At 45.7% G+C, this 72,089-nt stretch overlaps 2 pseudogenes; both read right to left on the reverse strand.

The window, feature by feature from the left end:
* Positions 1–47,223: 47,223 nt before the first annotated feature.
* LOC144149932 (uncharacterized) lies at positions 47,224–48,652 on the reverse strand (annotated as a pseudogene).
* A 1,555-nt stretch (positions 48,653–50,207) lies between these two features.
* On the reverse strand, positions 50,208–52,763 carry LOC144149933 (uncharacterized; annotated as a pseudogene).
* Between the last annotated feature and the right edge of the window lie 19,326 nt (positions 52,764–72,089).

The raw sequence follows: 72,089 nt of genomic DNA on the forward strand, positions 1-72,089 counted from the left end.
CTCTTTACGCCTGTGCAACAGCTCACCGGCGCCAATATTCTTTTTTCTTTCTCTCGGCGAGCACGGCGGGCCAGTTCGGTGCGTGCATGAGTGAGCCGGCGTGCGAAGGGTTGCGCGGGTTGCCAAAAACGCCTCCTGGTGCCTAATGTTTCGCTGCGTCATAAAATAACTTCGAATGTATTCTAAATATGGAGCTAGCGGAGGAAGGAGCATTACCACTCCTGCGAAGCTCTCTGGTGCAGCAACACAGGGCGGTACAGCTCGGCCTAGTTTCTCGCCTTCTCCAAAGACGACAGGTAAGGAAATCGGCTTTGTACAAGTTATAGTGAATTCCTCAAAAGCCAACCGATTGCACTCTTCTGTTTTCAAAATTATTCGCGCATATAACGTGAATTTAATGAGACATATCACTCGTCTTGGAGTGGAAACTAATGTGCAAATATATCCCAGCTGTGCAGGTACGCAAAGTTTTAGTCGAAATACACGCGTCTGGCACGCACAGTCTTGCTCGCCAGATCAATTTGTGGTGGCATTGCCGTTTTTGGATTGCCTTAGTAACTGCTGGAACACCAATTCAGTATACTTATCAAGGTATATTTTCTTGTTTCGTGCAGGAGGTATGAGTCTAGGTTTCGGCCCCAAGTCGAGGACGGTTTGGGACTTCATTGGACGTTTCCTCCGGTGACTCTCCTCAATCCATCCAAAGTCATCACGACGCACCTGCTCGCCAAGACGGCAAGCTCAACTGTACGCACTTTTTGCCTTTCACGGTGTTCCTACTACCACAGCGATTGTTGGCGTGGAGGTTTTGTGCCCTAAGCATTTTTTGCTCCGCCGTCTTGCTCCAATATTTATTTATTTAGTACATACTGCAGTCCTCTAAGGACCAAGCCGGAGGGCAGAAGGGAAAGTTACATGTATCGCATGATAGCGGTGAATACATATCAATTACCATGCTTTGGTCACACACACGAAAAGTATAAATATATAAATAAATACACACACATACATACATTTATACAATACGTATAAATACCAATACGTATATTTGCAGCGAAACTATTGCCAAGCGTTGCTTCAGTGCTCCGAAAAATCTGACGTAACACCGCGGTGTTCAATGCAAGTCGATTTTCACATGAAGCAGTGGAAGGCCAAACCGAAATACATGCGTTGTTTGCAGCCGAACATTGCAAGCGTTTCTCTCATTAAAAAAATAAAACCAAGTGGCATTGTCGGCTGTGCTGTTCCATCGAAACTGCGCGCCCGTGCCTTGTCATCTTGACATAATGAAAAAATGCGCTAACAGGACGGGACTGAGGGAAGGAAACACAAAACAGCGCAGACTAGCCACCTTCCTTCTGTTTCCTTCCCTCAGTCCCGTCCTGTTAGCGCATTTTTTCATTATGTCAAGAAACCAACTAGCCCCCCAGATAGCCTTGTCATCTTATCGCTAGTGGGTTTGGTTTTCCATAGTTCTGAAGTTAGAATGGTGATGCCGTATCGGACAGGATGAAATAAGAGGCGCTGCCCAGACACGAGCTAGAGGGTATAGCTTGTAACAATCCGGCCGATATCTGCCGCTTACAATACAGGAAAGCTTTTTTTTCTGGGCGTCTTCTCTCTCCCCCCCCCCCTTTCCTCCCACCACCGGTAGGCAGACTGTTAATTCACGCGTTATTAAAAGACGGGTGCGTTCGGTTTGTGTGTGTTCTACGACGTGCACATGGTTGCGCATTGTTTTTGTACGCAGATATAAACCAGCAATGAGTGTCTACAGTGGGGTCATTGTGTTGAAACAGTTTTTTATGGCGGCATTTTGTTGGTGTGAACATGATTTAACGCAACTGTATGCAGGTTAATGGGCGGGTCAACGCTTTCTTTCAGAGTTTGCGGTAACTCTCCCGAAAGGCAGGGCTTCAAGCATACGTGTGCGTGCTTTCTTTTAATATATAGGTTCCTAATTATTGTGTGTCTGAACTGAAACTATTTTTTAAATGTTTAAGGAATATTCCTCTCTTGAGGTGAGCCCAACAGTTAAGTATCCATTGAGTGGAAATTTCAAGTTATTTTCTTCTCCCGCTGAGGTGTGCACGAAAAAAAAAATCTGTGAAGGGACTAGCACTTTGGAAGTTCTTGTTTCGTAATCCAGTATTGTGTACCTAAATGTGTATTCATGGCTGTAACTTCCGCGCAACTTTAGACGGAGACATACAAAAACGGGAGACGAAAACCTGTATCCGTTTCCGTCTAAAGTTGCGCAAAGGTTACAGCCATCAATTCAGAATATCAACTAGCCCGCCTAACCGTGTTATTGTAAATGTGTATGTACCACGTTTTTTTTTTCCTTTTGTACAATATTGTATGCCTACATTTGCATAAGTCATATTTTTGCTTAGTCCAATACTGTGCACATAAAATGTATGGGCAATATATCAGTGTAGTACATGTGTTTTCTCGATTTCGGATCAAAGACATCCTAATATGAATTTTGAATAAATGCAAAGCAAAAAGAATGCTTGTGTCTAACACTCCACTTAATATCACCACAAAGACAACAATTCGACACCAGAAAATATGCTATTACCTACATGTTTTCTTCGTTCAATTATTAAACACGTTACTGCACACATTACAAACGACGGGCGGCGGCCATTTCGAGTAATCACCGCCGCTCGTCCAACTTTCGCGCCTGGTGCCATTGCCGAGCGGCCCATGAGGCAGCTACCGGCGGCAGGCGCGAAAGTTGGGCGAGCGTCTGTTTCAGGGGCCGGCGAGCGGTGGCCGGACGAGGCTTCCGCGGGAAAAATGACGTCAGCAGCGTCCGCGACGTCACCAACCTCATTTCTCCCCTCGCCACTAGTTGCCATTACGATAAGTGCAACGTTTTTCAGACGCCACGTACCACTAGGGGAGGATTTGGCACTGTTGTTGCGAATTACGCGGGGCCACGGGGGATGCTACAGAGGCCGCCGACCTGTGTCATTATTACAGACGCCAATACCGGATACGTCAATTCTGTTCAATGAGCCATGTTTTTGCTTTTGCACTTAAAAAGAAGCAATATCTGACAGGATTCGTGGCTCACACAAAACGTTTGATTAAAGGATCTTAAGTTCTAATGAAAATCCTGATATTTTAAAAGGTTATGGAGTTTTTGTAGTGGCCAAATTAGATGCACCGGATGAACACTCTGCCTAGCGTTCGTGGCGTGACCTCACATCCGCTTTTCCCCTCAACGGTTCATGCGCGCTCCCGCCTTAAGTGGAGCTAGAGACGCAGAAATCTCGACGCCGGTTGCCACCGGTTGTAGCTTTTGGTAACGCGGTCCACTTTTGGAGAGATGGGAAAGCCTACGGCAAAAGAATCCAGGCCGGAGAGTCGTGGATAGCTTTCACAGACAAGCACGAAAATCAATTCGACGCTCAACATCCGGTTCTCCGACGGAGGGGCAGGGGCCGCAGCTCTGCTATTTCTCGAGCCTTTCACCCCAATTTGGAGCTCAATATATTTTTTGCTCTATTCCAAAGGCGCACTGGAAATAATGCAGACAGCCCTGCATTGCGGTCCTTTCGAGCAAAATGTTACACAAGTTCGAGAAATATTTCTCCAGACCGCCATAAAGGGCCGTCACGTTTTACTTCAGAGATTCGAAGTTTATGGAGCTGCCCCGACCACCCACGACAGGTAAAGCACCATCTTGTTTCCGCTCTTGAAAACCGATGCCGCTATGGTGCTGCGTCAGTTCGGGTGTCACACGTCCATTATGCAATAGAATACCCCGGACTTTGCGTATCTGCGCCTCCACACCCAGGACCCACTACTCCAGCGCTGTCGTCCATGTGAGCAGTATCTCTCACAGTCTACTTTAATTTGTCGACTGTGGTTGGAAACGGCCTTCATGAAAGCCTATTGTCTCTTTATCGGGAGGACCTGTAGAGCACACTGCGACGCGTGGAAGGTTGAATAGACAGTCGAGTACGTCCTTAGCCATGGCCAGCCGGATTAATCGGAAAGATGCGTGTTAGCCGCCGAGTTCAGCCGATCGGGCAATAAATGGTTCACAGTATAAACCATCTTAGGACATCGACCCGTAATATCGACTGAGTAGAAGCCAACAGAAGCCATTCTACGTTTTAGAAGGACACAGGCTTAGACGACAGACTATAGTCCCCACAAAGGGACTAAATTGCGTACACTTCGAAGCACATATGCTCTCCTTTTGGCCTGCCCTCTCTGTTATCCTCTGAACACCCCTCCCAGAGCGCCTAGTAGCAATTTAGGCTCTACGCCTCGATACCCTCTCACCCTTTGCGTTCGCTTTTCGGCTAATTTCCTCACCAGAATAAATCATGTGACAATTGGCTGCTTAAACCACTCTATCGCTTCTATGTGTTTCACTCAATAGTAATTGGTCCACTATTTCATAGCGATGTTGTAAAGATCATCAAATTCGGGCCCACTGACACTTCCCGGGCATCAGCATTATCTGTGCGCTTAAAGAAAGCGATTGTAAGAAATTCACATCCAAGCTTTTCCAACAAACAATATAACAGTTATATGATATTTTGAAACTAAGACAACCTAATAATTACATATTTTTTCACTTACTTGATGCTATTACTTCAGAGTGAAGTTAAAGACGTTTCAGAATTTATCTTTTAAAGCGAAGTACAATAGGGGCTCGCGCTGTCGGCGTCTGCTGTCTTCTCATGTACGCTTAAAAAAGTCGAGTAGTGCAGCTCACTCGGTCTAGGAGTAAAAATGTCCTATATTTTACTCCTTTTTGGAGAATTGGGCTACACTTACCGAAAGTGCTGCGTAGCCGCTAAACCGAGAGGCTAAAAACTCCGCCTCCTGCTCCCATGGAGGCGGAGTTCCTGAAACCTTAGCATTACAATACCATCTTAAAGCAGCGCTCCGTCATTTATTTTAAGAGCGAATGAGCTCTTTTGTCTGCGACATGACCGGATACTGCAGAGGGGTTGTACTACTCCCTCGTGGGAAACAACACGTTACGCCCGAATTGCGCCTTGCTATTCCCGGCGAGGCAGCACGTTTTGGCTCCGCCTGCTACCACACCCCCTTCCGCCTCCCCACGAGGGTACTGTAGACAGTTACAAGCAAGCAGCAAAGGACAAATATTTTAAAAGATAAAATAGAAGGGTAAACGAACTAAGACTTTATTTTCCAAGAACATATCACTTAACAATCAGTTTGTTTTGCACTTTCACACACAAAAAGAACTGATTTGTAAACAAAATATTACACCATGAAAAATGGCTCCAACTTATGCCACACAGAAGAAGATTTCATCACAGAAAATTTCACAAATAAAAATGCTGCAAAGCAACTGAAAACAGCAAACATTAGAATCAGACAATAACAATTATATTAGCACACAAAAATAAAAAAATGACAGACATTAGCACGAAAACCCGGACTAGAAAGGTGGCAGTGGGAGAACAGTTAACAGATTTAAATCAAAACAAAATGGCCTTCTATGCATTAGTGAGTGCTTCACACCGACTGGAAAGTCGGGTACTAATTTGGACACATGAAAAGCCTACATAAAAATTTTGGAAAACGAAATTTAAATTCTGCGAGTAAAACATTCTGGCTTGAAATACTATTAATTCATTGAAATATAGCACTACAAATAAGATAAAAAGACAATTACACAAAACTTCTGCAATAGATTTAAATTGGGGGAACTATAGGAAACAGCATCCAACATTTTCACTTGGTTTTTTTAGGAGTGGTGGTTCTAAAATGCAGGTGGCGCTAATAGGTTTTAAAGAAGGCATAACTTAGTATTAAAAGAAACACGTTCGAGCAGTCTGCTTCATAATGTTTGTTGCAGCCTTCAGAACTGTAGGAACCAGGGAACTGGACTCGAGCCGAAGTAACGTCTTCAGATGGAAGAACGTGGACTTTTCCTTTGGAACATATTACACACTGAACGGAAAACATTGACAGCAACAATAACAACCCATCCACTCTGTCCAAGGCTGTGAGGTTAACTGTCTCGAATGCGACGGCCACTCCTGCTGACACCTCGGAGCTCTCTGCATAAAAAAAAAATCTTCGGGCAAATATCGTCTTTCCCTGGCTCCTACATGTGCAGAAAGAGTGGGACACAAAGATAACTTCTACAGCAAAACAAATATTGACGAGGTTGAACAACGTCAAATTAAGTTTGTTGGGTGAGAGCTTATTCTTTGCACCGAGAGTACGCAGTGAACCCGTATTGGAAAGCAATGCTGCTTTGCGCAGTCACCAGTCTAGATGCGGAAGTGCAGTGACCTTGGATGCACCCACCCTTCTTGCGCCAGTTGGCCAATGTAATGTCGGACAGCGCGCCCTACAGCTCTGTTTGCCTACGCCGTGCCCGCCAAACCCATTAAGGCTTTTGTTTCCGTGTTCGTAGCTTGCATTGTTTACCGCAATTTCGTTCCCGACGTACAAACTTTGCGCAGATTTTAAGTAGAGATCACTATTTTTGTAAGGTTATAACCCTTGATCAATTTGCATTGAATTTCGTCTGCCTCAGCCAACTGCAACGTACGGTCCATTATACGTTCACAACTTCAGTGTGGAAAAGATGGTGTGGGTCGCAAGGCTACTGTTTTTTTCATTCTCCGGTACGCTCATGTTGCATATACGCTGCTGATCGCAGCATTTCATTAAGCTGTATACGCTCGATATTGAACGATCCGAACGCTCGAACATTGAAGGGGTAATCACAAGCAGCGACGGCGACCAGCGACGTAAAAGACATAGCTCTATAAGTACAACAACCAGATACTGTAGGCGGCCGCGAAAAACAAATAAAAAGATTGATGCATTGCCGCCCATGCCTTCCGTCGTCGTCAATGCTGCACGCTTGTCGGCTGTTTTTGGCGGCGGAAAAGCCCGCGACGGCGACGTACCACCGCCTGCGGCCTGCGGAAACATTTTTTTGTGGTTGTCTGTGTCACCCACAAGCTTTATTTGCGTACCAATTGAGTGATGTTTCACGCGCAGAGATAATCGCCATAGGCACGTGTAGTTACCCCTTGACATTGCGGTGCGTGCGCCCCGAGAAGTGCCGTTTCCGTCCATCGTGCCTTGTATCGAAACGCAAAACACCTGCCCGGGCAGTATTTCAATCTGATGCTCTACGCGCTGCGGTCATGACCGTGGCGCCATCTGGCGGAGGCGCGGCACAACTCGTGGCACTTTCTTTGAAAAAAGTCCCCCGCATTTCCTCGAGGGGGAGAATGTGAAAGTGCGAATGCACGGTTGTCGGCCCGCTTGCGGCGCTTGCGCTCGGCACCCGCAGCCCACCGCCTCGCCGCCTTCTCTTCCATCTCTTCCATCGGGTTTGTAGTTATCAAGCCGCTATAACGCCGCTGAGTCGCCAACGCAACGCCACTGACGACGAAGTTTGAATGCGTTAAAGATATAAGGAGCGTTCCTAAATCTAATATCAGCGTGGCTTCCGTGGCTTAGTCGGTAGAGCGTCGCGCTGCGGGCGCAACGTCCTCGGATCGAAACCGGGCGCGAATGCACTTTATAAGCGACCCTAAACCTTCCACCGGCGGCGGCGGCGGCGGCGTCCGCAGTCCTCCTCTCTATATAAAAAAAATTCCCCCGCATTTCCCCGAGGGGGAGAATGTGAAAGTGCGAATGCACGGTTCTCGGCCCGCTTGCGGCGCTTGCGCTCGGCCCCCGCAGCCAACCGCCTCGCCGCCTTCTCTTCCATCTCTTCCATCGGGTTTGTAGTATCACGTGTACACCACGCAGTTATCAAGCCGCTATAACGCCGCTGAGTCGCCAACGCACGCCGCTGACGACGTAGTTTGAATGCGTTAAAGATATAAGGCGCGTTACTAACACTGATATCAGCGTCGCGTCCGTGGCTTAGTCGGTAGAGCGTCGCGCTGCGGCCGCAAAGTCCTCGAATCGAAACCTGGCGCCGGATGCTGTTTTTTTTTATATAGAGAGGAGGACTGCGGACGCCGCCGCCGCCGCCGACGCCGCCGCCGGCGGTGGAAGGTTTGGGGTCGCTTATAAAGTGCATTCGCACACAATTATTTTGAGCCGCGCAGGTAGCCGCAGAGAGTGCACGCAGCCATTGTGAACCTAGCCATTGATTGAGCTAACAGTACAGTATAGCGTAACCACAATTCGCGCGAGCGTGCCAAAACATTTGGCTAGCAAAATCATCAGGGGAGTATAAGAATATTTCACAAAAAAAGGGATTGAAATGGTGCAACAATTGAGGCTTTTTTTCCCGCGGGTATCGAAAGCGCCCTACAAATCTACGCAACGGTCACAAAGAGTCACGGAAACGTTAAGGCTAACCGATTACGCGGACCGAAGTTATAGAGTAACTACGCTTCGGGAAATACATAGAACCAGAAGATGAGGTTACCTACTGAATACCCTATACTACCCGGCAGCGCTTGTTCGTCGGTAAATAAATCCAAGGTCGTCAAAGCAGCGAAACACCCCAGGTCTGAGGCGCGAATGCCGCGAATTCCGCGAATGCACTCCGGCCATTTGCACGCGTATCGCTACACAGTGCCCGTAGTGCCGGTTTCGGCCTCCGCCCCGCCGCGGCTCTGATGTTCGTCCGAAAGAAACACTAGTTCCACTTTCACGCACGCACGCACCAACGCACGCAAGAACGACGGAATGTACAGCTTGCTCGCATGTTCGCGATCAAGCGCTGACGTACAGGCATGCACGCAATCAGTTAGCCAGCACGTGTAGTACTGTGTCGAAGCAAGTATGACCAGAACGGCAGGTCCAACCTCCCATATTGCATGAGGCGACTGTTTGAAAGTCCACCTCGTTCATAGAACATTGTTTACAAAGCGCAGCCATGTATTGCGCGCTGTCGGGAAATAACAGCCTGGCGCGATCAGTCGCTCGCCCGTCCGGTCTTCGTGCGTGCACCGCTGGTGTCGGTTTTCAACGTAGACGGGAGATATCATCGCGATTACAGCCGACGTCTTGTGCACGTATCCATGTTAGACATGCATGGGGCCGTGTGCAACGTGAGTCGAAATTGCCGGCTGCTGCGCTGAAATGGTGCGCGCCGGTTATGATAGGTTCTTAAATGTCCGCAACGAAGCCACCACGCAGAGAATAATGAAGAGATTAACAAGTGTTTTTTGAGTTTCGTTAAGCTTCCTCAATTCATGTCACTGAACGGAGCGAGCCTATATAAGACTAATTCTTATGCTCGCACGATTAGAATTCGGGGCAATGCTCTAAATAGTGTCGCATCATAGCGGTGATGGGAGCAATCGGTATTGCTTTTACACAAATGGCCAAACCGCTTCCGCTCACTGACTAGCGCGAGTCACTGTTAATTGTTAACAATGACTCTTGCTATTCAGCGAGCGGAAATCGTTTGGCCGGTTGGGTGGAAGTCAAGACAGACATCCAGTGCAACGGTCTCATTAGTGTCGCAAATTGGCGGCGATGGGAGCTGTCTCTGATTTTACCTAACCGGCCGAAAGCGTCCGCTCACTGACTAGCCAGAGTCACTTAAATGAGTAATAATGACTCCGGCTTGTGAGTGAGCGGAAGCGGTTCGGCCGGATGGGTAAAATCAAAGACAGACTGATCCCTTTGCAGTTGTAAAACAACACCAACGAGGGTTGCTGTACTGTTTAGAAGCAGTCTGTCTTGATTTTTGCCTAGAGCTTCCGGTAACTGACTAGCCAGAGTAATTATTAATAACTACCAGTGACTCTGGCTAGTTAGTGAGCGAAAGCGGTTTTGCCGGTTAGGTAAAATCAACTGTGACTGCTTCCATCGCCGCGATTTTGCGACAGCAATTAGACCGTTGCCCTTATCCAGTACTGCAATCCTCGCTGCTGTCGTTTCACAACTGCCACTGATCAGTTTTTCTTGATTTTACCAAACCGCAGAAACCGCTTCAGCTCAGTGACTAGCCAGCATCGCTATCACTTAGTAGCAGTGACTCTGCCTAGTCAGTGAGCGGAAGCGGCTGGTCCGGTTGGGTGAACTCAACCGACTTCTCCCATCGTCGCCATGCTGCCACACTAATTGGACCGTCCCGTAATGCAGTTGGGAAAAAAATCGGTCGCTTTTTATACAATTGCATCACATTATATATACGTATTTAAATGAAACATCGCTGATGAATTGCTGTGCGTAAATGGCAGGAGTGCATCTGCATGCTTACTGTCGCACTAAACAAGCATGAAATGGCAATTTTACCCTTCATACTTGACCGATGCAGACGATGCAGGGTTTCCTTTTCACTGGCGCAGAAGCGCAACTGGGGCTGCATTCCGCCCCACACGAGATGTGTACGCGGTAAGTTTTGGTATTCCTCCTCATTTGGAGGGAAACATTGCATCCTAGTCTCCGAACCTTTCGAGGGGAGTGCGCCAACTCTTACAAAAGTTCAATAACTGTTGAACTCTTCAAACACTCCCCCGGCTTTTGAGAGTGTAGCGACGGTAATAAAACACCAGGAAACCCGTTTTCCAACGCCTCCAGATAGAACGCTTCGTGCTTCAAAGACACAGGACCTATGTAACAAAGCTCCGTGAGCAAAATTGCGGCCCGTCCCTGTCTCATTTATTTGCCTTAATCCGGTTCAACCCAAAAGAGGGCGCCACTCGGTCAGCAAGCGCACGATTTCTCCTGACACCGTCGCTTTTCAGGCGCCCAATCAGCGCGCACCCTGTGGCAAGAGTGATTTACAATCTTTGAATACACACATACACTGCTTGATTGGCCCTGCTTAGGTGTCGCATCAGTAGAGATGGCACGGGATTTTTTCTGCCCACACATGACCGTAGCTGGAGGAATCATTGCTACAAAAACTGCTCTAACTGTTCATTTGTTCGAACTTGCCAAACAAAAACATTACGTAATTTCCGCTAAGACAACTCGTCAGATTACGCCGAGTTTCATTTCCTTTCGGTGTTAGCTAACAATAAATGAATTCGTGACGGTGTTTTACGTAAAAACAATCACCGTGTCACCTCTATTTCGTACGTTCTTAGCATCAGTAATCATCCACCTTCGGCGATTGAAATGCTTATTTTTAATTTTTGCCGGCATTTCCTCGTCGAAATTCACATGCTATCATCGTTTGCTGACTACTCGGCCCTGCACCCGTGGCCAACTTCATTTCGGAATACTTACAAGTGACGCTGTCTGAAGGGCGTGTCCGCCACTGCTCGTACACGATGTCCCCAGCCACCAGGTCGGCTGCGATGCGAACGTGGCCCCACCGCAGTGCAGTTCCGCCTGCTCTCATCTCTGCTTAACACCATCCGTGTTCGCACGAGGACGGTCGTTCTCTCTTCTGTATCTCCCTCTCCAGGGATCAAGAATAGATATTCTGGTTGGCTTGCACCATCTATTTGGCCAGCATATGCAATCTATCTTACATGCACAGGGGACACTTATATTGGCAATAAATAAGCTTCGCAGTACATAGTGCGCGATGGCCGTGTCGGTAGCTGCTACGCTTTTTCTCTCATCTAACTTTCGCCTTTGATAGCTAGGCCGCGCACTGGTATCGGCACCCGGAGCGTCCGTTGCGGCGGTAGCTTCAAGAACCTCCAGTTCGCGACATCGGCGAGACCATTTGAATTATGTTTTGGAGACTCATGGTGAGGCATCACATCACAAACAGGATTCGTAGCAGAGTCGTCATCGATTGAGCGCAGCGGGTCCTCTACATTCACATAAATGCCTGGGAAACCAGAGCTTCCGGTAAGTGCACTTTGGAAAAAGGCAGCAAGCTTATTGAACTAATTTTTGCGGCCGTTACAGTTTTCCGATTGTTCAATATATAAAAAAAGCGTTTTACGCAAATCAGTCAGTGCATCAAGACTTCACTTTCTGGTTATCTTCTTATACATTTTCCGGCCTGATGAAGAATTCGAGTATTTCATGACCATCCCCTCAAATATTTGCACGTTCAGTCACGTGGGACCGATTGTACAGAGCAAGAAAGCAGCTGTATACCGTAGCGCAAATTACGTAGTGTATATAAGGATTATTCCTGTTTTAATTGTTTTAATGAAGGTTCTGAGACCAAACATTACCGAAAAATACAAATGCAGTGGTCAAAGACACGTGCCATGATTATCCTCTTCAACTTGGAATGTTTATTGTAAACCTTTGTAAACAACAAAGTTGTATACAAAGGTTTACAATAACTGTAAACCTTTGTAACTGTAACTGTAACTTTAAGCTCGGGGAGTGATTTGCAAACTGCTTCTTGCGAAGCTGACTTTTGGATTTCACGGTCTAAGCCCTGCCATGAAGAGATTGTATCTCACCTTGTTTTTAGAATCTTTCGTACGATTAACAGGCGGAGCCTACAGTGACGCTTTCATAACACAATCAAGGCCGAACACATGCATGCTCTTCCTGCGAAGCTGCTTTCGGAACTAGAAGAGCTCGAGTGAGTTTTTTGTGCACCACACAGAATACAAATAATCCGAAATGAGTGTAAAGAGATGTCGCAATACTCAGTACAAATTCGGAGTTCTCAAAACTCGTTCCAATGGGAGTACCGCCTTACTCCCATTATTTCCGCAGTTTATGCAATAGCATGTAGGAGCTTCATTTTACTGCCACTACAATGGTAGTTTTCAGGGGGCGCGTTGGGAGCAGCGTTGACCTGCATTCTATGTATTTTTTTTGTTTTTGGGCGTTGGACATAAGCGTTGTACGGTAAATTATTTCAGTATTTGGGAGTTATTAATTTAATGAGCACACAGGCCGCATTTCATGTTTCTTTTTGGCATTCGTAATTTCTAGTTTTTGTCCGCTTCAAACGTTGAATCGCGAAACGTGATAAGATTGTATTCTGCACACGCTCAATTTATTGCATAGCAATTACAAAAATGCGATATAACTGTAAACACGTTAATAACACAATAAAAACACTTAATCAACCAAACACCTAGACCGAGGATACAAGGTATCTGGGTAAGAACTTTATCTACTACAACAGTCTTCTACGAAAAAATGTCAGCTATTTGCAAACATTGAGGTCAGCACGTCGTCGACGCGCTGTTTGCTTGCGCTTGCCCCCAAACGTGGATGCTGCCCCGCCTTCTGGAACGTTCTCCAGTAAGGCACAGTAGCACATTCGTTACAGGCCTAACAAAACGCTTTAAATCTGTGGCAACAAATACAGACGCATATTCGGCATCCGTCCTGAAAAAAAATAAAAAATTAAACGGCATTGTAATGACACCGCACTCGTCACTCTTGTGTCCAACATCCCATATTATCTAAAGGTTTCTATGAAGCTAGGTAAAATTTCACTTCTATCCGACACACCTGCGCTCAGTATTTGGTCAAAACGAAGTGCTGTTCGAAAGAGAGTGCATCCTTTGCTGCAACATACTTCTCAAAATGCTTCTTTTTCCTCTTTTCCCCGCGTGCAGTGTTCTGGGAGCGGGCTTTAGGTTTTAACACGCGAACATCTTTTCTCAAGCAGTCGTCCATCCACTCCACAGAATGCTCCCTGGAATGGCGTTTGCTAGTTATAGTTGCACGCCCCTAGTGCACGGAGAGCTTCCACGGGGCCCGACCTTCTCCCTCACCTGTGAAAGTAATGAATCCCGGTCGGCACGCGCGCATTCACCCTCCTCGTAGCAGGCGTGGCAAGAAGCACGCGCACTTCTCAAGAAAAGCGGCCCTGCGACGCAGTCGCCCTCCTCGTAGAAGCTGCGGCGGAAACCACACGTACTTCTCAAGAAACGTGACCCTGCGGCGTTTGATCCGCCAACTTCACCTTTGCCTGCCAATAAGCCACAGGCACAGCGTAACGAAAACGCATAATAGCCGTTCACAGCACGGGCAATTTTCATACTGTTCGGGAGTGTGAATGAGTGAGTGTTCTGCTCGAGACCCGCGCAAATACGCATTGCTTTCACATCGTTTGGCCTCCACAATGACGTTCCGGGCATGGCGTCCCCTGTCACGCACAATGCTCTCCTCCAGTCGCGGAGATTCGCCCGTGCACTGATGCGGGACACACTTACTCTATTTGCTACTACAACGGCCACAAGTCTCTCAAAAGGTTGTTCACAATGTAAAACGTGCAAATCTTACCTTCAACCACCTCGCAGGTGCACAACCGTGTTGTTTCGAACGAGCCACTCTCCGTTAGCGATCACTGCATTTACACCTTGCGTCGGCTCGATCGCGTACTCCGTCGGCTCGAAGGTCGGTGAGTAGAAGCCTACGTGGCCGGTCATCGCACGTTAGTGTAGGCTGCTTCCACAATGTTCGCAACGAGCTCCGGTTGCCCGGAAGCACTTCACATTCATTCGTGCGGCCGCAGATTCACACCGATAATAACTTTTCTAAATAAATCCCATTGTTAATGGATATAAGTTTAAAAAAGACGCTTCTACAAAGGTGGTAAGATGGGCTAGTTTGTTACTAAATAAGGAATTAATCGTACTAGCGACCATTACACAGAGACAAAGGTAAAGACGAGGCGAAATACACGCTGTGTTTCCTTTCTTCTTTACATTTGTCTCTTACTAATGTTCGCCAATACGATGAATTCCTCAGAATTCTACGAACCAAATAATGCTAGCTTGTTCGAAGGCATCAGCACTACCATGAGGCGCTCACTGTGGGAATATACCGATTTTAGGTCTTTCCTTTGAACCTGCAGAGCACGAAGCCGTTTCTAAACAATCTGGCCAATCTTTAGGACATCTTCGCATGGCAGAACCCTTAGTTGTCGCCGCTATGAATGCTGTCCAATGTTGCTAGATTAGATGCTAACAGCTTACTGGACAGCAGTGCATGGCAGCATGTTCATCGGAGGATGTGCAGCCATACACTTTCCGCGTCACAAATTGTCAATTGTGTGGCAGTAAAGGGACAGCGGCGCACGCACTGCGCCTGTGAAGGCGCTTATGCGGCGGCGGAGCTACGGTTGCAACGGTGGCCCAGTAGCGCTACCCCAACTTACGGGGGCAGGCGGCAAGACGGCCCAATGCGAAGGCCGTAAATGGAGCGTGGAAACGGAGTCACGTCCGGCCGTGCGAAAACGTACGGTAATTAAACAAGAGCTTCAGGGCTTTGTTACGTGCACTGGTGAGGGCTGCACCCTAGTCAATATGATTTTGTGTCTTGTACTATTTTGACTACGCCCTCCACCACGTTCTCTGCGTGGGTGGAGGCAAGGGATGGTGTCTCGTAAGGACTGCCACTTCTTCCCCTCGGGTAGGTATTCAATATCACTCCGCGTCGGAACTAAAGTTGGAAGCAGTGTTTTTACACCAGCGTTTAAAACGCTTGCGCTTAGAGACTACCTGGGATCCCTGTCAGTTATTATGTGCTAATTATGGTTGCATATCAGAGAATATATTTTTATCGTCTAGTTGTACTTAACCACACAAAAACCGCGTCTAACTTGTATTCTCATATAAAATAACAGTGGTACCTTCGGTTACTTAATTTGCCTCACATAAATATGAGGTGTCATCTCCGCGGCATAGCGGTGAGTTGCAGCGATCACGCCAGCCAAGCGATTTTCAGCGAAGCGAGAAGATGCTTTGCCAGATTTGTGGCCTATTGGCAACTGGTAGAATACAGGAGGAGCACTAAACTCTATAGAGCCGGAAAAAATAAAGTAAAATAAAGTGGGGGCCCCTTCTAAGTTCAGAAAGCCGAAATTTACTGCGGTTGCCCTAGCACTAGATATCAGGCATTCCTGATTTCGAGCTGAGAGCGGTTCAGGTCGCACTCCCACTGCTCCTGTCGTGGGGTGGAAGAAAAGTAGTTTCTTCGGTCGGAGCATAACCATACAAGGAGGTACATGCTACATGGTAGATGCGAGGTAAGTGCTACATTTACCGTACGAGGTAAATGCTACACGGGTCGCAAAAGTAACAATTGTTAGGAAGAGTGCAATCGAAAACATTTTAAAAAATTGCTTCGGCTTACCTAAGTTGACCTTGTATATGAAAAGCAAAAGCTTGGCGTAGTCTTGGTTCCGTTTGGTTAACCTTTGATGTAGCTGTATTGCCGACCACTGCTCAAAGCTATTCGGTCCCGTGCAACGCACACAGAAGGAGGCCCGGCCATGCTTTCATTCTCGGCAAATGCGGCGTTCCTCTTTCACGGCGAACTCGGCTCAAGCTGAGTCAGATAGACCGAGACGACTTTGTGGCGCATGCGTGGAAGGCAGCGGGTTTGGTCGGCTGCCGACCAGCTGAGTGGCCGCCGCCGCTACGTGAGCAGAACGACCCGAAAATGGGCCTTGTTTGGAGCACCGACAGCGGGCCCAGGGACTCACACGATGAGCTTGGAGAGGTGTGTCGCCGATGGTGTGTCTCCGGTATGAAGGTTAACTTACGCATCCTCTGCAAATTCGCTCGACGAAAGCAGTAAAGTCTTGCTTTAACATCTCTTCCAGGCAAAACACCAGGTTCACTATGTCTCACTTCTACAGAATACAATAAAGACAACCACACATCTCGGCAATAGCTGGCAAGGAAAGGAAGTACAAAAATTGTAGCGGGCTAAAAAATTTACAAAACGTGTAACCATCATAACTAAAAATTACTGCAGTCATGTGAACGTAGTTAAAGTAGCCAATTTTTTTTTACATTGCTATTAAACTTTTCAGAAATGCAAGCCATCTTAGCATGGTTCTTTTAACTTATCAAGCCTAATTAAACAGGTGTTGAGAAAACAACGTAACAAAGCCAAAAAGAAACTTTAAGCGCTCCACCACGCGCACTACCTAAAGCTACCTTTCACGTCGCGGACGCCGGTAAAAAGACGCCCTTTGGCAGTTTTCTTTACCTCGGATCTAGCGTGTGCTGTGGGCTTCCGTCAGTGATCGGCAGTACGCATTTCATGTTCAACAGTCGTTGCCTGGGAACTTTCGTCCAGAAATCAAGGCGCGCAAGTCTCTCCGGAAAGGGGAATGGGAGTTACTGTACTTGTGTTCGTAAAATCGGGATAGGACTCGGATAGCTTAATTTCATGTGTCCCTTCGTCAGCCCATTATGGCGGTGAAAAAATCAACTTTCGTGCCGCGATTCCCAGTAGCTCTCAATCTATTGTAGGTATCGTGGAGGAAATTATACTAAATTTTGCCAGTAGGACTGGAAACCGAAGTCATTTACTTTTTATAAGTACCATGAAGGTGTAAATAATTAGCAATTCCCGCCGGTTGGAAATACGTGTGCGTGAACGTTACAGATATGCTTACAAATACCTTTTGTTACTTATGTTTTATCGGTACGACTCCGAAACCAATCGTGTGACGCGTTACCCAAACGACGACCTAGCGGAGGGAAATTTTTTGCAGCAAATATTGGGTATAACAATATCACTCGCATAATTAATTCAGATAACATGTAGCCGGCATGTTCAGTCATTCCAGGAGCATCATGAAGCTATAGTGAAAAAGGCAGCCCAACGTCTGTCTGCTATGGTAAAAATACAGGCCTTCCAAGGTTTCCTCGCCCACTAACGAAAATGCTTGCGAATTGCAAAACACAAACATCCGTGCTTTGTTTCCCACACTCGGTTGGACTGCACCCTCGTCAATCTCATTTTGTGTCTAGCGCTAGTTTGGCTTCGCTTCCGCATCCCCCCTTTCTTAGCGTGGACTGGGAATCGAGGGCTGCGGAATAGCAAGTTTTTCCAAATCTCCCCCTCGCGAAGATTTACGCTATCACTCCGCTCCGAAACTCAAAATAAGAGCAGCATTTTGGCACCAGCAGTTAGAAGGTTAGCGCACACTACCTAACCATCACCACTGTCAGTTATGAAGTGCTATAAATTGATAAATGTGAGGGAACATAATTTTGGCTTCTTATTGTCATATAACCAAGCTAAACGTAGTCTAACTTCAATGCGAATATGAAAGAAAGCTGGTATTTTCAGTTACGCTATTGAGCTCACATAAACCTGGGATGTCCTCTAAGCTGCATAGCTTTGGCATGCAGCAACCACGCCAGACGTTCATTTTCAGCGAAGCGAAGAGATGTGTGGCTTTTCTTATTAGCTTGGAAAGAAACCCAAGCGTTGGTAAAGCACCTGGTGAGCGTGAGATAACAGCAGACTTCTTGAAGGATGGAAGGAAGATCTTACTAGAACAACTAGCAAACCTGTACACGCAATGCCTAATTACCGCGAGTGTACCAAAATCTCGGAAAAACGCGAGAATCATCATAATCCACAAGAAAGGTGTCATGAATGACTGCGCAAATTGCGGGCCAATCAGCTTATTACAAGTCTTCTACAACGCACATTCAAAGGTAATCGCTAACAAAATTTCTTCCACCTTAGATTTCAGACAACCTAAAGAAAAAGCAGGGTTTCGTAGAGACTGTTCAACACTGAACTATATTCAAACGAGGAATCAGGTGGTAGAGAAATGCGCGGAGTATTCTCAACCCGTGTATAGAGCCTTCGTAGATTATGAGAAAGCATTTCACTCTGTCAAACCTCAGCAGTCATCCAGGCTTTTCGGCATCTGGGTATAGACGAGCATTACGTAAAAATACTAAAGGATATCTACAATGGGTCCACTGTTACCCTCAGCCTACATAAGGAGAGCAGTTAAATCCCTGTAAGGAATGGTGTCAGACAAGGAGACAATCTCTCAAATGTTATTCACAGCCCGATTACAAGGGACATCCAGAACATTGGATTGGGATCAGGTAGGCGTAAACAATAATAGGGAATACCTAATTAATTTCAGATTTGCTGATGGCGTTCTTTCTAGGTAACTTGGGGACGAATTGCAAAGCATGATTACCGAGCTAGACAAGCAGGGTAGAATCATGCCCCAAAAATTCATAAGCAGAAAAATAAAACAACTCTCAATGCCCTCGGGAGAGTTCAGCGGTTTGAGATAGGTGGCGAGGCAGTGGAAGGGGTAAGCGAATTTTAAGTGCGAATGCACTTTATAAGCGACCCCAAACCATCCACCGCCGCCGGCGGCGGCGGCGGCGTCGGCGGCGTCGGCGTCCGCAGTGCTCCTCTATATTTAAAAAAGAAACAGCATCCGGCGCCAGGTTTCGATCCGAGGACTTTGCGGCCGCAGCGCGACGCTCTACCGACCAAGCCACGGACACGACGCTGATATCAGTGTTAGTGACGCGCCTTATATCTTTAACGCATTCAAACTACGTCGTCAGCGGCGTGCGTTGGCGACTCAGCGGCGTTATAGCGGCTTGATAACTGCGTGGTGTACACGTGATACTACAAACCCGATGGAAGAGATGGAAGAGAAGGCGGCGAGGCGGTGGGCTGCGGGGGCCGAGCGCAAGCGCCGCAAGCGGGCCGACAACCGTGCATTCGCACTTTCACATTCTCCCCCTCGGGGAAATGCGGGGGAATTTTTTTATTTATTCATCGATACTGTAAGCCTCGGTCAGGCTCATACAAGAAGTTGGCACATAATGCACGTTACACACATAGTTACAAAAAGGAAACTCTGGGCGATAAATTGAACACAACAATCAACCACGCCTCTGCCAAAGCACATAAATACAAGATAAAAGGCAAGAACGCTCTCCGCTGTGTTTTTAGTTTGACAGACAACACGAGGTTAAGCGACAGCAAAGACAGTGTAGATAAACAAATCTCTTCTAACAGAAACATGAAGTAAAACACTTGCCAACCGATGCAATACGGGATAGGGCAAAAAAAGGCGGAAAAGAGTAAACTGAAACATGCGCAAATAAGAGTAAAAACCCACTTGCAATATAATTTTTCTCAGGTTTGGTACAAAATCAAGATGAAGAAAAATTTATTTGGCGAACGCCTTCACTGTTGCAAAGACGAAGTGAACCACAATTCCACAATCCTAGCAAACCTATCAACCGATATGACGTTGCTAATATTGGGCGCTAATCCATTACAAGTTTCAATTGCCAGCAGAAAAAAAGAAAACTTGGATGTATTTTTACGGCTGCTAAATGGTCTGAAAGGTTTGTTATGATTCGCCCTTGTTGAGTGTCATTGATGAGGTTGAAGGTAATCACTTTTGTTTATGTTTTTAGCTTCCCAATACAAAAGATACATGAACTTCATAGCGGCAACTCTACGACGGGACGACAAGGCCGGAATGCACGCTAGCATGCAAAACGAAGTTACTCGGTCGTGTCTGAAATATTTAGAGTAAACACAATGAAGTGCCTTATTTTGAATTTTTTAAATTTGTGTACAAGATATTATTCATGTGGGTTCCAAAACAATACTACCATACTCGAGGATGAGTCTCACAAGAGTATTGTAAGCCTTTAATTTGACGTGAGGAGGGGCTGCCGACAATTTCCTGCGAATGAAGCACAATTGCCTGAAAGCCTTGGTGCTGGTGTTTTCAATATAAACATCCTATTTCAATGTATGCGTGATTGTTTTGCCTAATTTTATGGAGTTTGTTTGGGACACTTAGGAGCCATTCAACGTTTAGCTAGATTGGAAAGGTGATCTCTTCTGAGTTGTGCTCATACAGTTTGTTTTGCAGAATTCATTTTCAAAACCCAGGTGTCGCACCAACAGCGTATATAACGGAGGGAAGAGTTCAGCCTCACTTGGTCTGCAGCATCATGCACACTAGTGTAAACAACACAGTCATCGGCAAAGAGTCACGCAGTAACTCTATCTTCAATGCAATTAGCAACATCATTAACATATACGAGAAAAAATAAAGGGCCGAGTACAGAACCCTGCGGAACACCTGAAAGAACAATACGACCGTTAGATTCCGATTTGTTCAGAGATACGTACTGAGTGCGATTTGATAGATATGGGCCAACACACGATAATATTTGAGAATTTATGCCAGTAGATTTCAGCTTTATAATAATTTCTTGTGCAGGACGTGGTCAAAGGCTTTTGCGAAATCAATAAATATTGCATCAACTTGGAGTTTGGCATCTATTGCTGAAGCTAAATAATGAGTTATTTCTAGAAGCTGAGTCAACATGGACAAACCTTTTCAAAAGACGTGTTGATTTAACGTGTTTTTACGTGTTGAAATAATCGATTAGTACTTTATTTAGAATGGGTTGCATCAAGTTGCAGCAACAGCGGGTTCGTGAAATTGACCGGTACATTTCTGCTGCAGTTTCTTGCCGCCTTTATCTATCGGTGTGGTTTTTGCGCAAAGCCAATCGTCCGGCAGAGTGGCTGTCCTGAGGAACGTCGTAAACATCACACGCAAGAACGGCACCAGTTGTTCGGCAAATCGTTTAAGGAAAACATTAGACACGTTATCAGGGCCTGCACTTTTCTTTGCGTCAATAGGCCAAAATCAACAGACCCTTGGTCTGGTGCAAACACCCTTTTTACAATACAGGCATGAGTGAGGCAAGCTCCAAATATAGGAAAAAAGCGCATGGCATTTGAGCGTCTGCGGGGACGAGGAGGGCGTTCATGCACTGCGTAGGCCTCGGCTAGTGAATGCTACGATTCCAAGCCGTCGTGCAAGAGCAAGTAAGGAATACCTGGCTCTGTTATCTCTATACCCGGCATTAACGGAAATGACGCTGTCGCTGGTGTTGCTACGGTATTGGCACGTGTAAATAGAGATTCGAAGTACTGATTGAAACAGTTCGAGATGGATTCTGCGTCGCTTATAACAACCCCTGCAACTTCCAGTGGAGGGATAGAAACTAGTTTGGATAAATATCGCCAAACCTTGTGTGGCTCATTTATAATAAAACTTGTCAACGTGCTTGGAAATAAATTTTCTCTGGTATGTTTATTTTTACTTTTAACCTTCCCGCGAGTTGGCCTATTTCCGCTGAATAATATTATTTCTTTCGCATTCTCTGTGACTTTTTTTTAATATGAATAGTAGTACATGTAATCTAGGGCGTTTTCCGTTATTTGCGCTTCCATTTCGTAGGACTGAAGTTAGCTTCGTAAAACTGTATTGCGTTTTTGAACTTTAACCATGAATTGTTAATACTGGCACCGGGCTGAGAGGAAAATTCCTCGAACGCTATTTCTAAATGATCGATAACGCTTTCGTCGTTTGCTTGGTTGTATTGCTTGACTGGAACTTTCATGGAATTTTTGGTGTGGTTGGCATTCGGTTGTTTGTTACCAAATGTTAGTAAAAGCATTTGGTGATCAGAAATACCATCTTCTGCGCTGATTTCAGGAGTTAAATGACGCGATACAAACGCAAGATCAAGTACTGAATAGACACTTCATTGTATGCGCGTGGACTCTTTTACCAATTGTGACAACGTGAAACTATGCATTATGTTTAAAAGCCACACAGCTGCTTACTTCGTGGCTACTAGTTATAAACTGGTCCCAATCAATGCCCCCAAGTTGAACTGACCTATCATGACAACTTTATTGCGGTCGTTTATATTTTGGTGAAGGAAATCGTGAATTTGCATAAGGTCTCTTTCAGGGGCGTTTAGTTTTCGAAAATGCCCCCTACCAGAATAGAAGCATCATTAACCTTAATTGTGCACCCCGTACTTTCGTGGTTAGGGATGAGTTCGTTGGCAAATTATGTTAGTCCGTTTTTTATAGTAATGGCTACGCCGCCTCTGTGACTGTAAAATCTGTTCGAAGCAGGGCATAAGACGCGGGAATTACTTCGCAATCACTTATGTTTGAATTTGCCACGTTTCTGTGATGACGACTATATCAGGGAAGTACAACAACAACTCTTCCAACTTTTCTACTTTGTGAACAATACTTGTTGCATTAAAACACAGTAAGGAAAGCGGTGTACAATTCCTAAAGGGTCACGCGTTGGAAGCTCCGACATCTCCGGGCTAATTATAATGGGATTACTTCAAGTGCACTCGCTTATTCTGCGCATCATCCCAAACATACAAGCTTTTTGTTTACTTTCAGTTTGTCATACACCAGAGTAACTTTATCGCCGCTGTCACAGTTAACTTTTGCCTACTGCCACTGCTTCCGACGCGTTTCCCGGATAGCTAAGGAAAAATCGTCTGAAACAGATATGGAAGTGCCCTTCAACTTAAAACAATTCCGTAGCACGACCATTTTTTTGTGAAATCATAAAATCTAATCACAACGGGCCGCTCTCGCGTCGAATTTTCTTGCCAACACGGTGTATGCCTTCGACTGACATCGCTTTGACCCCCAGAACTTCCTTAAAAATGTTGTTCAACACGCTTTTTACAAGACTTCCGTGATCTTCATCGTACTTTTCTTTTACGCCATACACAACCAAGTTATTTCGGCGACAACAATTCTCTAAATCATCGATTTTTTATTCATTTTCTTCATCTCAGAACGAACGTTAGTGATTGTTGGCACACACTCATCTACCTTTTCGTGGTACTGCTTAAGTGTGGCAAGAGTGGCGTATATGCCCGCAATCTTCTGCTCTGCGCTCTGTAGACTAGCCTGTAAAGTATACGGCGAGGACTTGATATCAGTGACAACTGTAAGGATGTCGTCCAGCTTAGCATCAACAGGACCAGGATATTCCTCGACGTCACCACTGAGTTCCAACAACAACCTGATAATGCGCACGGAGTTAGAGCAACAAAGCATTATATACTGGGGCTCGGTATCACAAGACAACAAAAACTACTTTTGACTGACTTAACAAAAAACCACCTATCACTAACCTGAAGAAACAAGATTGACAATTTCAGCATCATATGCCGGGCGGTGCCAACGAGCCCACTGAACTCGGTGCTTGGCGGGGTCTCATTTTTAAGCGGCTCCCATGCTGTCGCGGGTGTCCCTGCTGCGCCGAAGGGTTGATACGCCACCAACGGGAGGTGTCGTCTTCGCATTTGTGTCTCCAGGATGACCGGAATGGTGGGCTGGTGCACCACCGTTGTTGACTTTGAAGTGGTGCGTAGCGGGAACGTATCGTGGCCCTAAGGGAGCACGTCCAGGAAAGCCTCAAGAAACAAGATTGAAGATTTCAGCATAATATGCCGGGCGGTGCCACCGAGCCCACTATATATTTACTTATTAAATATTTCTTAGGCCAAGTAGTGACCCTGGATCCCAGCCGCGAGGCACAGATAATTATAAGGAAAGAAATGAGGCGGAGCGCTTTTGGTAGTCATTCTCATATAATTAATGACAGCCTACCATTGTCCCTGAAGAAAAAAGGGTATGACAGCTGCATCTTACCGGTAATCACCAACAGGGAAGACAATTCGAGGCTCACTAAGGGGGGGTTCACCTTAAATTGACGACTCAGCGGGCAATGGAACAGAAATGATAGGTGTAACATTAGGAACAAGAAGAGAAGGGATTGTGTAGGGAACAAAGGCATGTTAAGGACATATCAATAAAAACTAAGAAGAGAGGGGTGTGGGCAGGGCATTTACTGCGAACGCAAGATAATCATAGGTCATGAAAGGTTACGGAGTGGACCCCAGAGAAGGCAAGCGTGGCAGGGTGCGGCAGAACGTTAGATGGCTATATGAGATAAAGATGTTTGAGGGGATAAATTCTACGCCGTTATCACAGGACCAGGATAATTGGAGACTCATGGGAGATGTCTTTGTCCTGCAGTCGGTCTTTGTCCAGCAGACGATAATATTGGGAAAAAGAGCTGTGATGCGTGTGGCCAACATGGATGGTACAATCTTGTAGTCATTGTTGACGACTGAGATCGGTCGATACACCAAGAGCTGCGCAGGATCCCTGTTTGGTTTCACAATCAAGATTAGGCTACACCAAAAAAAAATATTTCTGTCTTACTCCGTGCAGAAAAATCTGTTCACCATATCAACGAGCGTACCCTGAATGCCCAGAAAAAACCTCGTATAAACCCAGCAGTAATGCCGTCAGGCCCTGGCGCCGAAGCAGCATTGAATTTTTTAACACCGTCGCAGACCTCGTCAGCATCCACCGCAAAGCACAGCTAATCGACAAGGTGATCTCGCACACACGGCAGCACCCAAAAAACACTCAAAGCTTGTCCTCGAAAGCATCTGCGTCACATGGCGCGCTCTCGGTAGTGAAAAGGGTGTCAAATTGTTCCAAAAAGACCCGGCTATATCCTCAATCATCGTCCTAACTGGCCCGTCAGCGAGTGTAACCTCTGAAAACATAGCTAACCCAGCCTCCCCAAGCGAGCCAGCTCTAATATGCCTTAGCACGGAGGCGTCCGAGACGGGCTTGCCCCAGTCTGCCCACCGCTCGCCCTGTACATCACACGGAGGGTCGGTAACACAATTCGTATCACCCACCAAAAATGCTGGGCAAGGTTCGAGCATGAACGTATCAAGGAATGGGAAAATGAAGAAAGGCCAGAGTGCTGCGCAGGTGCGTACGAGAACAGCGGCTAGTACGTGGAGTGCAAGCAAGAAAAAATAAACTGCACACACGCGCCTCCATTCCCACGTGTACAATGAGCCCTACGACGCAAGCTCTTTCGCAGAAATACGACGCCTACCCCCAGGGCCATGCTGTCCGTCAGGGTAAAAAAGACGTAAGAAAAAAAGCGCTTGCCTTACACAAGAACGTCGCATGGACCCCTGCAACACGTCGACCCCTGCAAAAAAAGGTCAGCGTGTTGCGCAAAAACATAGTGCAGCAACTTCCTCTGTTTGTCCAAGTTTCGAGAACCCTGGACAACCAAAGTAAGACCACGTACACACATAAAGGTAATATGTGCGCAAACCACGTAAACCCCCACATCTTCAACACTACCTGAGATGGCACCACGACTTTGATGCATACCCTGACTGAAATTGCAGCGGCCTGCGACACGAAGAACACACTTTAATTGGATCTCATTTATCGCGCCGACGGAGACGCGCGCGGATCAGCATTAGAAAATAGACATCAGCGTGACATCGCCCCGTTAAAGCCAAAAGAAGTGACGCGAAGCGCTCGTCAAAAGCTCATGACGTCACTGCACGCGCGCGGCCCCGCGAGGCGGCGCGAGCGGCGGGCGGGTGCCGGCGCATTCACAAACGGGTGCACGTAGCAAGAGCTAGATGCATAAACCCTGCCCAGAAAGGCACTTTTGGCAAAAATGAAGTTCCTTACATAGGAAAGGAAGAGATAATATAGCCCGGCATCCCCATAGAAGTTGCATCAGGACTTTTATTAACAGCTGTCATCGAATTTCCGCAGCAGTAGTAGGCGTGGCAACTTCAGCGCCTTCAGGCAGCTGAGCAGTTCAGCTCCGGCGGCGGCGCGGTCGAAACAGCACCCCACCAGCCTCCCCAGTGTTTTGACGTCCGCACAAAGCGTTGAAGTCACGCCGGGATTCTGTCATATGCGCCTTTCGGGATTAAAGCGTGAGAATGTGACACATGCGATTTTCAGGCCGTACAATGTAATTAATTATCGCGCGCTTGAGTATTTAAAGTGCTCTTACAGGTTCGCAAGACCATTAAGCATCGATAAAAGTGCAACATGAAATTTTCGTGTCAGTTCTCCTTTAAACGTTGAATAGCAAGAGCCGAACAAAGAGCCGAAAAAAGTAGCAGTATAAAGGAACTATTTCTAAAAATTGCATAATTTATTTCCACTTGGCTCGTTTTAAAAACAGTTATTTGCAAGTTAACAACAGCGGCGATACTAACAAGATTTCCAGTCTACTTTTAACTTTGGGTACGGTCAGAACTAGTTGTTACGAGTAAGCCATAAAAAAGGCCAAAGGGCTTTTCCGAACATTCAGCGCAGTCCCTCGAGTACTGTTTCGCGTTGCGGGCGCCGGGTCGCAGGAACCTTTTGCCAGTCTAGTCTATCGTGTATCTAGCGTGTGCTCTGGTCTTTACTCAGTGTTGCCCAGCTGGCGTATCGCCTATCCACTGCGGGGCCTCTAACGTTCGCCCGCAAAATATTACGTCGCTTCTCTTCAGAAAAGGGAGAGTGGGAGTTGCTGTTCTGCTTATTTTTTTACACGGAAGTTGAATGGGACTCGTATAGCGGAATAACTTGGTGTCTTTTTGTACGACGAACACCATGCAAGGAAAACCAACTTTCCCGCGATGACCACTAGCTCTCAATCTAATATGGATGTCTTGGAAGTACTGATACTGATGTTTGCCATGAGAATAAGAAGTCGAGCTCCCTTTACTTCTCATAAATACCCAGTAGGTAAATATAATCCCACGAATTATCGTAGGCTGTAGATACAAGTTATACTGCTGAAACGACGACCTAGGAGGGAGAACCTTTATCGCAGCAGATAGGGTGGTAATGTTATCACTCGTGTATTAAATGCAGCTAACACGTAGCGGCTTTTAACAGCGGAGCTGTTGATAAGCTTGAGTTCCCGCCGAGCCACGCGTACCTCAAAAAATCCTCCGTCGCATGCCCCCGCGCGAGAGACACGAGTAAATGCAGAGCATTGGGGTCGTTTACGTGGCGTAGGGTTGGTGGTGGTGGTGTTGGTAGTTGTTGGTGGTGGTAGTTGGGTTTGAGAGAGAGAGAGAGAGAGGAGAGAGACGTAAGTAGGTAACGTCAACTTGTTGTTATTTATTGCCATCACTTGCACCCCCCCCTCAATCGGTAGGATCTTTATTGTTTCTCTTTTATCTCTCGAGGTGGGGGGGGGGGGGGCTGGGAATGGAGGGGTGTTCAGTCGGTTGTCGACGTGGGGAATGCCTCTGGATTTACTCTGGTCCCTTTTGCGGGGCCTCTGGGGAGGAGTGGTCGTTGAGATGGCGAGTGTCGATTTAGCGCACAACGAGCACAACCGTTTTGTGGTCGCTAAAGTGGACGGTGAGGGGGTAAGGGAGTAGGAGCTGGACACACAAGGACGACGACGACGGCGCAAAGACGAGGTCTATGCAGGACCCGTGGATGGTGGTCGGCTGCCTGCTGTTGGCGGGGTTGTGGTCAGACACGCAGTCGAGTCCGTAACGGTCGCGCTCGTGCCTGACGATCCAGTCGCCGACGAACGCAAGAGAAAAAAGCGCAGGAGTTCACTTGAGGGGAGCCCGCGCCAACCCGCTTTATAGGGGGTGGTTGTATTGCGGTAACGTTTAGTGTTTGGGGGGTTGGTGCTATCACGTTTACACCACGCAGCTATCGCCCCGCTAGCACGCCGCTGAGTCGCCAACGCACGCCGCTGACGACGTAGTTTGAATGAGTCAAGGATATAAGGCGCGTTCATAGCCTTTGATTCTGTGTCGTTTTGTGGCGCAGTGGTAGAGCACCATGTACCTTGCGTTCCGCACGCAGGCTCGTGGGATCGAAACCAGGCGCCGGAAACTGTTATTTCTTTTTCTTTTTATAGTGTAGGGGGAGGCTGGCTGCTGCGGACGCCGACGCACGGGTGACATCGTGAGTTATACAAATGCTCTGCATTTAAAATCGGCGCATCGAAATGTACAGGAGCAAAATGCAGATGTGTGAGATGAAGACGCGAGAAGGCAAGGAAACGGCGTGGGCAATTGTCTAAATAGTGTTGCATTACGGCGCCGATGGGAGCAGTCTGTGTTGAATTTACCCAAGCCACCAAACTGCTTGCGTGTACTGAATAGCCAGAGTCACCAATAAAAATTAACAGTAACCTGACTAGTCATTGAGCGCAAGAGTTGCGTAAAACTAGCCAGACTACTCCCATTGCCGCCATGTGGGTATACCACTTCGTTTACGCACATGTTTTTACAGGCGACGGTAATTTCTCATTCTCTAACCTTCATGGTAATTATAACAAGAAAATGAAACACGGCTTGCGTTCGTAGTTACCAAATTCAGCCTATCTTTTTCCAAGATACCTATCACAGATAGAAAGCTACGGGGCATCGGGGCAAAGTTGGTTTTCCTCGCATGGTATTTGGCTTGCGGAAAGGCCCCAAGAACATCGTCCGCTATATGAGTCCTATTCAGCATCTCCATAACCTAAAACATCCAACAGCAACTTCACTGTCCCTTTACGGAAGAGATGTATACATAACATGTTAGGGCCAAAATTAGGGCCAAGCCATGGGTCCATGAAAAGCAAGCTGCCGATAACTGACCGAATCCTACACCTCCCTGGAGGCAGAAAATGAAGAGACTTGTATGCACCAACGTCCCTGGCGCAAAATGTCACTCCGGGAGCACGCTTGGTGAGTGTGCCAAGTTTCTGTTCGCTTTCTTAGGCAATTTTAGCAAAGGGTGCCTACATCTTGACTGTAAGTAAAAAGAGCAATGCACAGCTTGCTGGCATTTTTGCTGCTATTAATGACAATGCAAACAGCTACTGCTGGGCTTAACTACGTTGACATGGATAAGGCAATCTGTAAAATATTGTTTGCATATATGGTAATTTATTCTGCCTCGTCTTCCGCATCTTAGTTTCATTTGCCGGCACCAATTGTCTTAATAATAGGATTTCGGTGGAGATTTTCTTATGCCAGTACTTAATCTTCTTTTCGAGCGCTCCGCTTACAGGCGATGCATGTGGCTAATATGAAAAACGTATTTATTCTCAATTTACTTGTATCCAATTATTTTCGGAGTGATCAGTCCTAAACCCACCGTTTCGATTGAAAGCTTTGTACCGCCATTTTTTTTGGAATAAAAAGAGCGCCATTTATCGCTTAAGTAAAAGATGCATCTGGACTCATACGAACACATAAGCCATATTCACGCCTTCAAAAGGACTTGGGTACACATCCTGGAGAAAAGTTGGGGCTATGACTGGATAGTCTGAATAAGGAAAGAATAATAATGAGTCATTCCTAGTACGTTCCTGCAGATGTGTTGTCATTGCCGACGTATGATGCCTTGTATTTTCGAAGAGAATCTGCGGGGACGACAGAGTAGGAAATATCCGCAAGCAGATGTTGGCGCCTTCGGAACTTTTGTTTCGGATGTAGTGCAAACACGTCTTCGACAGGTATTTAACCCTAGTTTTGTCGTCATATTTAGCACCAATGAAAAATTACACGGCGAGTCATTTGTGGCTCCCGAGGTTATTTTTGCTAGGAAACAGAGCGCTTCAGGCTGCAGTTGAAGTGCTCGTAGTGCCATTCTTCTTTGCTGAAACTTCATCTGGAAGACAGGAATTTGCTGGTGATCAGATACTTTAGGTTGGGAAATAAGGCCTGGTCATATTTACGCCCTTCAATTACCGGAAAAATTTACTGCGATTAGCAGAGCAGCACCCTGCTTTCTAACTTCTCCACCTAGAAGTCCCAGATAATGGTGACTCGTGCGTGCCCGATTTCTGTTTCATTTGTTATAAAGATTCATTTCTTTCCTTTTTTTGCCGTCCTCCCAGTCGAAGAACACAACAGAAAAATACGACAGAATAATCCTGTGAGGGAATGGGACATTCTGTAGTCTGTAGTAAACCCTGTCCTGTAGTCTGTAGTAAATTCTGTCCTGTAGTCTGTAGTCAATCCTGTTCTGTAGTCTGTCGTAAATCCTGTCATGTAGTCTGTAGTAAATCCTGTCCTGTAGTCTGTAGTAAATCCTGTTCTGTAGTCTGTAGTAAATCCTGTCATGTCTGTTTTCGTAGTAAATCGTGTCATGTCTCGAATTTCAACTTGTTTTGCATAAGAAATTTACTTGCCTTGTTGTTTTTTCAATTAAGTACCTGAAGTATGCAGGATATGCTTAACAATTTAAATAAAAAATATGACCAACAAACATAAGCATTTGGGGAATTCTTGCCTTTCTGGAACAAGTTCAAAATTGTTTTCAGTGAATAACTGATTTCAGAAAGCTTTACCAAAAGGCAATGTAAGCAATGCAACAAGTGGTACATTCATGCATGCAATAAAAAAGTTTGATGTTACGCAGATTGCACATCCCTGATGCATGTTCAGTCGCGGAAACTCGTGCACACGAACACTGCAAACGGGGAAACTCGTGGATCCGGCAGCCGCTGGAACGTAACGCTGGAACACGCCGGAGACCACTCGGTCTCCAGCGAATAGCGTGGCGGATGCTCGCGCTAGGCCTTTTTCTTAATAGACATGTAATTACAAACCCGCGTAGCTGTTAACAAGAAATACAGAAGTCGTTCCTTCAGGGACACCTAAGTAGCGCTACAAAATTTAGCTAGACTCATTTGGGCACTTTTCAGCTGATTTGGCCGTGCTTCTGAAGCAGGGCCAAATCGCGTCCCATCATCGTGTTCCGTCAATGACGCTCAATCTGTTCATGAAAGCAAATTCATTCTCCTGGATAGAAAAAAAACTATTAAACGAGCATGGACAATAACCGTTCGAAAATTCGTTCCTTATATTAGTTAGGACCATTAAAACACAAGCAAACAAATATTTCTAGAACCTGATTTATTTAAACAGCAAAACGCGAGAGAACGTGAGATAATTAAAATGGAAAGTCAATCTTTAGCTGGAATGCTTGCCTTGGTAAACCTTGATTCGTTGACAATGCATTCGCACAGCAAAACGTGGCAGGGTATCCTGTGGCGAAACGCGCACGTCTTTGTGGTGCTGCACTATCTCGAAGAGTATGCACGCACGATACCTGCCGAAGTCATGCAGGGGTCATTGCAAGTTCAGTCTATTGTCGAAGCACATCGCACGTATTCGAAATCACACTGCCTGCGAAATTCGTTGTATTCACTCGCATCAATGTGCCAATAATCCCAAGCACCACGGTTTGTCGTCGCAAGAGGAGTCCTTACTTCGAGATGCTTGAAATCCGGACCACTGATCTTGCTTTTACCACCGCTTCCGAAGCTTCAAATGTTGCTGCTGATACTTCGCGGAGACATAAGATGCCCGTTTTTACAAAAAACTTACGCGTGACTTCAGCTAGGCAAAGCGCCGATGTTAAATGTGAACGAGCCACTCGGCCACGCAGCCACCGCCAAATTTTGACCGAAAGACGAAAAGCAGGAGGGAACAAAGCAGGAGGGAACAAAGGAAGGGTAAGGAGGGAACCGGCCGATCACGAGAACGTGTTTCCGCGACCCCTCCCTACCCTTCCCATTTCTTCGTATTGTGGTCGCCCCACCCCGCGAGTGCTGTCGCACGACATGCCTTCAGGGGTGACGATGCTTCCCCGAACTTCTTCCGAAGGGCCGGGCTAGAGCGAAGGCGTGCGTTTTCTTTCTCTCTACATTTATTTTTTTAACACATCTTGGTAATGCAACCGGTTCACTGGCGCCGTTTCTTTTTTTCACACATGTAGCGGCAACTGGTTAGCTGGTTTTAAAATCTTATTTTAACTATTTAGGCTTGATTAGACACATGGTTCGCGTTAAAATAAACAAATTGCTCGCTAAAAAAATAAAACAACAGCACGCAGATTGAAACAATGGGGCTCTCAAGGACACCCCGAAATACATGTCAGAATTTGCACTACAATTATTACACCACGTCTTCAAAAAGCACTTCTTGCTTGTCCTTTATGCGTCCGTTTTGCCGACGGGCTACCCTTATTGCCTCATTGTTTTATCAAAGATTGTCCACAGTACAATATATGCAATTGCAATTCACTCAAAGAAGCCAAGGAATTTGCGAAGTTCTTTATGTATACATTTCTTTCGTTATGGGGCTACGCTTAGATGTTCCAACATTAGAGTGATTTGTGCTAAGTTGCGGTTTTAATTGCAAATTTGTAGTGAAGGTTTTTTTTTAAACACGGCCAGAATGCTACTGGCAGCAATGCAAGAAACGTTCATTACAACAGACGCTTGAAGTGCAATTGAACGAGATGACCGTCACTTGCACGCACCATTGTTTCCGTGCAGCGCACGCTAAAAAAAAGGAATTTGCGGCACCGCACGGGCCGCAAACACAAAGTTTCGTTGCATCTGCGTCAATCGCGGCACTCGAATACAACCAGTCCACCCATTAACCGGCGCGCGGCATTCCCGTGTCCAGCCAAGCAGCGGCACCACACTATCCCGTACTATCCGGTACTATCCTGTTCACGCTATCCCGTTCATCCTGGCTGAAGCCCTCTCCACAGAGGCAATGTCCTCGTGTTATTCGATGCTCTCCAGCAACATCCCCGCGTTGCAGTCGTTCAGTGCGGCGTTTTCCAGTGTTTGCCGTTGTCTCCCGCATATTCCATCGCTCTCCTAATTCTGGAAAATGCGGTCCCCGCGTTGCTGTTGTCCAGCTCGGCGTTTTCCAGTGTATTCCGTTCTGTCTGGCGTATTCCATCATTCTCCTAATGCTGGAAAACGCGGAGTTTTCCGACAGGGTAAGCAAGAGATTTTGTAGCAATACTGAACGGTCTGTCATGTGACACTTTTGCAATGAATCTAAAATTATCTTTCACACAATAAAAATATGCAGGGATTACAAAATGGTCTGTCGCACGGCAGATAATAATAGTAATTACGGAATGATAGATGTAGCGGCTGAAGGACAGTTTGTGGTGCAACAGGTAATTTGTGTATTGCCTACAGGGTGTTGCACAACAGAAATTTCTGTAGTACAACAGAAATGTCGCATGCGATAGACATTTTGTACTTTTACTACAAAGCTCTTTGCAGGGGGACTACAGAATGTCTGTCGCATGGTAGATATGTGTGTTGTACTGCATTAATTTCTGTCGTACGACAGACATTCTGTCGTCATACTACAGAGATTCCTGTCTCACAACAGACCATCCTGCATTTCCAACAGAAATATCAGTTGTGCGAAGGGAATTCCTGTCGTACGACAAATTTTCTGTAGTTGTACTACAGAAATTCCTGTCGCACGACATACCATCCTGTAGTCTCAACAGAAATCCCTGTCGTGCGACAGAATCGCCTGTCGTACGACAGATTTTCTGTAGTTGTACTATAGAAATTCCTGGCGCACGACAGACCATCCTGTAGTCCCAACAAAAATCCCCGTCGTGCGACAGAAATCCCTGTCGTGCGACAGAAATTCCTGTTGTGTTTTTCGACTGGGCTAGCGCTCGATGATGGGGACAGCAAGGACAAGGAATGCTTTGTCAAATGGTGGCCCACCCACCGACGAAGGCTACGGCGAGAATTACAAGGAATATTAGAATTTCGGCCCCAATTATTCTTCAATGCTTTCTAGGAAAAATCAAAAGCATTAATGTGGCGCCACCTGCAACCCAATGCACCAGTCTAACCAAACATATTCCTCCAAGACAGCTACCAATCGCTTTACAACCCAGGCCACCACAGCTCATGGGTACCACTAGCTGAACCTGCTTTCTCCAAATGGGCTTATATATGTTTTTGAATTAACGTTTTCAGCATCTCGTGTTCCTCAAAAGTCTTCTACGTATACGGAGGTGGGATCGATATGACGATGAATATCTTTGCATTCCGCCCGACTGGCAGACAGGGAGCTCCACCTACAACACTATAGTGTCAAAAATAAAAAAAATAATATCTGTTACAGGCCTATCTGTAATGAGGTATTTAATTGAGTTTCTCGATGAAGTTGGGGCAGGTTGCTTTTTCTTGTTGTGGCTTAGTATGTTGACTGGAAGGTGTAACCATTAAAGCTTTGTTGCTTGGAATTCCATTGTACATATTTTGAAGCAGTTTGACGGGGTATGTGTTGCATTGTATTGTAAGAAGTACGATGGTGTATATATTTTAAGAAGCGTGTGTGGGCTGATTGCGCTGTTGTGGGTGGCGTACACCGAAACACCTACCAAAGCCAGTTTTGTGCATGCGCTGTAATGACGATGATTATGATAAAGATGAAGATGGTCCCCTTCCAGTGTTTCACAAGTACTCAGTCCACTAGAGAGATTGGCCAGGGATGACGTGTGAACTGTTCCCCTGTTGGGAGCTTACAGATAGATCGTGGGAGCTCCCCGTCTGTAGCTGGTGCAGATGGACTCGCGAAAGTGTCGCCCAATATTACACCACAATTTAAGACAATCCGCCTCGTCCCTTGCATCACGCCATGTCGCAGCTGCGGTCGCTTTCTTTCGTGGGAAACTTTACCTCCAGGCACGGCATGGGTAGGCCGTGCGTCGTTCACTCCGCGGAAGAGTAGGCAGCCACAAAACAATAATCTACAATAATACATAGCAAAATATTTGCGTTCGCGTAAAGACAAACAACATTAAGAGATTTTCGTTTTTTGCCGATCTAGGGTTTTGCGTTTAAATTTCGGTCATTGCGCTTTGGTTTGAGCAGAAGCGTTTTTGTTTGAATTTTGCAATCATTGCATTTAGATTTTGGTCGTTTTGGTGTGCTCTCAGGACACGCTTCGCGTGCACCTGTTTCTAAAGGAAAGGCCTTCATTATTTTTTATTTCTCTGCCTCTATCATTACCCGTTTTTCTGCATACTCCCACTGTCTCCTTTCATCTGCGGGGTAATTACGGAAACGGCCACGAGTTGCCTTGCCCGTGCCTCTGGTCGCAATGAAGTTGCCAGCTGAGACTCAGGAGCTCTGAAGCTAAGCATGTCCGATCAGAGTGGCCTGGCGCTACTGTGTACTGGTACTAAAGTGATGTCGTATGGGCCAGCATCTAAAATAGAACTTTCAGTGTGCTAACAGTATATTATCATTCATGTGATTCGATCAAATTGACCTAGAGGTTCTACAGCAATCGTTTAGTCATGTGCTGTAGCGATGGGTTAGCGTGGCGGCTGCCAATAGCACAGACAAGATTCTGTGGCGTGATTGGAAAGTTGACAGAAAGGGGCTAGGGAGACACCACTGCTTCACATGTTAATTTATTAGTACAATAATTGTTCGAAGTTTCACATAAAAATTGACACATCTTTCTTCGGGGGGAAGCCATGGGGTGATACGACGCATCTGGGCGGTGCTTGTTACGGTTGCGCCGACCATCGCGATAGCAAACCTGTTATTCTCCATTCAAATCATCGGTGGTCATGGGATGTCATCGGAGCGGCGGCAGTGGAGCGACTGAGTGGAACGGCGCAGTTATCGCGTTTATATTTACCGCGCGTTAACGGTGAGGGGAATGAGAGAGAGCAGCGCATGCGCATGTCTTAACCGAGCGCTAACGCGCGCTAACGCAATATGGCGCTGTGGTGAGAGGGGCGTTACCGCGCAACTGGCGCGGCGAGGAGAATGGGGGAGAGGCGTGCGGACTACGGATGGATGGAGGGATAAGGCGAGTCAAAGAGATGCGTCGCATCTAAAATTGCTGTCGTTGTTATCAGAGGAAAGCGGTATTTCTAATGAACCAAACTTGTATTTTGTTTTCATTGACTATTTAGACTTTTCCCTTGAAGAATACGATGCGCGTTCTGAAGAACGGGTCAGAATAAATGCGCGTGCTTAGGCGTTGCCCAACAACTTTCAACTTTTTATCTAAAACATCTCAAAAATTTCACGTGACTTAAATTCAATGCATGTACTATTGAACGCGCCCCACCTTGTAGCTAATGTCGGCCAATCCACCTCAGTGCATGTTTTTTTTCATGCCGATGCTCCGCATGAATATGTGCTTACATTAACGTTATGCCTTACAACGCACCATGCAAAGTCGCACACAGAATGCGTCAGTCTACGTGTAGAGCTATTCAATGCTTTTTTTTAGTTCTTATGCAACACCCTATTTACTAGGTCCAGCTTTGTTCATGTAAAGCTAATGAGCTAAAGTGTCGTTCAGAATGTGAGGTGTCCAGTATTACGGATCCTTTGTTAGATTCCGATACAGTGCCCTTTTGCAAAATGCAATCGATAATGTCTAAAGAAGACAAGGCACTCAAGTCTGATTGCGTGCTTGTGAGTTGAACGCCTGGGTGTGGACATATAACAACTTCTTCAGCGCTACATCGTATTCGCGTGAAATGTATTCCCTCGCTGTCTTTGTTTGGAGGGAACTACTTCAACCTCTTTTTGTTTTGCTACACCATGCTTGCGTCTCTTACTTCGGTGTCGCTCCTTTGTCATAGGCCGTGAATTACGCCAGTAAGCCGCCTGGTACACGCCACAGCATCAACAAATTGATCATGCCGCTTTTATGATGGCGTTGGCTTTAACGTAGAATAATTATGACAATGATAATCAGATAACACAATCACACCTTTGGATGACTCTACCAATAATTCTATCTTTAAAATTGCAACTGTAGTAAAGTATGCTTGCGCGGATAGAGTATATCTACGATCAAAAAGGCCTATGTGCCACGTCTGTCAGTCGCATAAATAGGTAGAAGGAAACGGTGCGATAATAAATGGGTGGTGGAAACAATAATTACAGGACACAATAGTTCCAAAGGGGCACGCTTCAAGTGTCGGTGGCGTCTCTAACCCTACGGACTCGGAAGGATCTACCTCAGTAACAGCTGGGAAATGTGGTATCTCATGGAAGTATTCTTGATCAGAAGATACATGGTGGAATCGAAATGCCGTACGGCGACCAAAAATGGCCGCGCTTGGTGCAGCTGAAAGAACCACCGGCTGGAGTCACCGCAACCATTAAGACGGGAAAATTACACCCCAGACACATATCTCTTCACACATAGACGACTGACCTATCACAAAACATACAAAATTCGTTAGATGAAAATAAAATGTAAGGTTTTTGGAATGACACACGTACGCTGTTTTAGCAGTATCCCTAAAATTCTGAAGCTTACTTGTGATATGATCGCTCTTTCATACGAGCTGTTTAATCCGCAATTAATGTCGTGCCTGGCTTCGTTAAAAACTCGCCACACCAAGTTCGAGAGGAGACGAGGGCAGGAGGTCAGGAGCCCAACTGCACGTGCGGGGAATGCGCACCTGAAGAAAAAACCACTTCCCATGGTAGGAATTGAACATGCGTCCGTCGTGCTACTAAATTGCGTTCTTTTAATTGCGCTATCTTCACATTTAGGCACGCAGCTTTTCCCTTCCCTTCGTAGCTCGGTCCTGCCTTTGTACTTAAACTTAGTTGGTGTGAACTTTGCCTCTTGGCTTTGGGAGTTTGGATTTCGTGGTTTAGGAGGTCGGATTGTGACCTTAATAATGACACAGTTTGCAATAAGAAACGTCCGCTTTTAGCCAACTTTTTTTAAAAAAGGTGGCACTTTCAAGAAAAGCCATATCAGAGTAAGGGAAGAACACCAGCGCTGTTTCCAGTCTTCGCATCTCAACTGCGATGGTGGCAGAATGTTTTACCTGTCACTATCGTCCATATTTCTCGTGGACTCTCTGTATTCACCTCTCCCATGCACCTGCCTCAAATCGGCCTCCACAATAAACGGCCTCAACTCCTAGAAACCCAGAAAGTCAGACAGCTTGTTGACCCTGGCAGGTGAGCAGACATCACCCCACTGGACGCAACGTTTTGACACACTTCGTTGGTGCCGTTCTTACATTAATGGATGTACGAGAGTGCATGTCCCCCCATATACACACACATTACAACAAGGTCTGCATTATTCCGCAACTAATCTGTCCAACTTTAAACGTTGGTCGAAAACACGCGTTCGTCTGCAGGAGAAACTATACTCGAAATTCCCTTACACCCGATATCCAGCAATCGTAACCTTCTCGAACTATGGAGCTTATGCAATGGTTGCCTTGTATTTTCAAGGCTACATCCTGACATCAGCCTCCATTGCTGATGACAACACCAAGACAGCCGAAGAGATAGCCACAGCTTTCACATCCACCTCAGCCCCTACCGGATATGTAACCATCCTCAAAGACTCGCAGCAGCTTGCAGGAGCTTTCTGACCGCATGCATTTCACATCCTGCCCTCAAGATTTTCCAGATGATCAAGACCATTACACAATTCCAAACGGTGTGAACCCTAGAACATGCGAGACATTACCGTCAGGGCTGGGCGCCTTGCACGCATCCCCTCCAATGTTGTTATTCCCTGTTGCTGCATCGATCTACTGCACCACTAATGTCAGCTCTGCCGCCGTTACCACCCTCTCCCCCCCCTCAATGATTGCATCGCCCGACTACACAGCCGACTCCAGAAGCAAACGTATTTCAACATCCTATCCTGTTTCAGATATCCAGAATACACATCCTTACAACTGCCCAACCTGCTACACTCCCAATACGATGTACTATCTCGTATAGCGGTGCTCCGATAGCGAAAACCACCCTTTTCCGTACCCCTCACGAGCAGTGGGAGTGCGCCCTGACTAGGACTCAGCTCGCACTCAGTGGAGCCTGATCGTTTGGGCTTGAGCGAAAGCAGTCAGATTCGGCTCTCGGAACATTGAAGGGCAACCCAACTTCGTTTTTCTTTATTTTTACAGAAAGAATAAAGCTCATTGTTTCTTCCCTCTAGGACCGTTTGCCAATAGGCCGGAAAATTTGCCACGGATCTATTTGCTTCGCTGAAAATGAAATCTTTGCGTGGTCGCTAAATGGCCCCGCTACGCAGCGCAGAGGACACCTGAAGCTTATATAGAGAGCAACATCAAGTATCAGCGTTCTTTTGCAGCCGAATATAAGTTAGGCTTGGTTTGCCCGGTTAAATGGACAACCACACACTAAAAATGTGTTCCGGTATATGTATCTATTACGGCATTTCATAACTAACATTGACCCCGAGTATTTTGTACGCGATAACGTTTTAATCGCCGGTGTCAAAATACGGCTTTTCCATTGAGTTCTGAAGTGGGAGTTATACTCGGAGACCTATCCGAGGGTCAGATGCAGCAACGTTTACTAGAACGCAGCCCTGGCCCTTCATCCACGCTGACCGTGGTCTGGAGAATGCAGTCAAACGAGTGCCAGAGACAAAACGCGGTTGACTAGGGCGCAGTCCTAACGAATGCCGGAAGCAAATCCCGGAACTTTGTTTTTTGCATTTGGAATAAGGTTGGTTTATGAGCTAGTAAAATTTGAAGGTCTGCAATTTTATCATAGCAGAGCTGTAGCCAGAATAGCTGAAAAATCCGACTACATGATATCTGAATTAAGTACGGAAATTATACGAGTGATACAATTATATAGAATATTTGCTGCGATAAAGTTCTCGCTGCGAGGCCCTCGTCTGAGCAGTAAAACGTAACAATATTTATTTCTGCATTGTATCGATAAAACATGAGTAACATCAGATAATTGTAAGTATACCCCCTCCCGTTCACGCTCCTGTATTCAGTGCGGAGGGTAATTTCTCTTTCTTCACACCATCATGGTACTGATGACAAGTAAATGAAACACAGCTCCTGTCTACGGCCAAAATTTTTTATAACTTATTTCACGATACCTACAATTGATTGAGAGCTACTGGACATCGCGTGAAAGTTGGTTTTTTCCGCCACCTTTTTGGGCGACGGAGTAACGTAAACAAAATCAGCCATCGGATTACTATCCAGCTTATCTGTACCACAAAGAAAAGCACAGAAACTCCCACTTCCCCTATGACAGAAGGGAAGTCTACACCAACATCTCAGGGCGAACGTTTTCCGGCCATACCGTGGAAGCATTGAAAGCGAGCTGCAATCCCGGAGAAAACCCACCAGCCACGCTAGGTGTGAGATGAACATGACTGGCAAAAGACGTCTGCGTGCTCGCATTCGACAGGTGAAACGCCAGTCCCGGGGCCGCAATTTCGTAGCTGTAAAGTTTTTTGTTGTTGTTGTTGCAGTATTTGCATAACATCTAGTTCTATCTGTATTTTGAGGTAAAGGAGCACTGTATGTCTTTCGGTGTTTGTGGCAACTTTTGAAAAAAAGACGCAAAAACTCTTTTAGGTGCGAGAATGTTTGCAAAAATCAGATAATTTTTAGGAATCTTGTTATACATAAGATACTTGTCCTAGAAGGTTACAAACGACAGTCTATTCAGTGTTTAGGGCTAGAATCATTACGTACGGTTGTTGCAAGCTGTTCGGAATTGTTCAACGCTGTAGTAATTTGACACAGTGTGTAGTGAGCGTGGTGTCCTGCCTGAGCAACATTTAAGGGCACATCACTTCAGGGGCCCACCTTATACTCGCCGCACGTTCGCTATTACGCTGTCTAGCCACCGCCACAATCAGGCGGCATAGAGAACCCTAGCAGAAGCTTTGAAACACAAGCGGTTACCCTAGCCATTACCGTTAGAAACTCCTCAAACTCCGGCACTTGTCTTACCTCTCCCCTTTATTCAGCGCAACGAAAGATGCAGGTATATTTCAGTCGGAATCTCCGTAATTAACCGGAAGCCCCCCTCTATCCATTTAGTTAGGAACGGTCATTGGGTTGGTTTTTAAAACACTATGCTTGAAAGTAGCCGCGGAAGTAGCCCTTTCAAAACTGCGCAGTAAAGTTCCGGTCTGTGTGAGACGAACGCAAGCGCAAAAAGAACGAAACTCCCGCCTCTGCTTTTGCAGGTAGAGGCAGCGCTAGCACTGCGAACACGGGAGATTTTAAGTGCGTTGGACAAACCTCTGCTCAATTCATCAACAGAGGAGTGAGATAGGGAAACGAAGCGCGTGAGTGGTTGTAGCAATCTGCGAATAACGGCGCCACAGCTTCTTTGGCCAATCACTGCTCTGCACTTCAACAGCTTTCAGGTTGAGTGGAATGGCTTTATTTTTTTAAGTGGGATTTCGATTTCATTGATTCGAACTATGGTTATTTTTGGCAACCCATGTCGTGTTTATCACGGGGGCTTATTGCATTGGTTAATAATAAATTCTTTCTAAACAGTAAGCCAAGAGAAGCAGAAGCGTTTTGTCCGACAAAATAAAACCTTTGGTCGTACATCTCCATTGCAATAGACGAGAGTAGCGTGTTGCCTGTGCTGCATGGTACTGGGGTGAAAAGCAGCGAGGTATATTACATATGATAGACTTCGACCTTAAGCTACAATATTGGGATGGCTGTCGCTCTTTCGCTTTTTGCATGACTTCCGATTGGCAAAATATTAGGTGTGTGGCTCTTTGCTTCTCTGCAAATCAACTACTGCCCCAGCTCATACATGCCGGTTTACTGAGCGCGAAATAAACGTCAGGCAAACTGGCAGCCAAACGTAAACGACAGGACCAATCCTTACGTAATGCGTAACACACTTTGGAGGGTTTGCAGTATTTAATGAAAAAAACAACAACGCGATGGAAACGGCGTAGAAGAGATGCTAGATTAACTTGCGGTATCCCAACACACGGTGCAAGAACAGTGCGAAAGCGGGAGGATTGAATTTATTTGAGCATTCCTTGCATTGATCATCATTGTGTCATTGCAGTCATCGGGGGGGGGGGAGCAAAAGGAATGGAGCAAGCTGAAAGGGTAAGAGTGGGAAGAAAAGGAGATACGCGGCGGAACGGCAGAAGACTCAAGTCCTTCAACGACACTTGTAGGTTTCAACTACAAAAGCTTCTTTTTTAGTCATAGCGCACGTTCCCAGTCACTGAGCGTTTCACTTATCTTCCTCCTTTTTATGGCTCTTTGAGTTCCCCAAAACAGTCCTTGGATGTGCTTTGTAAAATCTCGTTTCGGCGTATAGGTGTTACCAAACTAGGCATCATTTGCATGTATTTCTTTTTATTGATAGCTGTGAAGTACCCTTTGTTATGTGGGTGTGCCCTGGGGTGCACTGCATTTCGTCTTAATTATACATCAGATTTCTAACGGTTCTTACATTTCATCATAAAAATCGACCTTCATTACTATAATGCTATGGGCTAAAGGGCTTATATTTCCACATCTTGCTTAATTAACGATGTATGCGATTGTTTGTTTATTTCAGGCTTTCGTTTGAGACTTGCTTATGGGATGCCTGAATCTTTCTTTCGTGCTTTACCACGTAGTCAATTAACAGAGCGATTGTGGGTGCCTGAATAGATTTATATATTCTCAGCCTACTTGTATCTCTCAATTTTGGTGCTGACCTGCCGAAAAAAAACTCCTGTTCCACAGGAAGCTATATATAATTGTTCTGTAGAATAAAAGTGAGCCCCCATTAGCTTAGGTAAAAGAAGCATCTGCATGCACACGAAAATTACAAATGACCACGCATTAAAAAGGACTTGGCAGCCATCTGCTTGGAAAAAATGTACTACGACTAGCTACTGAATAGGGAAAGAATAACATAGTATGATTCCAAATTTCATTCCTGCAGTAATGGTATCAGTGTCGACACACGATGCCTTGCATTTTACAACCGAAGTCGAACGAAACATGTGTGAAGGATCTAGTAGAAAGTACATGCATGCACTTGTGGCGTTATAACCTATCTTTTCCGACGTTGTATAAACCTGTCCTCGACAAATAATAATCCCCAGATTTCGCGTCTTGATTTCGACCTATGAAAATGACAATGGAATCGTTTGCCGCTTCCAAGGTCACTGTCTAAAAGAAATGGAGTGCTTTACGCTAGAGATAGGGTGCTCAAGGTCATTTTTTGCCTTCTACCTCATTCCAAAGATGGTACTTTGCCCATGGTCAACTATTGATTGAAATTAATGTTCTGGTAATGTTTCCTTGCGTAAAACTTTAGCACTATGAGTAATGCATGACGCCCCTGTTTTTTCGTCACAGCTGAAGACACAGACAAAGATGACGAATAAACGTATGATTTGTGTTTTACCTGGTATAGATTTTATTGGCTTACTTTTATTAGCTTCCAGCGCCATCATCATGTGCTGTGACGGCGACAGGATTGACCATGATTGCATTGTCTCTTGACCATCCACATACCCATGAAGGAGCGATGGCAACAACCATAATATTAATTCCTTGATTGGAGAAATTGTGCGTGAAGTGGTCTAGAAAAAACTGAAAGCAGCGATTTTAAGCCCCACACAAAGCTAACCCACCAATCTGCGCTACTTATTTTCTCTTGGACAACTATAAACATTTCTTCACCTGAAGAAAACACCGCATTTTCTACCATTTCCTCAAGCTTCTGCTCAAATAAAGCCTATGGCGTTTTCTTAAAAATCAGTTTTCTTTATCTCTTCTTATTCCCAAGTGGCCTGCGTAGATGGAGATGACATAGCCAACGACGATGGTCACTTTGGCCCTGCCGACCGACCTGACTACCCAGATACAACAGCTCTAACGAGAACGTCATTGTGTTTAAAAAACTAAACGACTTTGGGTTTTAATCCCATCTTTTGCGAGGTTTGATTTGGGATTTCCCAAATGAGTAGGTGCCGGTTTCATTTTAATCGTTCTGTGTTAGCACAGTAGCTGGATGCTCTAATTATTGAAATATATTGCCTGCAATCAACTCAATTTATTTTGAACTAATCGGAAGCTGTATTTTGCTGTTTACCTTTTCGCTTGTTTGCTCCTTTTTTCGCTCCCTTGCTTCGTTGTGGATGGGAACGACATGCTGCTGCCGGGGTTCTGAATGCTTAGGATGTTGATGGCTCAGACTCTATAGCTGTAGACTCCGCACTTGCGGGAAGACTGGCCTGTCTCGCTTGAGATTTTGAGATTGCCTGAAATTGCTGTGGAACGTATGACTGCATTTCCCACCATCTCGCACTGCAACTAACCGAAGCACGTTAATTAGTCCGGAAAAATGAGCATGTTGGTGCTGGGATAACTCGCGAATGCTTTCAAGTGCAAAAAAGACGAGACCCTAGACCGGAGTACGGACTGGATAAGAGCTAGAAATAACTGAAAGTAAAAAAAAAACATTAAACCATGAAAATGCTGGGTCCCCAAGAACCACGCTTCCGTGCACATTACATCACTATGCGCAAAGCCCGAGCCCCTAAAAGGGGGCAGACCTTACAAAAGCCAAGTCAAATCTATAGAGTGAAGACCAAAAGCTCCGTTGTTGCCTCAGGCTTAGTATCTCAACGGCGAAGGTGGGAGTATTTTGTAGCGCCAACCTACACTATGCTACCCTGAGGCGGTATTCGCGGTGTTACCAGGTTTTCCCTTGAGCACTAAAGGTCAAACCACACACCCTTCCGCAAGCGCCTGGCACGGAGTAGCGGCCCAATAACGGGGACAGATAGGCGGCAGGGTAGAGATACGCGAGGAAGGGGAGAAGGCCCCTCCGCATCGATAAGGGCGCCCAACGAAGGAAGGTCACGAGGCCACGTGCGGCGCAGAACCGTGTGGGATAAAGGAAGAAGAACACCACGCTATAATGCCTCGCACAGCGGCGAGGCTAAATCAACGCCGTGAGGCGAAAAAGAGGGAAAACGCTACTACTGCGCACAGTTTCGATATCTTCAAGTCTTACCATTTAACGTGAGCTTCCTTCATTTTTGATCTGTCACTTTCATCAATAATTTCTCTTGCTCTCTCTGCATTCCCCGCTGTCACGGACCTACTCCGACGCAGTCTCCGCAATTGGCTGTCCCAACTCCTAGAAGCACAGCAAGTCGGCGAGAAAGTTGGCCGGTGGGGACAAGCGAGACATCCCGCCACGGGCCGCACTCTTTTGCTACACCAAGGGGATTTAGTTCTTTCTTCGTTGGACGCATAAAAGTACATGTCCCTCCATGTCGTGACATTACATGTCACGACAGTATGTAAGTATGTAAGTAAGTATTACTTACAAAAGTACATGTCGTGACAGTATGAACATCCACACTATACTGCTCCTTCGCTCTTGGACCAGTTTGCACTAGGTCAAAAAATTGGCCGCGCATCTATTCACTTCACTGAAATTGAACTTTTGACGTGTTCGCTGCATGCCCACGCTATACAGCGCAGAGGGTGCCTCAATTATCTGTGAACCAAATCGCTTAACGAAAAGTACCAGCGTTCTTTTATTCCCAATTCAAGGTGATCAATTGTTTGATTCTAGGGTTTAACGCGCCGACGCAACGCAGGCGATAAGACGCGCCGTAGTGTACGGCTCTGGGTGTGCCGAAATCTGTGCCGAAATCTGGTGTGTGCCGAAATCTGGTACCGTGTGAATACCGTGTGCCGAAATCTGGTACACACGGGTGTTTGTGCTTTTCCCTTGAATCAGAAAAGTGGCCGCCGTGGCAGGGAATCGAACCCGTGTTCACGTGCTCAGCAGCACAATGCCTCAGCCACTGAGCCACCGCGGTGGCTACCCGAATACAAGTGAAACTCTGTGGTGCATTGTTAAATAACAACCAGCCACCAAATATGCATCCTGTTATATTACGTAATGATTATAGCACTTCACAACTGACAGTGATTACTGCTAGCAGAGTTCTTCAATGCTCTTCCGGTCAGGAAATGTTGGTCTAAGTATCATTCTGGGAAAAAAGCTGCGGCTAGGATCGCCCCTGTTAACGTGAAGGCTTCGCCGGAGGTCGACGACGCTTGCTGGCCGGCTGTTTCTCCGTCGGCAACGCGCCTCATTTCATCTGCTCTTCATTTCCACCTGTAAAAACGCGAGCGAAGTGTGCATGTTTTTGAGGGAATTGTTGTCGCGTAGCTTAGCTGTGAAATTGAGGCGAGACCGCGGGTGTTACTGAGGCGTATATGTTGCACTGTTCGTTCCTTGTGGCAGGCACCGCTACGTTCTCGCTACGAGAAGGCGTACATCTGGCGTTATCAATTTTTGACTAGCCTTAGCAGCCACCTGTATGATTTCGTTTAACTAGCGCCAGAAGTAAGTCTGTATTCAGCCCTGGGTTACATGCTGCACTCAGCACATAGGTGTGCAAACGTACTGCACGTTGGCTTAGCTCTGTGTTGGCGCTCTTGTATAGCGCGCTAATACACTAAAAAATAATCGAGATTCGAAAAGTCAGCGCGGACAGTCGGCAAAAAACGCTCACAAAATGGAAGCAGCATAATTGTCGCGCGGAGGGGTTGGGGTAGGAGTAAATGGTACAGCCTTGAGAGGCTTTCTCGGCTGTCCTCATAGGTATAGGGTGTCAACAGAACAACCCGCCCACTTAGTGCCTGTCACCCCCTCCCACCCAAACGGCATGTTAAAAAACATTGATTGATTGATTATGAGGTTTAATGTGCCGACGCTACACAGACAATGGGGCGCACGCCGTAGTGTAGTGCTCCGAATTAATTTTAACCATTCAGGTATCTTTACTTGCGCCGAAATCTCGAACACACAGGCGTTTTTTTCTTTTCGACTCTATCAGAAAAGCGGCCGGGAGCCCGCGTACTTGGGCATATCAGCACAACGTCTTAGCCCCTGGGCAAGCACCGCGGGCAACTTAAATGAAAAAACATGCAGGCAAAGATATCCATGCTCCACTTTCCAAATTCAAAATATGTGATTGAATAACCAAAATCTGGGCGTCGTGGATTTTGGTTTCGCCACACAGATGACAGGAATCTGTCTGAAGGCTGGCTGATCGTCGCAGGCAGCTGCCAAGCGCATGCCAAGCACTAGAAAACGCACCGTGGCTGTGCGGTACATGTGTTTATTCACACACGTTTATGGCAATAGCATGGCGGATGCAGGGAAATGAAGAACGTCATACAAATATGTGTTACTTGCTAACACAAAACACCACAAAACACAAGAGTTCGGCTTCAGACATTGTATGAAAAACAGAACACCTGCTATCCCCAAGGCTTGTTGCTACCACGTGCTGGGCAGTTTGCTCGCCATGTTGCTCGCGGCAGCTTGTTTTGTTCTCTGGGGAAAAGTGCAGACGACACATCTAGAAAAAATGAACAACCTCTGCTGTGGTACCTACATAGTGCAACCCACGGCCCACACCGGCAGATGCAGTGCAGCTGTCGAGCAAAACTTGGTCGACAATGTTCGCTTACACATCATCACATGCAACTCTATGCACAGTCAGTTCCTCAACATGTCCTTCCACAATGCGCAACAGGCTGACGAGCTTGGATGAAGGCACTTGCAGAAATTATCTTGACTTCGTCAGGATTAGGTCAGTTGGCTCTCGTGTCTGGCTCTTGAATGTTCTCACGCATTCGGTGCAGCTCATCGTCGAAAACTTCTTCACCACGTAACCGGCAAGATAATCAAGAATGCACTTTTTGTGGCGAGCGTATCGTCAGGCACGGATGCAGTGTTCGCTGCCTCTCCCGGCTCCTCAAGAATGTCATCAAAGAGGACCGCCAACATATCAACCTGAAAAATACATTCCAAGTTTCGAATAATTCAATGTATAGGCTGAGATTCATAAATCCAAATAACACATTATGTTTCAGTGTGTTATTTAGTCAATTGTGTAGTGGAACTGCTCCTGAAAAAAAAGAAACTAGAGCTAAGACTAATATAACAGCGATTTCAGGAAGTAAACAAGAAACAAGGGGCCCTTTACCTGACTGGAGGCAGGATTTTCTGTAAAAGAGGTCCTGGAGCTTGAGCAACAGCTGGCGTCCATCTCCCTCTACCGAGCCCCATTTTCCTGGCCGAACCGGGTTGTTTACGGAGGGCATCCGATAGATGAACAAAAGATATGGCACAGTTGGCTGCCTTCCGTCACCATCAACATGCCTGACAATGCCGAAAAATCTCTAGAAAGAAATGATCAATTTATCGCAAAAATTATAAATTCATAACACAATTACACACATAAAGGCAATCATGTTTACCTCTAGAGAATCTTGTCCAAAGTTACCAAAGAGTACCTAATAGAACCCAAACGACCGCAAGCTCTCGATGAGTGCAGCGGAGCTTTGCTGTATTAGTGTGAGGGATCCACATGTCTGCTTACTCAGAAAGCAGACTTGCTTCTTAGTCGGTAATGTCTGGATGTATTTCTCCCAGTTGTCAAGCCATGCAATGCTCTCCTTCAACACCTGAAATAAAATTATGCTTCATTGATAGTACACAAAGGGTACTTCATAGCGTACGTATGGTTCTCACAGCAATGTGTTGTGCTTCGTTGAATCGAACGTGGTCTGGCCTCCGAGCGTTCAGTCAGTCGAACACCTTGTTCAGTGTTCTCGTGAATACGGATGTTGCAGCCGACCCATGGGGCTTCTTGCAATCGTCCTGCTCGCTGTAAAACTCCATGGCCGAAGCAGTCCTCCCACTGAACAGCTGTAAAACGAGTGGGAAAAAGGTTTTAGGTTAACTTTCCAAAACGTGTGAGCAGATGTTTTTGAAATACACTTTGCACTGAACATAGTTACGTGCATAACTTGCCTGGACAGCCAACTTCACGCTCATCTTTTGAAACGCATTAGGGAAAATGTGGTGTTTCGTTAACTTCGGTACAGCTCGGAGCCCAGCCTGTGCTTCCTCATAGTCCCGTAAGTCCTTGTAGTGACAGTGAAACACTTGCTCTCCTTGAAGCAGATGCAACATAAGGACAAGTGACAAATTTGTTTAAAACTGAATAATTTATGTGCAGGTCAACGCATTCATATGCAACTTTTTTTTTACTTACTTACGAAAAACTTCTCACCTTTCAGCAAGTTGTTCCTGATGCACATAAATACGTGCGGTGGATCTATTACTACGTGTACTTGCTTTCAAGGGCTCACACGGGTGTTCAAAACACGTTTGAAGCTTGTGAATATCACCGTTTACACCGCGAGAAAAAAACCGTCTACTAGGAAGTATTTTTCGAAAAAAATCACTAACCACAGCTAAATAAAATTTGAAAAGACGTACCCAGAGATCTCAAGGCTGATTGGTTTGATGTTGAGTTGTCGCACGTCACTGCGTCAACAACACCAGCGTTTTTGAGGTGAACTATGCACTGAAAAAGGAGCTTAGCAACTACTGATCCTGGAGCAGCACCAGAAGAAGAAAATTTGCCCAGTTTGCCACCACCCTCCCAGTAAAGGTCGAAACAAAAAGACCAGTACGTGGCCGCCGTTTTTGCCATGGCCCCCTGGTCGTGTGTGTTCGGCGAAATCCACCTTCCCAACAGTGCCATGCCCGACTTGCGACTGTGAACGCTTTTTCTGACGCTCATTTCATCGAACATGAGCACCCGTGAAACGTTTTCCGCAGGTTAACATCTTGTCTCAATGACATTGCTGAATATGATACAACTGCAGAAATGAGTACTGCTTCTTACATCGACGCTCTTTTTCTGGAACTGCTTCTAGCTTTTCACGCAGAACCGTGAACAAAGTGCTGTCGAAAGCCAATACGGCTTTCAGATTCCGGAGGTGGCCCTAGAAGGTGTGAGGATTGGGAAGATGCAGAAATTCATTTTTATGAAGAAAGTGGGCACTGATGTGGACTTTATTTTAGCAGCAGGCAGTCGAAAATCCACTCCTTTTTGTACCTGGGGAGACGGTATTGCAAATTTGTTTTCCAGTATGCGCTTGTTAGAAACTATCCATGCAAAACAACAAATAATGAGATAATGGTGTTAAAAAACACTGCCGACAGTATATTCGCCCAAAGAAACCTGCAATTTCTCCCAAAATTACAAAGAACACTACACCAAACAAAACAGCCAAACCGATGGTTGCCTGAATAGCATAGTATTTTTCGGTACAACAGATACAAATAAATGATGATTAAATAAAGGCTACCTTGAGAAAACATTTTAAAACGCAAAAGCGGTCATCCAATAGCAATGTAACGTGCCTGATAGAGTATTTAGAACTTACCGCGCAGCTGTTGCAGACTTCGCGTTGGCTTTCATGAGCAACTGGTCAAAAATGAGCTTCTCGCGAGTTGAAAGCGCATGGATGTCTTGATGCGATCTTCTGCTCCTATTCGCTTGTACAGTCAATTTCGCAATCTTCACTTGGCACAAACGAAGTTGCTGCTTAGTGCTTCGAAGCTGGTCTTTCACTGCTTGGAGCTCTGAGGTGGAGCAGACATTTCCGACTGTCTGGCATGCCGCCTCTGTGCAGCTACCAGTGCTTATCGCCCCCACCTGTCAAACGAAGAAATTTGGATTAATATTAATAATGCGACATCACGCAGCCCACAGGCAATACAGGCTTTCTACTTAGTGAAACAAGAAAACAAGGCAACGAGAATGGAGGCTTACCATCATCTGCCACGGCGTTAGGATCGCAGGTCTCTGTGTTGGAGCTCACAATAGCTGCAGTCCCATCGTTGTTCGGTGATGAAACGCGACGACCTTCTGCAGGCGGATTTTCTCGTTGTGAGCGCGACCGTGTCTTGGGCTTCGTAAGATACGCCGGCAGGTTTTCAAATGGCCGGGGTATGGCACCGACGCGGAACTTGAGCTTCTCGCGCTGCAGAAGCAGATACTCCACCTATTTTGAACTCATCGGCTCGAATATAGTCCGTGGGGTCTGTTGCGGAATTATAGAAGAAGACGAACACGACCGAGTACTATCATCGCGATCAGGGGCTAGAGAAAGAAGCTAAAAAGCTCGGTCCGGCTCAGCCATGGCCTCGCGTCTGAGTCCCGTTCCATAACATTTCTGGTGCCGTGAAACCCGTGAACGACGGACCAGCGGACTTCACGGCGCAGCACCTTTAAGGTAGTGCATGGCCTCAGGTACGTCGGATCTTCTCCTTTAGGAGGCGTTACCCTTGAACGGTGCCTGCCATGGCTGCGAGCTGGACAGAGACCCCCCACCTAGAACCCGGAGATGAACCCCACCCATCAGCTAGTCCCGACCCTAGCTTCGCTGCGCTCTCTTGTTTAGATCACAGGCAGGTCGTGGACTAACTTATCAGTTCGCGGGTCATCTTCCGGGCGGACATAACGGAACTAGCCAACACCACTATTCGGGTCTTGGAATCGTCACCATCGAATAAAAGTATGTTCATCGATTTTCACGGTATGGCAGAACAAAAACAAGACGAACTTCGAAAGCTGGATGGTCATATACAGAGCCTTCTCGACTTTGACAGTTTTGCGGCAGACTTAGAAGAAGGCGAAGATTATTCATACTGGATAAGTCGCACAAAGGTTTCATTCAAGGAACGAATTTCTCAGGCAACGTTGAGGACGTCGTTCACCGCGACGAAGACTGTCGCCACCTCAACCGACGCAGGAAGCTTTCAGAGGGGCACCTCCCTGAAAAGGGACGCGGCCATTGCAGCACTCCCATTCGCAACAAGGGCTGCTTCCGAAACCGCAAGTTCGTCGTGTTCAGCGGAAGAGAACACGGAGCAGCAGAGCGCCCCTACATTTGCAACGTCGTCGGTGAACCAGGCCGCGGGAGGTAGCAGCAAGACCAAGTTCGACCAAGCAGCCGGCGCTGTGGCATTTCGCCGAAGCGATGACGATACCATCTATGACTCGGGTGCGCCCGCGGCCAAACCCAAGAAGCCAACCCGTATGGGCAACACTCAGATAAATTCAACAGATGAACAACCTAGAAGTGATCCCGCGTGCAACGGCAGCAAGGCATTCATTCGTGCATCGCAGTTACAAAACGGGTGGCTCGCAAACAAATCTCGGAACACGCAAATTCAAGCACGTTGAGGGGTAAGCGTCCATTCGACTACAAGCAAGAAACTCCAGTTCCATGACAACGGTTCCGACGCGAGTGGGAAATACTCAGCCCGTACCCAGAAGGAAACTTCGAAAGCAAACAGGAAGAGAAATGGGAACTACTGAGCAGAAGATTCAGGCTCGATTTCGAATACGGTTTATCCACGCTGACTCGTGAAGCAACTTCACTGCCTTATTCAAAAGACAGTCTCATTCAAGAAAAACTTCGGGCCCAGTATTAGCCAAGACAGTGTCAAGAAGAAGCCATCGTGCCTCAAAGCATCGATGGAGGATAAAGCAGAAAGGCATCTACCACCTCCAGACTCCGCAGGAATGACATTGGACTAATCTACGGCAAGCCTATACTAATCTGCTCTGCACTTCCCCACCACTAGCGCCACTGTTTGGGGTGTGAGTATGTTGCGTAATTATGGAAGACGAGGAAGACGACCGCGTACTACCTTCGCGATCAGGGGCTAGAGAGATAAGCTAATAAAGCTCGGTCCGGCTCAGCCATGGCCTCGCGTCTGCGTCGCGTTCCATAACAGGGACGAAATGTTCCTCGTACTCTCGAACGGCCTTCGACTCGAAGCTGAAAGCATCCGTCTCCTGTCGTGGAATGGCTCGCTTCCACTTGTCGCGTTGTTCGCGGTCTCTTGGGAGGTAGCACAGCGAAGCTTTTTCCGTTGCACTCCGATAGCCAGAGCGGCAACCAGGAACACAGCATGTCAGAGGCATGGTAATTCACATAGTTGGCCCTTCGGGATGAGTGTAAAAAGCTATAGCACAGAACAAACACACCAGCAAGCTCGCCCTGCAACACACTGCAAATGCGGCCGCCGCCGTCCAAGCCGCCTTCACCTGACTCGTACCGCCACCGCGCGGGAGCTTTAGTGCCCATATGAAGCTCTCCCATAGCGTTACGGAGAAGTTTCGTGACCAGAAAAGCGTTGAAGGACTCTGCTGCTTGTCTATAAGCGAACGCGTTTTAGCCGCTGGTGTAAAAATTCAGGTCTCGCTTACAGTTAAGCAGAGTGATACTCGGTACCTACGCGAGGGCGATATCATGCTGGCTAAATCCCACCCCTAACCTCTAATCAACGGTGAGAATGGCGTGGGGAGCGAAGGCAAGCCAGCGCAAGACAAAAAATGATGCTGACTAGGGCGCAGTTGTAACGAGTGCAACAAACAAACCCCCATAGCTTGTTCTTTCGCAATCAGCATAGGTTTTCGGTTGTGAGCTAATAAAACTTGAAAGGCGCACACTTTTATCATAGTGAAGAAACGTTGGGTGGCCTTTTTCATGATACCTTCATGATGCTACCGCAATGATGGAAAAAGCCATTTAAAGGTTTTCTGAATTAATTATACGAGTGATATTATTATTCACAGTATTTGCTGCGATAAAGTTCTCTCGGCTAGGTCGTCGTTTAAGAACTAAAATGTCACATAAATTGTTTGGTAGTCGTGCCGATAAAACATTTCTTACAAAAGTTATTTGAATGTATACCCCTCTCGTTCACGCACACGCATTTACAGCCAGAGGTAATTTGAAATTCTTTACACGTCGATGGTACTTATGACAAGTAAATGAAACTCGGTTTCCTGTCGTACTGGCAAAATTCGCTATCATTTCTTCCAAGACACCTACAATAGACTGATATCTTCTGGGCATCGCGCGGAAGTTGGTTTCCCTCGCCCGGTATTGGGCTTAACGAAAGACCCCAAGAAAGTCTGCTATCCGACTCCCATTTAGCCTCTCTCTAACACAAGGAACAGCCCAGCGACTCCTAATGTGCTTTTTCTGAAGAGAAGCCTGCGTAACATCTTGGGGACGAAATTTCTTACACCGTGAAGAGATGAAACGCGAACTTCTGACCACTGAGGAAAGACCAAAGCACAAGCTAGAGAGATATAAAGACACCAAAATGGTTTGATTACCCACGTCCGCGACGCCAAACGCCACTCCCGCAAACATGCTTGGTGTAGGGGTAAAAGCTTCTTTAGGTTTTGTTATATTATTTTTTAAACAGCTAGTTTTATTCGTACAACAAGTTTAAAGAACGTTGTAGATTTTGTTTGTGTTTTAGAGTTTTTTACAAGATTACAAATAACTGTTTTTAAGCTTAGCAAAATTGACATAGGTTCAACAGTTTATAGAGAAAGCTTGTGTATCTACGGTTGTTGGGTCGAAGCGATATCATGAAAACAATTTCCATTCTCTTCAAATGGCTCAAACTTTGAATGTGTGTACTGAGACAGTTTGGCTGGTAACGTTGCTGCTTATTTTAGCGCGTGAGAAGCTATTTAGAAGTTATTGTTCTTAAAATATTTCCAACTAATGTTCATTTTGTCGACCTATGTATAATTGTCACGAAGCCGAAGACTTCGCGGTTTTCTGAAAAGAAAACAAGTTTATTTAAGCGAACTTGTGCTGCCCTAACAACTCAAGGAATATACAGGCGGCGAAGCAGCAGTGCAAACAATGACGTGCCCATGCGAACGTCGGTGAGTGGAATACCGCGGCGTCCGCTCCGCACGCTTTATCTTTCGGCGCGAGTGTTTCACGAACCGTCGATTTACATTCAGAACATTGTATATCAAAGAAGGTTATTCTGGGCTGTTGAAGTTAGTTGGAAATTCTCTCCCTATCAAAAGAGAAAGAAATCACACGTGCGGCACAGAATAAGGAATGGAAAACGAGCTTCCCTTGGCACACAGATAACGCAGACCGGCGCAGCCTGGCGGTAAAAGCAAAACATAAATAAACAAATGCAACGCATGGTTCTGCATAAACCCCTCTAAAAGTGCATCGACCCGAAGTTAAAATAAAGGATAGTCCTAACAAACAACACAAATGTCGCTCGGTCATTTTGCGTGGCAAGGTTTTAGGCGAACCACGCGGACGAGCGTCGTCGGGATTTTCTGGAACCACCATCGGGGATCACCTCGTAGGTGTCGCGTTGATGTCGGCGTCTTCTACGTGTGGCCGCATGGCGTCAAAGAACGTAGTCTGCCGTCTTCCGTAGAAAAGGTCGAACGGTGTCATCTGCAAGGATTCTTGGATAGCCGTGTTGTACCCAAACGTGACATAAGGGAGAACTTCGTCGCAGGTGTTATATTTAACGTCGACGTACCTGGACAGCATATCCGATATCGTATCGTTCAAACGTTCCGTTAGTCCGTTCGTTTGGGGTTGGTACGCCGTCGTTCTTCGGTGGTCCGTGTTGCTGTAGAGTAAGATTCTTTGCATGAGCTCCGCAGTAAAGGCCGTGCCGCGGTCCGGGATTAGGACTTCAGGGGCTCCATGTCGGAGCACAACTTGGTTTCTGAAGACCTTGGGAACTTCTCGTGACGACCACCTCGTAAGAGCGGCGGTATGTGTGTAGCGTGTCATGTAGTCTGTTGCTACGACAATCCACTTGTTCTCGGATCGTGACATAGGGAACGGGGCCAATAGGTCCATTCCAATCTGTTTGAAGGGCCTCCATGGAACGGCCATCGGCTGTAGAAGTCCAGCCGGTCTGGTCGGCGGCGTTTTTCGTCGCTGGCAGGGACCGCAGCTCCGGACTTAGTGGGACACATCGCTTACAAGGCGGGGCCAGTAGTACTTCGCCTTGATTGTTAAATGCAGAGCACTTCAGTAACTCACGATGTCACCCGCGTTGACGTCGTAGTCCGCATCGCACCCCTCCCTACTATATAAAAAAAATACTCTCCGGCGCCCGGTTTCGATCCCTCGACCCTGCGGGCGGAACGCAATGTACATGGTGCTCTACCCACTGCGCCACAAAGCCGACACAGAATGGGACCCTACGAACGCGCCTTATATCGTTTACTCATTCAAATTGCTGCTGACGAGCGCTCTCTCGTCAGCAGTTGCCACAAGTGCAACAACATTAACGTAACGCAAACTACTTAACGTCGTGCGCCCCCGGAAATGCTCTGGATTTGATGGTGCCCCTCGCGAGCGGGATGTTTATTTAGCGGCTCTCGAAATCAGTGCGTGGGAGCATTCGTAGAAACTGCCGACGATGCGGTTTATACAGTGCTACGGCAGCTCTGCTCTGTGATATCCCTCCGGCGGTCACGTGGTCAGGTTTGTTCACAAATAAATGCAGTAGCAGTATCGCAGCATGCAAACGTGGCGTACACGTGAGTTCTCCAAGTGGCCTGTCACTGAGGGATTTTTCTAGCGTGTTTCTGCAACGTTAGGTAAACGTAACTCCAAAAGTATTTTTTAAGTAGTGCGTGCTTTGCAGAGATGTCCGGACGACGGGTCCTCGTGGCAGGGTTCGAAAATTTTGTTGCGAAGATCTCCAGCGATTACAAGGACATAATTTGTTCTCGTTCCGGGGTTTAAAGTGTTCTTCACGATGATGAAGTTTTTAATGCTGAATTCTTGTGAGTTACATTTGATGGCCCTAGGCACGGCCAAACTGCGTCCTTTTAGGCAGTCGATCATGATGCGTAGCTAGGGGTCGGCACGCTGCTGGGAGGTTAGGTCGCTCTCCATCACGACTCCAAGACGTTGTCTTCATCGGAGTCTTGAGGTTCTGGGTTGACGAGGGAGCGGGAAAAACAGTCGGCGTGGGAGTGTTTCCTGCTGGGTATATAGATGATTCTGACGTCGAATTCTTTTAGGCGCAAGCTGCATCGCCCAAGACGGCCCGAGGAGTCCTTCGAATTGGCGAGCCTAAACAGCGCATGGTGTGTGTCAGAACCTTGAACGGTCTTACATACACGTATAGGCGAAAATTTGAAATGGCCCATATATTAGCGAGGCACTCTTTCTCGGAGGCAGAGTATTTCTCCTCCTTTGACCGACCACGGCTGACATAGACGATTATCTTTTCCCAACTGCTGTGCTTTGGGATGAGGACAGCACGCAGGGCTATATCACTGGCGTCAGGGTGAATTTCCGCTTCGGAGTTTTCGTCGAAATGAGCGAGCACAGGCGGCTCTGCAGGCGTTGTTGAAGCTCGCAGAATGCTTCCTCTAGGGCGCTTTCCCAGCTGAAAAGGGTGTTATCTTTCTTGAAACGCGTGGGTGGCTCTGCGACGCCTGCGAAGTTTGCGTCGAAGGGCTGGTAGTACGCGCATATTTAGAGAAATATTCGCACGCCGTTCTTGTCTTTTGGACTTTAGAATTCCGCTATGGCTGAAGTTTACGCACAGTCATGTAGTACTCCCGCGACGTTGACGACGTGGCCCCAAAATGTTAGCTACTTGTACGCGAAGTGGAACTTTTCAGGCTTCAGCGTTAATCCCTGATGCACGAATGACCTCGAGTACAGACTCCAATCTTGCAAGGTGTTCCTGGAAAGTCCGGGAGAATACTACAAGATCGTCGAGGGATAAAATACGGGTGTGCCACTTCAGGTCAGCTAGCACAGTGCCCATGACTCTTTGAAAGGTTGCTGGTGCCGTGCACAGCCCAAACGGCATTACCTTGAACACGTACAGGCCATCAGGGGTTATGAATGCAGTTTTCTCGGTCTCTCTCGTCCACTTCAATTTGCCAGTAGCCCGTCTTTAAATCCATCGAAAAGAAGGACTTTGCGTGGCAGAGGTGGTCGAGGGCGTCGTCGATTCATGGCAGGTGGTACACGTCCTTTTCGGTGATTTTGTTCAGTCACCGGTAGACAACGCAGAACCCCAGTGAGCCGTCTTTTTTCTTCACGAGTATGTCCGGAGCAGCCCAGGGGATTTATGATGGCTGTGTAATGGCGTCTTTGAGCATGTCTTCGATGGCTTCCCCCTCGTGTGAAGACGCGCTGTACGGTGACTGTCGGGTAGGTCGTGCTCCATCTTCGGTTATAATTCGGTGCTTCACTAGGGCTGTCGGCCGTACTTCTGAGTTCAACGAAGAACAATTGCTGGAGTGAAGCAGTAGATCCAATACTTTGTCCCGGTTTTCTAGCTGTAGCGCCGAGTTCACGTCGAAAGGATGCGGCAGGTTGAAAGCATCTGCGCATGCGCGTTCAAAGTTAGGGACCGCGATCACATGACCTGTTTCTTGCGTTTCTTCTAGGAACCCAACTGCAGCACTCTTGTTTAGATGATGGTACTCCTCGGGGAAATTAGTGACCAAAATGTGGGATTTCCATTGAGTAAAGCGCGCAATGCTTCCTGCGACGGAGACACCGTGGCCGAGAAGTAAAACTTTAGTCACTCTCTACGATAGCATCCATGCCAGGGGAAGCATCCTCACAGGAGATGGTGATCAACAGGCTTGCGCGGGGTGGCAGGTTGATGTGATCGCCCGTGAGCCTTACAGTAACACGGTGTTCGGACTTCGATACCGGCGTCGTCGAGTGATCGGAGGCATAAGTTATCGATCTCTTCTGCAGAATAATTATTACACAGTTGTCCATCAAAAAGTACATTCCAAGAATTACATCGCCGGAGCAGTTACGCAAAATGACGAACCCAGAAGAGTAGGTGGTTCCGTTTATGGTGAAGCGCGATGTGCACGGTCCACTTGGTGTTACGACATGGCCTCCTGCTGAGCGTATGTGCGGACCGCCCCATCTTGTCCTAACTTCCTTCAGCTTCTACGCGAATGAGCCGCTCATTATTGAGTAGTCGGCTTCCGTGTCGCTGAGGGCGACTACGTCAAAGCCGTCGATGGACAACTGGACGTCGGACGCGCTTTCCACGAGTTTCGGGTGTGTTGGGGCGTGGTGTTTTGGCTAGTATGTGTTGGCGGCTGGGCACTATGTGTCGTCATTGTCGTAGCCTTCTCAGTGGCCGGCTCTGTCATTTCGTGTATGCGTAGCGTCGTATCATGGTCGTAGTGTTTGGTAGTCACGTCCGGGTTGGATCATGTCATGTGGTAAGTGCATGTCGTGAATAATGCTCTTGGGTGAGTCGTTGCATCGTTGGGGGCTTTTTATTTCTCCCTTGTTGTCCAACTTTACCTCCAGAAATTGCAGCATTCAGTTTCCCTTACGTGGGCTTCGGGAACTCCCACACGTGAAGACTCCGTTTCATTAACGACTTGGCGATCAGTATGGGTAGGGGACGGTGAACGGTTGAAGCGTGCAGGACCTCGGTTGGCGTTGGAGGTAATCTTTGATTTCAGAAAGGCGCTGGCTGTGTCGGGAGCGTGGAGCGTCAACGCAGAACCATCGAAAACTCTGCCTCTTGTAGGGGCAGCGAAGGTAGATGTGGTTGGCCTCTCCGCATTTGTAACACAGTGGGCAATTATCTGGCGTTCGCCACACGTCGGTCTTGGTCGGGGCGGGGGTTGCACCGCAGGTGGTCGGGCCGGCGACAGTGGACGACGGTATGGAGCCTCGGGCCGATAGGGTGCAGGTGGGCGAGGTCGACGGACAGCAGCAGTGTAGGACACGGCTTGCGGCTCGCGGGTTATTTCTGGCGTCGTTGAAGTTCCCAGCGCTTGCTGCACTTATTTCCCACTGACGTTAGTAAGGGAAGCGACCTCGGGTTGCGGCGGCGTTGGGAGAAGTTTCTGCAGCTCATCCTTCACTACTACCCCAGCAAACCACTAACATCTCTGCGACGTCCCAAAAAGATCCGAACGTCTATGTCCCAGCAGTATCTCCATTAGACATTCGTACAACGTGCAATATTTTTCTGAAAAATTTTGGATGTTGAGATAACGTTTCTGGTACCTTAATGTGGGACGTTATTTCAACTATGCTGAAGACGTACTCTAGATGTTGCTGCTGCTTCATTTGTGGACGGTATTTAGACATATTTTTCTGACGTTGTTCAGATGTTGCTGGTATGTCTGCTTGTTACTTCGTACATGTCTATCACAGTTACATATTTTTAGCTATATCTGCTATACCTTATTTTCAAACTCTCCGCAGCCGGAACCTTTTCATGTTACCGAGGGTTTTGTATGTGTTTTGTATGGGTTTTGTACCGAGGGGTTTTGTGCAAGTTTTGTTATCCCCCAATATTGCTTTTACAGAAATATAAATGCGGAGGACATAATAAATAAATTATCATCAACATATGCCTGAACAAAATTTGATGCCTAAAGGAGTTTTCATTCACTGAAACCACCATTTTACTTGGTCCTCGTGTTCGCTCTCTCCGATGTTGCTTTGCGCGCGGTTGAGACTTTGTGCTTGTCAGCAGCAGATCTCGCGTATGCGCAACTTTTTTCGTAACAAAAGACTTAAAATAGCGTAAACTAGCTCAAGGCGGGATTTTAAGTATAGTTTGTGATACCGCTTCGGAAAAAAACATTGCCGGCGTCGCCCATGCATTGCTGTGAAGCTGGCCCCGTGAGGAGCGCGAAGAGTCTGAGCTAGGCGTCAGCCTTTGTATGCGGCAGTCTTTCAAACAAACGTAAAAGCCGGGGGCTGACAACCGACAACAGCGAAAATGGAGGACCAAAACCAATTCCAATCCTTCAGGGCTGTCGGCTTTGGCAGAAGGCATTACGATTCTAGTTAATCGTATATGTAAGGTAAAACAGATTTTGCAACCTTGCCTAACGCTCGAACCTATTGTATAAAGTCACTTTACGTTGTCACGGCATGAGAGTGTGCCGACATGCACTATGGGGAACAAATAATGTAGGTTGGTTTCCAAACAACCTTCTGTGTGTATAGACGCGTGCTGGTTTTATACCAGGGAGTATGCAGGCTTATCGAGTATGCAGTATGCAGGCTTATTGAGCAAGACGAGTAACCGGTATTGCAAACATACAGTAAGGCATTTTTGTTCAAATTTGGAGGGATATTTTGGTACATTTGCCACAGCCATATTATCCCAATGTTCAGGTAGGCGTTATAGTAGAACTGCACTCAAGAGGAGGAGGACAAGCCGGAGGAGAAAACTTTAACAGTAAAATCGAGCTGGTTAGTGGGCAGGCTCCTCAGTCCCAGACGAGAGAGAAAGATTCATTCTTCAATTCACCGAACGTCACCCCGAGTTGCCCAGGATTTGTTCTTTGCGCCTGAAGTGGTTGAAAAACAATAAAAAGCTGCCTGGACTTATTCATTGGTTTCGAATTGTGTTATTCTGAAAATTGGCATGTACACTATTTATTGCGTTCGTTAGCGAGTATATCAAGTTTTCAACACCGTAATCATGGCATAACTGTTCGGGTTGAGATTGAGTTCGTTACGATAACGATGGTTCGATAGAAATTAGGTGCGCAAACGCTTTTTTCGAGTACTGTGGACAACATTATCTGCGGCGTAGCACAAATCTCATTGCATTGCATATCCACACGAACTTTGTGAGCCTTGAAAACATCTCCAAACCTCCTGGGACGTTTGGGACGATGGAGAAAAATGAATGCGTTGGGCACAGAAAAAAAAAACTTTCATCTAACACAAGTCAACAAAAACGAAAGAAATGGAAAACACCCGTTTTCTTTCCTGCCGTGCGCCCCGCTGCTTCATACGTAGCATTCATACGTAGTCTTCATACGCTGCTTCATACGTAGTCTTCATAAGAGCATCTCAGAAATATTTCGGGGTAGCTTACGTATTTTCAATACTTACCAAGGAGCTCTGAGCACTGAAACTCTCAGATACGCTAGGTAGGACGCGTTACGCACGATCGTCTGAGCGGTGCTCTCTGAAAGAGGTTATCGCTGTCCTCGTGTGTTGTAAACCTGTGCGGGATAAAGCTTGAAATTATTCAGAGCTGTCGGAATCTGAATAAAAACACGCTTTTTAAGGCCCCAGAGCATCAAAGCGGGCGATTTCTAGCAAAGGCACTGCTGCCAGTCACAACCGGACGATCGCGGCGCGAATGTAGCAGACGACAGAGGAGCGGGTCCCTCAGACGTCACGTCCAGGGGGCGCCACTCAAATATCTCACCGTCATTTCCCGCAGTGCCCAAAGTTGAGTATAAATTCCTCCCGCTAAGATAAAAACTACATAAAATACACTAAATGTTTACTAACGCTACAGTTCGAACTATTGAAAAGTTTATTGTTGTATATGCTGTTTTGCATAGAGATAATATACTGACTCTAGAGGGAAAGCGCGCCGCTGAGCCAATGCATTGGAACCGTACGACACATAGTGGCAGACATGATACAACGATTTGAAGGTTGCCAGCTGAGTTTTTGCTTACTAAAAACGGCGAAAGCGATGGGTTGTAATCTGGCAACGGGCTACTGCGGCGTTTCCGCGTCCGGCTAGCGAAGCATGCCGGGATTAATTGTAACATGGCGGACCGCTGGCCAGGCGGATTTTGTGTAGGCGGCTTCGACAGCATTGCGTGGTTTATCTCCTGTGGTAGGTAACCGACGTGTTTTCGGTTTAGTGTGTGACTTATATGTGCTGAGACTAAATGAGCAAGATGTGGCAACGCTCACGCAACACTTGCGCGCAAGCTCGAATGCGACTGATCGCATGCGCGAGGACGTCAAGGAATCAGCTGATCCGTACTGGGGCGCACAGAAAAAATCAATCTCCGTCATGATCTCCGTGCATTTTTGCGCTGTGGTGCTTTGTTTGCCATTCTGTGGCATCTTGCGAGTCGCTCGATGCTTTTCAAATTAAGTGAAGTGAAGAACTGTGGCTTTGTAGCTTAATGTAAAAACTTTGTTGACACACACAAAAAAAGAAAAACGTTATCGCATGGGCCAACGCTGATATTGCCGGTGAGTAGCGGCCCTTTGAAGCACAGGAACGAAAGAGCGCGGTCGATCGCAGGCCAATGGAGTGGCAGAATGCATGCCAAGGGAGTATGCGAAATACAGTCAGCGGCGTGTCCCGTTTTCCTTTCCGTCTGTATTCGTCAAGTTCTAGCTGCTTTCCACCACTTCAAAGGGAAAGCTTGCGGGACTCAATGGGCAGTATTGAATGGGTAGTAATTTGCCGCACAGAGCGCGCGAGGAGACAACATTGACTTGTGATTGATTAAAAAAGAAACCGCATTTCGTTACCTCTTTTTTCGTTCTACCTTCGCGAACGTTTGCGCGAAAGTTCGAAGCACGAAGAGCTGTAAGAAGTTCCATGAATAAAACAACTGCAACCGAACAATTATAAAAGTTCCTTTTATTTCTCTTCCAAAGAGAGCGATCGCTGGCTGCCACTCCGTAGCCTGTAGTGAACTTGCGGTAGTCAAGGTCAGATCGGAATCGCTGTTCCGGCGTCAGTTCAGGGGCAATAGACAGGGTGCTTAACGTGAAGAAGCGAACGACAGCCTCGCCAGCGCCCGGGGAGGCACTTGCTAAGCGTGTGCATCCGAGTTGTACCAGTTGTACACGTTTTGCCCGCACGCAGACCTGAGCTGGAGACTGCACACACTCACACTGCGCAGTCAGGCGCAAGGGCCTCGCCACTTCCTAGCACACTTAAAGAAATCGAAACCAAAACTGAGCTACGCACTTACTTTTGGTTCGAAAATTAGAGCTTAATTACACTAAAAGTTTTTTGTAGAGCTAGTTTTAATTACTGCGGCACTTATTTGCAACTTTTTTGCTTCAGTTGTTTGTTTTAGTTAAATAACTAGCGAACAACCCTTTACAAAACTGAATACAATTGATCTGGCAACCATGGGAATTGTATCATGTCAGCGCCTATGATTTGTACGGTCTCGGAGCTCGCTTTACCCCCCTGCTGTTTTGAGACCGCAAAATAACGACGGTGCTATAAAGCCAGATCATATGAGCCAATCCAATCCACTACAGGATTTCCCGCTCAATATAATCCAAACGCCAGTGAATATAATCCCAGCGCCAGTGAATATAATCCAGGCGCCAACCAATATAATCCAGGCGCCAACCAATATAATCCAAGACCCGGGCAGTGCACAACACATGACAGCGCTTGGTAATTTAGTTGGCAACCAATACCATTCGGGCGCAGTGTATTTTCATCCAAGTTAGATGAACTAGGTTACGTGACCAGTTTAACCAGACGACCTAAGAACTGCGCAATAAAACAGTCACGTGACTATCCAGCACTCTCCCTAACTACTATAGTGAATACGAGGATGGTGTTATGGGTATGAATTATCGCATTTAAATTGCTCGCTTACTCGAAATTTTAGGGGAAACTGCCAAAATGTCTAACTCTCGAAACCCAATACGGGCACGTTCGGTTTAATTAATTACCTAATATAGCTACTTAATTGATTATTCGTTAGTCATTGATTTGGATAAAAGTCAAATTGATGTAACCAGGGCTTGTGAAGTACCAAAATAATGGTCTCGATAAGGGGAATCACGTGGGAGAAATAAAAAATTGCTTCCTGCTCATGGTCATGAGATAGTCACGTTAGTCATAGATTGGGTTAAATGTCAGAATAATGCCACTAGGGCTTGTGAGGTATCAAATTAAACGTCTCGATAAGTGGTATCACGTGGGACAAATAAAAATAGCTTCCCGGTTGTAGACATGAGAGAGTCACGTGAGCCCTAGATTGGGTTAAAATTCAAAGTGATGGTACTAGGGCTTGTGAGGTATCAAATCAAAGGTCTCGATGAAAGGAATTCCGTGAGAAAATTAAAAATTCCTTCCAGGTTAAAGTCATGATAATAGTCACGTGAGTCATAGATTGGGTTAAAAGTCAAAGATATGTCACTATGGCTTATAAGGTATCAAATTAAAGGGCTCGACGAGCGGAATCATGTAGTACAAGTTAAAATTTGCTTCCTGGTTATAGTCATGGGATAGTTACGTGACTCACAAATTGGGTTAAAAGTCAATGTGACGTAACTGGGGCATGTGAGGTACCAAATTAAAGGTCTCGATGAGGGGAATCACGTAGGGGAATTTAAAAATTTCTTCCTAGTTATAGTCATGATAATAGTCACGTGATTCACAAAATGGGTTAAAAGTCAAATTGACGCCAGTAGGGCTTGTGGGGGATCAAATTAAAGGTCTCGATGAGGGGAATCCCGTAGTACAAATTAAAAATATCGTCCTGGTTATAGTCATGAGATAGTCTCGGGAGTCATAAATTGCGTTAAAAGTCAATGTGAGGCAACTAGGGCTTGTGGGGTGTCAAAATAAAGGTCTCGATGAGAGGAATCACGTGACACAATTTAAAAATTGCTTCCTGGTTATAGTCATGAGATAGTCACGTGAGTCATATTGGGTTAAAAGTCAACTTGATGTCGCTAGGGCTTGTGAGGTAACAAATTAAAGGTCTCAGTGAGGAGAATATCGTGGGACAATTTAAAAATTGCTTCCTGGTTATAGTCATGACACGGTCATGTTAGTCGTAAATTACGTTAAAAGTCAATATGTGGCTTGTGGGGTATCAAAATAAAGGCCTCGAATGAGGGAAGTCACCTGGGAAAAAATAAAAATTGCTTCCTGGTTATAGTCATGAGATAGTCGCGTGAGTCATAGATTATGTTCAAAGTCAATATAATGCCACTAGGGCTTGTGAGGTATCAAAATAAAGGTCTCGATGAGAGGAATCCCGTGAGAAAATTAAAAATTACTTCCTGGTTAAAGTCATGATAATAGTCACGTGAGTCATAGATTGGGTCAAAAGTGAAAGATATGTCACGATGGCTTATGAGGTATCAAATTAAAGACATCGAGGAGCAGAATCACGTAGTACAAATTAAAAATTACTTCCTGCTTGTAGTCATGAGATAGTTACGTGCATCATAAATTGGGTTAAATGTCAATGCGACGCCGCTAGGCCTTGTGAGGTATCAAATTAAAGGTCTCGATGAGGGGAATCTCGTAGTACAAATTAAAAATCTCGTCCTGGTTATAGCCATGAGATAGTCACGTGAGTAATAAATTGCGTTAAAAGTCAATGTGAGGCAACTAGGGATTTGGGGGTGTCAAAATAAAGTTCTCGATGAGGGGAATCACGTGGCACAAATTAAAAAATGCTTCCTGGTTATAGTCATGAGATCACGTGAGTCAGATTGAGTTAAAAGTCAACTTGATGTCGCTACGGCTTGTAAGGTATCAAATTAAAGGTCTCGATGAGGAGAATGTCGTGGAACAATTTAAAAATTTGCTTCTTGGGTATAGTCATAAGATGGTCACATTAGTCGTAAATTACGTTAAAAGTCAATATCTGGTGACTAGGGCTTGTGGGGTATCAAAATAAAGTTCGCGATGAGGGAAGTCACCTGGGACAAAATGAAAATTGCTTCCTGGTTATAGTAATGAGATAGTCGCGTGAGTCATAGATTATGTTAAATAGCCACTAGGGCTTGTAAGGTATCAAATTAAAGGTCTCGATGAGGGGAATCACGTAGTACAAATTAAAAATCTCGTCCTGGTTATAGCCATGAGATAGTCACGTGAGTCATAAATTGCGTTAAAAATCAATGTGAGGCAACTAGGGCTTCTGGGGTGTCAAAATAAAGGTCTCGATGAGGGCAATCACATGGCACAAATTAAAAATTGCTTCCTGGTTATAGTCATAAGATAGTCACGTGAGTCAGATTGGGTTAAAAGTCAACCTGATGTCGCTAGGGCTTGCGAAGTTTCTAGCTAAAGGACTGGATGAGGGGAATCACGTGGGAAACTTTAAAAATTTCTTTTTATTTATAGTCATGATAATAGTCACGTGATTCACAAAATGGGTTAAAAGGTAAATTGGCGCCACTAGGGCTTGTGAGGAATCAAATGAAAGGTCTCGATGAGGGGAATCACGTAGTACAAATGAATAATGCTTTCTGGTTATAGTCATGAGATAGTCACGTGAGTCATAGATTACATTAAAAGTCAATATGAAGGCACTAGGGCTTGTGTAGTATGAAATTTAAGGTCTCGATGAGGGGAGTCACTTGGGGCAAATTAAAAATTGCTTCCTGGTTATAGTCATGAGATAGTCATGTGAGTCATAGATAGGGTTAAAGTCAACTTGATTCCGCTGGACCTTGTGAGGTATCAAATTAAAGGTCTCGATGAGGAGAGTCGCGTTGGACAATTTAAAAATTGCTTCCTGGTTATAGTCATGAGATGGTCACGTAAGCCACAAATTGGGTTAAAAGTCAAAGTGATGCCACTAGGGCTTTTTAGGGATAAAATTGAAGGTCGCGATGAGGGGAAAGACTTAGAACACATTAACAATTGCTTCCTGGTTATGGTCGTGAGATAGTTACGCGAGTCATAAATTGGGTTAAATGTCAAAATGATGTTGCTAGGGCTTGTGAGGTATCAAATGAAATGAGTCGATGAGTGAATTACGTGAGACAAACTAAATATTGCTTCCTGTTTATAGGCATCAGATAGTCTCGTGAGTTATTGATAGGGTTAAAAGTCAGTAATGCCTTAGAGCTTGTTATCGCCCGCCTGAATGAAAAAAGAAAGTTACATATGCAAGAAAGAGGCTGATGGTGTGTTGAAAAACTTGTTAATTGGATTTTAATGATTTCGCGGGACTCCTACGGATGGTTAATCAGTCACGTGACTTACCATGACGTTTATTTTTCACGAGTAAAAGCATCTTAGGTATCAAATGATCGCCATTCATTTGCTTGTTTGCAGTATGTGCAAAAAATTTGTCTTAGCAAACATTATTCCCAAAGATGTCACATGATTTCCATGCGTCATGATTTAGTGACGTGACTCACCATGAGGGTAATTACATCACGAGCATTGGCATGATAGGTATGAAAAAAACACTGTTGAATTACTTGTTTACGTGATGGGCAAAAACCTATTGTTATAGTGAACATGCCTCATTTTGATGGCGCATGATTACTATAAATCATGAATTGGTCAGGTGACTTACTGAGGTTTATTACACGACGAGTATTGGCATCATGGCTGTCAACAAACGCTGTTTAATTCGTTGTATTTGAGATGTGTACGAGAATCTTGTCATGGTGAATGTGATTCCTTATGATGACGTATGACTCCAATGGATCATGAATTAGTCACGTGACTTACGATGAAGTGTATTACATCACCAGCACTGGCATAATGGGTGTCAAATAAACGCTGTTCAATTACTTGCTTTACGGATGTGCAGAAAAAGCCTCTTATTGTGAACATGTTACCTTAGAACTCGTATCACACCTATTTATCATGAATTATTTATGCGAGTGGTAAGGTTTATTATACCACGATTAATCACATCATAGGTATGAAATAAATACAGTTGAACTGCTGCTTACGTGATGTCAAATTTTTTTTTCTTGTGGTGCACGTGATTACGGATTATATGGCATGGTTCCTAATTATCATAAATATGTAATGTGACATACCATGAGGCCTACGAAGTCACGCATACTGTCACCGTATATATCCAAGAAAACGCCATTGAATCGTACTTCACGTCATTTGTGAATACATGCTTTTGTGAATACGTGGGTGATTGCAGGCACATCAATTTGAAAGCACAAAGATGGGCCTGGTTTCGCGAATGTAGTACTCTTCATGACACACTGTCATGACAAACACCGATGTGTTATATAAATATATATATATATATATATATATATATATATATATATATATATATATATATATATATATATATATATATATATATATATATATATATATTGCCTAGCCATGACGGAACTGTCATGAAGAGTACTACACCGATGTGTTTTCAGCATTCGCGAAACCACGCCTTTTTTGTGCTTTTAAACTGAAGTGCCTGCAATCAGGCACTATAGCAAAAAGCGTGTATTCACAAATCACGTGATGGCGTTTTCTTGGATATATACGGTGAGAGTACGCATGTCGTCATAAGCTTCATGGTATTTCACATTACATATTTATGATAATTAGGAACGATGTCATATCATCCGTAATCACGTGCAAACCAAGAAAAACATTTTGACATCACGTAAGCAGCAATTAAACGGCATTTATTTTTTACCTATGATGTGATTACTCGTGGCATAATAAACATTATAACTCGCATAAATATTTCATGATCAATAGGTGTGATGCGAGTTCTAAAGTAGCATGTTAACAATAACGGGCTTTTTCCTCACATCACGAAAGCAAGCAATTCAACAGCGCTTATTTGACACCCATGATGCCAGTACTGGTGATGTAATACACCTCATAGTAAGTCACGTGACTAATTCATGATCCATTGGAGTCATACGTCATCATAAGGAATCATATTCACTATGTCAAGATTCTCGTACACATCTCGAATAGAAGGAATAAAACAGCGTTTATTTGACACCCATGATGCCAACACTCGTCGTGTAATAAACCTCATAGTAAGTCACGTGACCAATTCATCATTTATAGGAGTCATGCGCTATCAAAAGGAGACATGTTGACTATGACAAAAAGTTTTTTCCCATCACATAAACAAGCAATTCAACAGGGTTCTTTTCGTACCCATGATGCCAATACTCGTGATGTAATTAACCTCATGGTGAGTCACGTGACTAAATCATGACGCATGAAAATCATGCGACATCTTTGGGAATAATTTATGCAAAGAGAAATTTTTTTGCACATACCGAAACAAGCAAATGAATGGCAATCATTTGATACCGATGATGCTTTTACTCGTGAAAAATAAACGTCATGGTAAGTCACGTGACTGATTAATCATTCGTAGGAGTCACGCCACATCATTAGAAATACAATTAACAATTTTTCAACACACCATCAGCCTCTTTCTCGCTTATGTAACTTTCTTTTTACATTCGGGCGGGCGATAACAAGTTCTGAGGCATCACTTTGACATTTAACCCAATCCATAACTCACGAGACTATCTGATCCCTATAACAGGAAGCAATATTTAGTTTGTCTCACGCAATTCTCTCATAGAGACATTAAATTTTATACCGCACAAGCCTTAGCGGCATCATTTTGACATTTAACCCAATTTATGATTCGCGCTAACTATCTCACGACCATAACCAGGGAGCAATTTTTCATGTATTTTAAGTCTTTCTCCTCATCGTGACCTTCAATTTGATAGCTAAAAATCCTAGTGGCATCACTTTAGGTTTTAACCCAATTTGTGACTCACGTGACCATCTCATGAATATAACTACGAAGCAATTTTTAAATTGCCCCGCGTGATTCCCCTCATCGATACCTTTATTTTGATACCTCACAAGCTCTAGTGGCATCATATTGACTTTTAACCTAATCTGTGACTCACGCGACTATCTAACGACTATAACCAGGACGCAATTTTTTATTTGTCCCAGGTGACTCCCCTCATCGAGACCTTTATTTTGGTACCCCAAAGGCCAGTGGCCACATATTGACTTATAACGTAATTTATGACTCACGTGACCATCTCATGACTACAATAAGGAAGCAATTTTTAAATTGTCCCACACGATTCTCCTCATCGAGACCTTTAATTTGATACCTCACAAGCCCTAGCGACATCAAGTTGACTTTTAACCCAATCTGACTCACGTGAAAATCTCATGACTATAATCAGGAAGCTATTTTTAATTTGCCCCACGTGACTCCCCTCATCGAGACCTTTAATTTGATACCTCACAAGCCATAGCGGCGTCATATTGAAATTTAAACCAATTTGTGACTCATGTGACTATCCCATGACTACAACCAGGAAGCAATTTCTAATTTGTGACACGTGATTCCCCTCATCGAGACCTTTATTTTGATACCCCACAAGCGAAATTGGCCTCACGTTGACTTTTAACGTAATATGTGACTCACGTGACCATCTCATGAATATAACCAGGAAGCAATTTTTAAATTGTCCCACGCGACTATCCTCATCGAGACCTTTAATTTGATACCTCACAAGGCCCAGCGGAATCAAGTTGACTTTTAACCCAATCTATGACTCACATGACTATCTCATGACTATAACCAGGAAGCAATTTTTAATTTGTCCTGAGTGACTCCCCTCATCGAGACCTTTAATTTCATACCACACAAGCCCTAGTGCCTTCATATTGACTTTTAATGTAATCTATGACTCACGTGACTATCTCATGACTATAACTAGGAAGCATTTTTCATTTGTACTACGTGATTCCCCTCATCGAGACATTTCATTTGATACCTCACAAGCCCTAGTGGCGTCACTTTAAATTTTAACCCATTTTGTGAATCACGTGACTATTATCATGACTATTACTAAAAAGAAAATTTGAAATTGTCCCACGAGATTCCCCTCATCCAGACCTTTAATTTGGTACCTCACAAGCCCCAGTGACGTCACATTGACTTTTAACCCAATTTGTGAGTCACGTAACTATCTCGTGACTATAACCAGGAACAAATTTCAATTTCTGCTACGTGATTCCGCTCATCCAGCCCTTTAACTTGATACCTAAAAGCCATAGTGACATATATTTGACTTTTAACCCAATCGATGACTCACGTGACCCTCATGACTACAACCGGGAAGCTATTTTTTATTTGTCCCACGTGATACCACTTATCGAGACGTTTAATTTGATACCTCACAAGCCCTAGTGGCATTATTCTGACATTTAACCCGATCTATGCTAACGTGACTATCTCATGACCATAAGCAGGAAGCAATTTTTTATTTCTCCCACGTGATTCCCCTTATCGAGACCATTATTTTGGTACTTCACAAGCCCTGGTTACATCAACTTGACTTTTATCCAACTCAATTACTAACGAATAATCAATTAAGTAGCTATATTGGGTAATTAATTAAACCGAACGTGCCCGTATTGGGTTTCGAGAGTTAAGCATTGTGGCAGTTTCCCCTAAAATTTCGAGTAAGCAAGCAATTTAAATCCGATAATTCATACCCATGACACCATCGTCGCATTCACATAGTAAATAGGCGAGAGTGCTGGATAGTCACGTGACTGTTTTATTGCGCAGTTCTTAGGTCGTCTGGTTAAACTGGTCACGTAACCTAGTTCATCTAACTTGGATGAAAATACACTGCGCCCGGGTGGTATTGGTTTCCAACTAAATTACAAAGCGCTGTCATGTGGTGTGCACTGTGTGGGTCCTGGATTATATTGGTTGGCGCCTGGATTATATTGGTTGGCGCCTGGATTATATTCACTGGCGCTGGGATTATATTCACTGGCGTTTGGATTATATTGAGCGGGAAATCCTGTAGTCATGACCTTCGGCGTTCAACGAGTGCAACGGCCAGACGCGTGCTGCGCCGTTCAGTTTAAACGTGTTACAGGATGAAAGCCTTGACTGTTACTCAAATGTCTACTG

This window comes from Haemaphysalis longicornis, unplaced genomic scaffold (genome assembly GCF_048455015.1).
Source record: "Haemaphysalis longicornis isolate Haplotype H1 unplaced genomic scaffold, Haemaphysalis longicornis Haplotype H1 scaffold_8, whole genome shotgun sequence".
NCBI lineage: Eukaryota > Metazoa > Arthropoda > Arachnida > Ixodida > Ixodidae > Haemaphysalis > Haemaphysalis longicornis.